This window comes from Sparus aurata, unplaced genomic scaffold (assembly GCF_900880675.1).
Source record: "Sparus aurata unplaced genomic scaffold, fSpaAur1.1, whole genome shotgun sequence".
NCBI lineage: Eukaryota > Metazoa > Chordata > Actinopteri > Spariformes > Sparidae > Sparus > Sparus aurata.
The window spans coordinates 197114-247954 of NW_022045102.1; the positions used below are offsets into that span (position 1 = coordinate 197114).

At 42.1% G+C, this 50841-nt stretch overlaps 1 protein-coding gene across 1 annotated transcript; it reads right to left on the minus strand.

Annotated features, from left to right (window-relative positions):
- Positions 1–11946: 11946 nt before the first annotated feature.
- On the minus strand, positions 11947–46978 carry LOC115577573 (HLA class II histocompatibility antigen, DQ beta 1 chain-like). The gene is made up of 6 exons (XM_030410454.1): positions 46882–46978; positions 44968–45240; positions 38849–39062; positions 17303–17370; positions 12527–12640; positions 11947–12084 (listed from the first exon to the last, which is right to left on the minus strand). Exons 1-6 carry the CDS (start codon positions 46934–46936, stop codon positions 12059–12061), a joined length of 750 nt encoding a protein of 249 aa, XP_030266314.1. The 5' UTR covers positions 46937–46978; the 3' UTR covers positions 11947–12058.
- Between the last annotated feature and the right edge of the window lie 3863 nt (positions 46979–50841).

Here is a 50841-nt window from a genome sequence, read left to right on the forward strand (position 1 = left end):
CCACTTCCATATTACATGCATTGTCAGTAACAATAGCGATGCCGTGGTTGGGGTTTTTAAGCTCCCAGTCAGTAACAGCTGTTTGTAAAACGTCAGCTATGTTTGCCCCTGTGTGGGACTCGAAAAGTGGGCGAGTCTGTAGCACAACACATTCCATTTTCCAGTCAATGTTGATTGTGTGGGCTGAAATTGTGATGTAGCTTTGCGTACCTCTCGATGTCCAACCGTCTGTTGTTATGGCGATGCTTTCTGCTTCCTTCAGGGTCTGTACAACCTTAATCTTGGACTCTCCATAGAGGTTCAGGATCACTTTGCGGGTTAAATGTGTGCGTGATGGGATGGTGTACTTCGGTTCCAGTGTGTGGAGGACTCGCCAAAATCCTTGATTTTCTACCACAGAAAATGGCCTCATATCTGCTGCGATGAAAACACCTATGTCTCTTGTTATTGTTGTGGCTCTGGCGCTTGACTGTGGAAGTTGAGGTCCGAATGCGTTTTTCAGCGTTGTCTGGTTTGTTAGTGTTTTCTTCACTGGTGCAGTTGTTGATTTGAGTACCGAGCTGTGGTGGTGCTGTATATGTCTCTGCATTGTGTTCGTATTAGCCACGGTGCACAGCATTATTTTCATACAATGCTTGCATATTGTCCTTGTCTTATCAGTCACTCTACTGCCATTTATCATTTCCGCCAGGTACCCAAAGTGCTGCCAAACAAATGATTTGAAAGTGGCGGGGGCATCTTCAATGGTAATACCAGTGTTTTCCGACGTCATTCTGGCTGCTTGCTGCTTCCCCTCCTTCTCCTCTTGAAGCTTATATGGCAAAGTTTCAGGAGCAGGACCACACCTCAACAGCGCCAACTTCCGATATTCCTACAAATAATCACCTGACCCTCTCCTCGTCTTCGCTCTCGTATTCTGCGCTCTCATACCCAGAAACGAGATCACGCGATATTGCCTCGCCCGAGCACATCCAAACTTTGTACGAGCAACATCAGGCTCTACTCACTCACCTCATCATGGACTTCGAGAAAACGAGAAAATTCCGGAACAGAAAGTCGCCGTCGCTGCAGTTCGCTGCAGTTCGCTGCAGTTCGCCACAGTTTGCCGACTCCTTCACCTCCGAGAAGCGAAGCCTCCTGCCATCGTTCTGCCAACACCGGCCGAACAACTCGCTGGTCGCAACGTCACCACGCTCCGGTGAGTTCCCCCAACTGGCTTTCATCTTCTAAAATCACAGATTGGACAGTAGCCACTCCCCAGAAAACTTTAAGCGACAAATAAACCTTGTTTCACTGAATGGACTATGAAGCCAAACTTTCTCCACATGCATGTTAGCCTCTTACGTCAACACCAGCTGTCTTCCGGGTGACGTCATCACGCGCACCCCAACACGCTGTGACGTTGACGCTCCTGTTAAAGGGACAGTACAATTAAATACTACAGCCCAAAGACAACAGAAAGCTCATAGACAACAGAAAGTGCAGCACCAGCCATCACCGCAGCTAACCTTTGTGGGGGGCTCCTGGCACAGGGATGCCAGTGCCCACTACTGCCTACTTCCAGCAACCACAGCAGCCTGTTTCAGCGGGGGCTCCTGGCACCGGGATGCCAGCACCCCCGCTGCTTTTTTCCAACAACCACAGCAGCTCATTCCAGCCGGGGCTCCTGGAACCGGGATGCCAGCGCCCCCTGCTGCTTTTTTCCAACAACAACAGCAGCTCGCTGCAGCCCGGGTTCCTGGCACCGGGATGCCAGTGACCCCTACTGCCGACTGCCAGCTACCACATCAGCCTGTTTCAGCGGGGACTCCTGGCACCGGGATGCCAGCGCCCTCTGCTTTCTGTTTCCAGCAACCACAGCAGCTCGCTTCAACCGGGGCTCTTGGCACCGAGATGCCAGAGCCCCCTGCTTCCTGTTCCAGCAACCACAGCAGCTCGCTTCAACCGGGGCTCCTGGCACCGAGATGCCAGCATCCTCTGCTTCCTGTTTCCAGCAACCACAGGAGCTCGCTCCAACTGTGACTCCTGGCATGGAGATGCCAGAGCCCTCTGCTTAATGTTTCCAGCAACCACAGTAGCTTGCTTCAACCGGGGCTCCTGGCTCCGGGATGCCAGCGCCCTCCGCTGCCTGCTTCCAGCAACCACAGCACCTCGCTTCAACCGGGGCTCCTGGCTCCGGGATGCCAGCGCCCTCCGCCGCCTGCTTCCAGCAACCACAGCACCTCGCTTCAACCGGGGCTCCTGGCTCCGGGATGCCAGCGCCCTCAGCTTGCCGTAGCTGGGGCGCCCTCCGCCACCTACTTCCAGCAACCACAGCAGCTTGAATCAACCGCAGCACCTGGAACCGGGTGCCAGCGCCCTAGGCCGGCACCCGGCAGGGAGCTTCCATCTCCCAGCTCCATCAGTCCCAGCAGCTAATGTCGGCTGGGGTCGTCGGCAACAGGATGCCAGCACCCGTTCTTCCCCCTCAGCAGGCAACCATTAATTTCACTGTATACACAGCTACCCAGACTGAGTTGCACCAAAACCAAACGAGAGCTTCAGCCTTTTCTCGCCTGTCGTCGGCAGCTCCACAAGCACCCATACCTCCAAAACAGGTGTCATCTACCCCTTCTGTCATCTTTCCTGTAATTAACAGGGTCGATAAGAAAGGCAGGCCCGTCATGCACCAAGGAGGTCGTTCGATTTGCAACGGCTTCAACAGTACCGACCAGATGCACCGTGTCCCAGTGCCGCTTCCTCCACGTTTACTCATTCTGCGGCGGGGGCCACGCCTGCCCCGCATGCCCGTACAACCTACCTTGCCGAAGCTTGTTTCTCATAAAGGACTTGAAGAAGGTTTTCACCCCGGACTTCCACACAATCATCCATCTCTTTCGAAACCAAAAATCTTCAGTCGACCGCACGCTCGCTAAGGAAGTTAAGGAAAGTTTTAATGAACGGACCGTTCGCCCGTCCTCCGTTTCCTAACTTCCGCATCAGTCCCTCGGTATCGCAACCAGGAAATATTCCGGAAAGAAGCGCATCATCATCGATCTTTCAGCACCCCACGGCAGTATCACCCCCAGCATCAATAGCTTGATCCTGAGTGAGGACTTCTCCCTTCACGCCACCATCAACCAGGCCATCGCCCTTATCAAACTCGCCGGGAAAAGGTCGCGGCTCTCAAAAACAGACATCACCAAAGTCCTCCCTATCCACCCCGACTTCTGCCGTTTCTTCAGCATCCACTGGTGTGGTACATATTGCTTTGCCGTTAGGCTTACCTTTGGTTGCAAAGCAGCCTAAACTCTTTGACACCCCACCTGAAGCCCTCGGCTGGATCCAGTCTAAAAACCATGGGATTCCATTCCTTGTCCATTCTTGGAAGAATTCTCATAATTTCCCCCCACCTCATCACCAGCCGTTTCCGGCCTGGTTACCCTGACTTCAGTCTCCTCCGACCTTGGGGTCCCATCGTCGCAGAGAAAACGGAGGGCCCCTCCACATCCCTCGAATTTCTCAGAATCATTCTTGACACAAACAAGTTTTAGGCTTCATTTCCGGTTGGAAAGCTCAACCGAATCTTCTTCTGCGCCCCGTGCCGCACCAACATCAACTTCTGTCTCTTCTGGGCCACCTCAACTTCGCCTTATGCATCATCCCCCAAGGGCGAGTCTTTATCTCCAACCTACCATCCATCGCCTCTTCCGTCCCATCACTCTCGACCTCCATCTCCCTGGATAGCTCGAGCTTTGTCGAAATCTGTCCGTGACTTCACCTTCTCACCAATTGGAACAGAATCACTTTCTTTTACGACGACCAACCGACTCACCCGCACGACATCCATCTGTACATCGATGCTGCTCCTTAGGCCGGTTTTGGGAGTTCTTACAATGGAAGATGGTTTGCAGCAGAATCGCCCCCGGAGCTCGCTAATGAATGCCAGAAGTTCAAAAGCAAAAGTCGACATTCAACTCGTAAATCCGGCGCTAATACCCCTGATAAGTGACTCCCAGAGCTCCATCATCAACAGCCTATCACCCTCGACCCTCTCTTCGTACTGGACAGCTTAGAAAAATTTCCATTACTTTCACGACCAATACAACACAACCTGTCCGTCGTTTGATCTCATCACCGCGACTTCTTTCAGTACTCACGCCCATTCCACCATGACAATTAATCACATCATCAAGCTTACCTTAGGAGTATCAGCTTCTTTTCCAAGACAATAACCGGCAGTTCGTTTACAGTTCGTCAAGCCCTCACCGTCTTCCTCTCACTGCCGACTTGCTGTTAATGTGCCTCCACACTATCCGATCCGGGTATGGCACTCCTCGAGTCGTCCGAACCCTGGAAGCCATGTTCTTGCTTGCTTTTCGCTTTCCTCAGGTGCTCCGAATTCACCACCTCAACCATTCATGTCGACTCAAGCTGCCATGCATGCATTTCAGACTCATCTCGTTTTTCAGACCTATTTTCTATTTAAAGCTAACTAAAACCACTTGATTTGTCCGCCTACACCCATCTTCTACTCCAAGGTCCAATCACCACCGAATCCTTTCAAACCATTGCTAACTTCTTGCAATTCTGCAAATGTCAGAGCATAACCATGACAGATTGTCTCTTCATCTCCGAATCCAGACAAATGGCTACTCGTTTCTCGTTCCACCATCACTTTCGCCACGTGCTCTCATTGTCTGGTAATTTATGCGTTAACTACTCCTTCAGGATCAGAGTGGCCACTTCAGCCTCCTGTAAAGGCATCCCAGAACACTTCATGCGACCCATTGGCCGCTGGTCCTCCCAAACGTTTCACCGCTACATCCGTTCAGATCTCAAAGATCTCAGATCCGCACAATATCATCTTTTAGGTTCTGGCAGGCTAGACGTAGCAAAGGCACATTACTGCCCCCATAGGTCACACACAGAAGTTTGGATAGCTCACAAATCTCGTGGCACGAGATCTCGTCACACCCCTAATAACCTCTGTTGAGGATGAGAATGGGAGTTTAGTGACAGATACTGTGGAGATTAATGACCTATTTAGGGGATTTTACCAAAAATTGTATACCTCATAATGCACCACAGACCAGGATGACATAGATAATTTTTTGTCCCGGCTGCATCTGCCCACCCTGTCAGAGGAAAAACAAAAGGAGATTGGGGGTGATATCACGTTAGAGGAGGTCCAACAAGCTTTGAAAAGTTTGAGCTCGGGGAAGTCACCGGGAGATGATGGCTTCCCTACAGATTTTTATAAAGCGTTCTCCGATATAATAGCACCAAGGCTACTTATAGTATTTCGGGATGCGTTGGAGAGGGGTAGGATGCCAGAAAGCATGCAAACGGCTGTAATAACACTTATTCATAAGAAAGGCAAGAACCCACAGCAGTGTGGAAGTTACCGCCCGGTCTCTTTAATAAACGTGGATGCCAAAATTTTAGCCAAGGTCTTGGCTACAAGGCTGGAGGCACATTTACCTAGACTTATTCATTCAGATCAAGTGGGTTTTATTAAAGGAAGGCCCTCTGCAGACAGTGTACGTAGATAATTACATCTGATCTGGCAGTCTAGAAATGGCATTGAACCCAAGATCACTTTCTCTCTCAATGCGGAGAAAGCGTTTGACAGAGTAGAGTGGGGATATTTGTTCAGGACGCTACACAGGTTTGGATTAGGCTCCCCATTTATTAATTGGGTTAAACTGTTGTGCTGTAACCCCAGGGCTTCAGTGTTAACAAATGGCAGGCTGTCCTCGTGTTTTTCTCTTCATAGGTACAAAACAGGGATGCCCCCTGAGCCCACTAATTTTTTCATTGGCCCTGGAACCTTTAGCAGCTGCTATTAGAAACAATACAAACATCAAGGGCATTCAAGCAGGAAAAAACAGAACATAAAGTATTGTCATATGCGGATGATGTATTATTACTGACTTCAAATCTGGAAATGGCGGTGCCTTATATTTTGGCATCGATTGACTCATTCTCTGCTATCTCAGGGTACAAGGTCAATCAGGGAAAATCCGAGGCAATGCCCTTATCTAGGTTGTGTCAACCAGACATTAGGAAAAACGGGCAGTTTTATTGGCTTCCTTCAGGTTTGGTGTATCTGGGCGTCAAGCTCACCCCAGGCCTTAAAAACATGATGACAGAAAACCTCCCCCTTATACAGAAACTCGAGAGCACTTTACAAAACTGGTCCAAATTAGGGTTATCTACGTTGGGTAAAATGAACATCCTCAAAATGATAACCATCCCACAGACCAACTACATTACATACATGTTGCCTCTAAGTTTCCCTCCCCTATTACTAAAAAGGTTCAATAAGGCTGTAGATACCTTTCTATGGGCAGGCAAAAGGGCTCTTTTTAACAGAACAAAGGTATTCGCTGCTAAGGAGGATGGATGTCTGAGTCTGCCGAAAGTGGACTGGTACCACTATGCTTTTTCCCTTAGTCAGCTGTCTAAAATTAATCTTTTAGGAGATAAAATTCCAGGTTGGGTCCCTATTTAGGAGGAACTTACTGAACCTTTCCCAATACAGGCTTTCATATCACAAACAGGGGGAGAAATGCCATTTAAGAACCCATTGCTAAAGTTTGCGAGGGAAACTTGGAGAGTATCACACCAGGTTGCAGGGCAGAAGCCCTCTTTTACTAAGAGGACATGTCTTTGGCATAATAAGCTATTGAAGGTGGGCAAAAAAAAACTATCTTTTGGAGGTCATGGGTGGAGGAATTGTTATTGTTGAGGATGTTTTTGAGGGCGATGTCTTTATGTCCTTTGAACAAATATTAGCCAAGTACAAAGTTCCAAAAAAGGACTTCTGGAAATATCTTCAATTAAGAAACTGTATAATGTCTACAAAGAGGAAACTTCCTCTTATATCTCGAACAGCGATAGAAGAACTATTTCAAGGCAGCCAGTTGGTTAAGGGTGGTGCATCAAGATTTTATAGTCTTATGAGACGATCTAACCCACCAAAACTGGATGGTCTCAAAAGAGCTTGGGAGGAGGATATTGGAGGGGGAATAGCTAGGGCAACATGGGAGGAAATTATTGGGTTTTGGTATAAGACATCAAGGGAAATCCAGATACGGTTGATTACTTATAAGGTTATTAATAGGAGTTATTGGACTCCCTGTAAGATGGCCTGACCTGAAAATACGGGACTTGGATATATGTTGGAGATGTGATAGGAGCAGAGGCACACTTATACATATGCTATATGAATGCCAGATGACAAGGAACTTATGGGAAAATGTAATCATATTTCTAAATAATGTATTCAGGACAGAGTCAATACAGAGCCCTGCACTCTGCATATTAGGTATATTAACAGAGGGGGTGGATCTATCAGCTCAACAGACTCTATGGTGCAGACTGGCCCTTTCTACAGGCTGCAGGATTGTGCTAAGACACTGGAAAACAAAGTACATTATCCCATTTAGTGAATGGTTAACAGAGATGACCAAGATAGCTAATTATGAACAGTTGATCTTTAAAGTGAACAACAAACAGGATGTGTTTTGGAAAATTTGGGGGCACTACATGAATACAGTGCTGAGTAACTAACAAGGATGAAGGGGACACTGTCATGATACTGTATGGGTGATGGAGATGGATGGATGTGGAGGATGTTTACCTGTATGTACTTTTATTTTCTTTACTGTCTATTGTCTTTTTTTATTTTTTGTGATTTTCTTTTTTAAATTTTTCTTCATGGACGTCTGTGTTGTTGTAAGTGTTAAATGCAAAAAGGCAATAAAAAGTGAATTACAAAAAAAAGCAGTATGATACTTTATATAAACTCTAATTTAATGATAAATACATCTAACCTAGAAAAACAAATTATTATTTAAATACACCGTGAACTAAAGCCTAATTACAAGGAGATGGGGGAGGGGGGCTGGCCATCCATCCATGAGGTGGAGAGTGCACCACCGGTTGCCACTTAGTGGTTGCCAGATCCTTTTCTGGTACCTAACCCCCCTCCCCTTTGATGTCTTAAAACAGGTTTTTGTTGTGTTGTCTGAAGTCACATATCTCTCTGAGGATCAGGGTCAGGTACACAGTTCTTCACCTCCTCCTGTATTGTCGCGTCATAGCTAGCCGAGGAAGAGCTAACAAGCTTTGCATCATTGTGTTGCTGCCCCTTACTATTTTTGTCAGCGTCCAGAGCTTTTTGCCCTTTAGTTTAAACGTCTTCCTCGCCCCTTTATAGTTACTGCCATCTAATACCAAATACCAATATTTGTTATATTTCAACTCCGGGGCAAATTTCTACTTCTAATGTTACCAATGACTGATCTAATATTACAGTGTTTATAAAATTAAGACATTATGTTTGACTTTGTAATGAAAATATAACTTTTTCTTCATATATCAACTTTTTCTCAACATTATTTGCTGTATTTGATGCAAGTGTCTCTGTTCATGTGAATGTAAACAATCAATGACACGACAGTCTGTCAGAGTTTACTTTAATTAAAATATTTACTCCAGCAGAAAATGCCAAATTTAAAGTCACCGTTCTGGCTCCATAGATGTGGCTGTGACAATAAAAAGTCATGCAACAAGAACAAGCATGTGACACCACAAGTGTCAATGGATGAAATAACACTATAGAAGCAGAACTCTGCGCACTGAGTGCAGCTGCCTGTACTGCCTGAAAACAAGGTGGCATAGCTTTTGTGATGTTATCTAGTTTAGATGAATAATATGCAATAGGTCTGTTTTCCACCAAATGGTTGTGTTAGAACGCTAGTCATAAAACCATCTCTTGCATCGCATGTCTGAACAAACGGCTTTGTGTAATCAGGGAATACTAATACTGAAGAGCTCACTAGAACTATTTTGAGTCAAGTCACAAAGGCATCATTTTCTTTTTGAGTCCATGTTATTTTATCTTGAGTCTGCTATAGGTTGATCATATATAGCAGTTTGAAGTGGTTGTGCTATTTCAGCATATTTAGCAATCCACTCTCTGCAAAAATTAGTCATGCCTAAAAAAGACATCATTTATCTTTTGGTGGTAGGTTTTGGTGCTTACTTAAATATACTTTAGTGCTTTCTAGCAAACATACTTCTTCTTCCTCATCTTCTGTGTCTTGGTGTATGTCTGTGTGTCAGTGCATGGCCTGATTTATTGGCTAGTCATGCCGATGAATCATCAACTCGTCTGGGTCTCCCTCCTCCTCTTTCCTGCCAGCCTCCTTGACCTCTGCCCTTTGGAGCTCTACATTTTCAAGCCAAATGTCCAAATTTGCCACAATTGTAGCAGCTCACATCTTCTCCAAATCTCCGTCCTCCTCCTCTGCCTCTCCCTCTCCAGCCTCCACGGTTGACATTGCCTCGGAAATACACATCAGTAAATGCATGAGCATACTTTTCATCATCATCATCATCCATGACAAATATTTCACTTGCCTTTTTGTTCCACCTTTCTTGGCCTTCTTTTCTTTCAGTACATTCTCTCCAGGGGACCTGGCCTCCCTGACCAAACGAATTTTTAAGAGCCCCGCGGTGGAGGTCTTTTTTAAGGAGTTTTTACCTCCGCTTTGCAAGGTCTTCAGGTCTGCTGATGTGGAGAGAGCGACAGATATTGGGGTCCCTTTTCGTGCGCCAAAAGTTTTGTTAAAATAATTCTGCGATAATTTAGAACTGGAGGAAGGAGATCGGAGTCAGCTCAAGGTTCAAACAAGGTTTTAATCTTGTACAAGAGGAGCATTCACAGAGCGACACGCAGGTCTGTTACAAAGTGAAGACTCAATATCTGAAGAGAAAAGCATGGTATATATCCCTCTTTGTGGGATGTGTTTTCACTCAATTAGTTCCTAATTTATGACCTGCACTTACAGGAATACTCCACAGAGAAGGAAGTAATAAGGAAGAGAGGAAGAGTTAAGCTTCAGTGGTCACTCAATACCAGACATAGGTAATAAAATGGCCTAAAACAAGATCACAGGTTACAGGTCATGTTAAACAGTTACATTGAACATTCCTGTGTAAGACTTCAGTTCACATCTCTCTTTGAAGTACAAAATTTCGATCACAATACGTGCTTCCTAGGACCTGCGGTGCTAGGAACCCTATTGTAATTGTAAAGATTTATATTTTTCTCCGGCTAAAAGTGGTGCTGCAGGCTAAACCGTGCAAGGGAGGGCGGTGCAATTTGGAGGGTTGGTCCAGACTCCTGCGAATATCTCAGACACTAAAAACTACATATATGCGCCTGCAGGGGGTGCTATAACCTAGGCCAACACGTTTTTGCCTATAACTCCCAAACCGTATGTCGTACATTCAAAGACCTTGTATCCCCAGATTCCCTGAATGGAGCTGAATCACTTTGCAGTTGGTCACGCCCACTTCCGGTAGAACATTTTTTCGCAAAAACTGGAAAACCTAGTTTATCAAACTCCTCCTTGGGATTTTGTCCGCTCTGCGTGAAACTTGGCACGTACACTCTTCAGTTGGATCTGATATGAAGTTATCAAAAGAATTTTGCTCGGTCAAAAAATGCGTAAATTATTAACAAACATATTTCTGTAGCTAGCTATAAAAATGTTGGTATCTCAGTCAAACTAAATACAATTAAAACCAAATTTGGGATCCTTGGTTGGCATGAGACTGGAAAGGGATGAACTGAATTTGGCGAATTTTGGCAACTAGGGGGCGCTAAAAATATGAGAAGTTTATATCTCTTCAACGGCTACACTGATTTTTACGAAATTTAGTCGGTATGAGGTAGGGCCAATCCTAAAGCCATATCTTGAAGGTGGTCATGACTGGTCAATGTGGGCGTGGCTTATTACAAGATAAACAACAAACATTAATTTCAGCCAAACTATTATGCTGACAGCTTTGAAATTTATATGGTACATATAGAATATGACACAGTTCTTCCATACCAAAAATTGCACATGTACTCCACTAGGTGGCGTTATAATGGATGCAATCGCGTTTTTGCCTGTAACGTCCACATCATAAATAACACATTTGCAAACCTCATATCCATATCTTCCCTGGCTAGAGCTGGGTTTTCTTACATTGGACACGCCCACTTCTGCTGCACATTTCGTTCGCTGAAGTGCCACATATGCAAAACCTACTTTTTCAAACTTTCAAACTTCCCTTGGGAATTTTTCCGATCTGCGTGAAACTTGGCAGGTACACTCTTCAGCTGAACCCGATGTAAAGTTCTCAAAAGAATTTTGCTCGGTCAAAAAATGCGCAGATTATTAACAAACAAAGTTCTGTAGCTAGCTGTAAAAATGGAAAGTGTTTGATATCTCGGTCAAACTAAATTCTTTTAACACCAAATTTCAGTTTGGTGAAATGACAGTAGGAAGATATGAGCCGAATTTGGCGAATTTTGGCCACTAGGGGGTGCTAAAAATATGGGAAGTTCATATCTCCTGAATGGCTATACCGATTTTTACGAAATTTGGTTGGTATGATGTAGGGCCAATCCTGAGGCCATATCTTGAAGGTGGTCATTACTGGTCAATGTGGGCGTGATTTAGTACAACAAATCCAAATCGGCACACATTCAGCCTTTTGCACTTCGGGTGCACTTCCCATTACCGCGAATACCACGGCTCAGACGTTGGCATGTGTCCTCACTTTTGCCCGTCATCCTTTGGGGCCAACTTCCGTGGGCTCTGCGTGGGGTCCGAGTCGTGTGGGGGGGCTTGGCCCCGTTCATAACTGCTTGCAGTTCTAGTATTAATAGTAATCACCCACTACTGCTGTAACAAAATAATTTCCCTGTCTGGGATCATTAAAGTAAATCTATCTATCTATCTATATAAAATATCATAGAATTGTGGGAAATGTAAATTTCAGGGAAAGGGCTCTCATTTTGACCCCCCCAAAATCTATACCATCGTTACGCCCTTGTCACAGACCAACAGTGAGAGGACAGAGACAGGACAGTCCTGGATCAGGTGTAGACTGGATCAGGATCAGAGAAGCAGGTGTTCAGCCGCTCCAACAGGGGGCAGCACTGACAGCACATGAAGCTGCTTCAGGACCAGGACCAGGATCAGGATCAAGACCTGGACCAGGACCAGGATCAGTTACTTTGGACCAGAATCCTTCCTGGATTCAAGGAAAGAAGAGACGATATGATCAACCTCAGTTACACCACGACATTAAAACTGGTGTGAACTGATCTGAGGTGTGAACTGGTTTGAGGGTATGGGTACTGGTCTGAGGTGTGGATATTGGTCTGAGGTGTGGGTACTGGTCTGAGGTGTGATCTGGTCTGAGGTGTGAACCGGTCTGAGGTGTGGGTACTTGTTTGAGGTGTGGGTACTGGTTTGAGGTGTGGGTGCTGGTTTGAGGTGTGGGTACTGGTCTGAGGTGTGATCTGGTCTGAGGTGTGAACCGGTCTGAGGTGTGGGTACTTGTTTGAGGTGTGGGTGCTGGTTTGAGGGGTGCTGGTTTGAGGTGTGGGTACTGGTCTGAGGTGTGAACTGGTCTGAGGTGTGAACTGGTCTGAGATGTTGGTGCTGTTTTGAGGTGTGGGTTCTGGTTTGACCTCGGGCCTTGGTATTGTAGTAGATGAATCCAGCCAGAGATAAGATCAGACCCAGGATCAGTCCAGACGCTCCGATGGCGATCTTGTTTCTCTCAGACTCAGGCATGGACGGGTCTGAGAGACAGACAGGTGAGAGAGACAGGTGAGAGAGACAGGTGAGAGACAGTCAGGTGAGAGACAGACAGGTGAGAGACAAGCAGGTGAGACACACAGGTGAGAGACAGACAGGTGTAGGAACACAAGCCGTTGTCTCTGCATCGTAAAGTGGTCTCATTTGGCCATGATTACCTTTAACTCAAATCGACTCCTTTTTCCAGCATATGGGACTGAAAGCCCCCATATCCTGGCCTGGCAAATCCTCTCCTCTCCACAGAGTGGGAAGATGTTGTTTTTCTTGCAATAAACAGATCACCAGAGATCTTCTTTGTAATTTACAACGACTAAAGCACATCTGGTCTGTTCCTCTTCCTCCAAAGAAGATGAACCCCTGTTCCTCAGGTCAAACAGGGTCAAGCCCGATAGAGTTTTCTTTGGTCACACCAAAAGGAAGAAGGACTGGTTTCTAACATAGATGTGGTGATTTAAGATGTTTTACTCTACGTTTCTCTCCCTCTGGAACATTCTCCAGTGGGGGAAGGCTTAATGGGAAACCTAATCTGTGTGTTCTTCTCCTCACATGTCCAACTGTTATTTACAATCGTTGTTGTTCCTGGGTCTGACATACCATTCGCCTTTTGCAGTCTTCTGTTCTCACCCTAATTCAAATAAGTCTTAAATAACAAATAAACTACATCTCAATTTCTTAAATTTAACGGATCCCGAAATAGAGTTAAGAAGGTCATTCAACAGATCTTTCTTATGTTATTGTGAAGCCCAAATGAAGTTTATTACTCAATAAGTTTGAGGTCAACAGAAACCACCTCCCCTTTGTCGATGGAGGAGAGATTTGAAGATCACCATTCCTTGTGTAATACTTGTATTATTTACCAGTTAAATGTCTGATATGTTTTGTAAAGATAGAACTACAAGGAATATGTATAAGTCCTTGGTTCTACTGTGTATTGTATACTTTATTGTCATATGTTGTATACTTAAGTGCTTCATGTTTTAATCAGGTTATAATTCTTTTGAATGACAAATGATCATTATCATGTTGCATCTTTTCACGAAGGCAAACATTCGACTTTTAAGATGGTGAAGTTTTGGGAAGGTTAAAACACGATTTCGAAATGTTAAATACAAATAGTATAGTTAGATTAACTTTTGGGAGCCTCAACTCAGATCACAGGAGGTGTGACACTGTCAGCCAGCCCCTGCTGCAGGCCATAAAAACAGACACTCTCCCCTGCTCTCATTCTCTCTCATTCTTCTTCTCTTCCACTCTCTTCTTCTCAGGACACGCTTTCTCCCTGTCCTCTTCTCCCCCTGCTTCTTCTCCTCCTCTTCTCTTCTCTTCTTTGTTTTTCATTTTTATTTTATTTTTATTTTTAAAGTAATCTTTACTTTTCTTTTTGCAACAAGCTCTAAGACAAGCGAATTGAATCCCTACTTTAAGTATTTTACTTTTCTTCAAGTTTTTATAGAGCAAATTCTTTTCTTTTTGATTTTATACTGTTAAAGTATCACCGCCTGATTCAGAAGAAGTTGAATTAGTTTCAGAATCAGAACTTGACTACCACTATTTGAAACCACCAACAAAAGTCTTTTTCAAGACTGTGATCGTCTGATGAAGAACGTTGCAAGCCTTGCAAAGAGTCCTACGAAAGAGATTTTGTGTGCTCCCCGCCGAGACCGACTCTGCCCCCAGCGCTCCCAAGGCGGAAAACCCCGCTGGGCCTTCGGACCAAGAGTCCCTCAACAGAGTACCGGCCTTCCCTCTGGCTACTGGACCAACGCGCCGTGCCGTGGTCCAACCCAGAACTCTCAAAGAGACCAAGCTTCAGTGCCTCCTGACGCCCAGACAAAACAGGCTGATCGTCTTCATACAGCTGGATCCCCACACGTGAGAATGAGTGGTGTCTAAAGTTCTGACTTCTGACTAAAGTTCTGACTTCTGTCAAAGTTCTAACTTCTATCTTATGAACTTAAGAGAATTAAGATTAGGGTCTCATAGTATTAAGAATTACTCCCGTGATATTTAATATATATAACCCGACCCTTTAACTTTACCATCTACCGACGGTCACACGACTTTATTACTTTCCTAATTGCAGTCTTTACATTTTCTGTTATCTGTTGTTCGTCTAAAATTGTCATGTCTTTTATTTTACCCAAATTATTTAGTCAATAAACATATAATCGTTTGTCTTTGTCTGGAACTTAATTTTAATATGGAGAACCGATGGATACGTGCAAAGAATTCACTACTTCAGAATATTGAGACTGAATATTGATTGATATTGAATAAATTGATTTTGAATGGACTCTAACTGTCCAAGCCAACTTGTACAGTTAAGTGTTTGGAATAATGTCCTCCGGATTATTCCAATAACTAAACACGGAGGTGGTGCCCCCTTTAACGAGTGTAATATTAATTGCTAGTGATAATAATCATACATATATCAAAGTAGTGTGTGAGCAGTGTCTTCTACATCATATATTTATGGTGCTGCCCATGTCAGGACCATACACCATAGTATCCTACACAGGTAAGGCAAGGCAAGGCAAGGCAAGGCAAGTTTATTTGTATAGCACAATTCAGACACAAGGCAACTCAAAGTGCTTTACAGGCACACACAAATTACATTAAAAGACATAAACATTTCATTTAAAAGACATTAAAAATTGCATAAAAAAATAAAAATAATAATAATAATAATAATAATAATAAAAATAAATAAAAATAGCATTTTAAGAACACAACAACATTAAGAGACAAACATCAAAACAAGTAGGCTAATATAGAGAAGCTTTAAAAGAAACAAGACTGTAGAGTCAGAGTAATAATGCAGTTCAAAGACTTGAATTGCTTCAGTTAAAAGCAGTGGCAAAAAGAAATGTTTTAAGTCTTGATTTAAAAGAGGTGAGTGTTGGAGCAGACCTGCAATTTTCAGGGAGTTTGTTCCAAATATGTGGCGCATAATAACTGAAAGCTGCTTCTCCATGTTTACTTCTGACTCTGGGGACTGAAAGCAGACCGGTACCTGACGATCTCAGAGGTCTGGATGGATCATAACGCGGCAGCAGATCAGAAATGTATTTTGGCCCGAAACCATTCAATGCTTTATAAACCAACAACAGGACTTTGAAATCTATTCTTTGATAGACAGGAAGCCAGTGTAAAGATCCAAGAACTGGAGTGATGTGATCTACTTTTTTGGTTCTTGTTAGGACTCGAGCAGCAGCGTTCTGAATCAGCTGCAACTGTCTGATGGACTTTTTAGGGAGTCCTGTAAGGACACCATTACAGTAGTCGAGTCTGCTGAAGATAAATGCGTGAACCAGTTTCTCCTGGTGAGAGACAGACATGTGAGAGACAGACAGGTGAGAGACAGACAAGCAGAGATATAGACAGGTGAGAGACAGACATGTGTGGCCAGGTCAACGAAGGAGGGGACGGGACACAAAAATATATTTTTTTTTTGTAGGATGTTTAATACCACGACTGCCCTCAAATGAGCACAGCATTAATTCTCTAATTTTGAGAGATTTGCTTGTAACAGTCAAATAAAAAAAGTAAAACAAATTCCTTCCAGTCTTTCCTGTCTCAGTACAAAACCAGCTAAACAAACCAAAACACAGGCAAAACAAACAACAGCAGTGGCCTATTCCTATGTAAACAGGAAATAAAATACATTAATTAACATTAATACATTTTAAGCCACTCTCATTTTATCAAACACATTTGACAGTACACATCAGTTAACTCTGTTAACTTCATGAATTAAATTAATAAACACCATGAATTAACTTTAATGTACACATTTATACATCTCATTGCAAAATATGTTTTTACTGTGACCTTTATTCAACTTACAGTACATTCAGAAAACAAAATCATGTGCTCACTTACTCTAGCTTATAGCTTGAGAGCCTCACCCCGCGCCTGGATGCAGCTCACATGCACACACGGCTCTCTGTCTCCCCTCTACATAGGTAACAACACACAGCTTCATAAATAACACTTTAACACTGAAAATGTAACTGTAACTAAGATTTCAGTACACTATATACCACTTACGCTGACCCGTGGTCGTCTAGGTGGCTCCCGACACACTGGAGACAACAAACAAACCCTCGACCGACGAGAAATAAACATGAAGTCTTCAGTCACATATGTCCGACAGACGGCTCAGTTACCAGTCCGCTCTAACCCTTTTACTCGGTCACGTACTTCCGCTGTAATACACGGTTCCAACGGTTCAACTCTTCACACTCTCTGACAGACAGAGATACCCATCTCCGCCATTGTTTACGTTAGGAAGACGACGGTTCGCGGGTGTTATCACGTCTCATGTGATTTCCTGATTCTCGCAAGATTCTTTACCTGGCTGGCCTTAAAGTGACAGAACACATTTTATTAGGGCACAGCTAACACAAAAGAAACACAGTAACCCCGGTTCACTTGGCTACACATGTGAGAGAGACAGACAGGCAAGAGACAGACAGGCAAGAGACAAACAGGTTAGACAGACAGGTGAGAGACAGACAGGTGAGACGGACAGGTAAGAGACGGACAGGTGAGAGACAGACAGGTAGAGAGACAGACAGGTGAGAGACAGACAGGTGAGAGACACACAGGTGAGATAGACAGGTGAGAGACAGACAGGTATTTACCCCAGTCAGTCACCAGAGGTTCCTTCAGGCTGGCGTGCTCCACCACACAGGAGATCTTCTCTCCAGACCTTCAACACAAACCAACACATCAGTACATCAGTGCACACTGACTGGACCTGATTTGACTGTTTGTCATCTGCAAATCACACAAGCTTTAATAATGTTTATTTGTCATTATTGTGAAGTATGAAGAGAACTGTGTAGGACATACACTACTGCTTGATAAAAAGGGGGTAATTAATCACTGGCGATTAATAATACACTCGTAAATGGGGCACCACCTCCGTTGTTTAATTCTTGGAATAATCCGGAGGACATTATTCCAAACGCCTAACTACACAAGTTGGCTTGGACACTTAGAGTCCATTCTAAATCAATTTATTCAGTCTCAATATTCTGAAGCAGTGACTTCTTTGCACGTATCCATCGGTTCTCCATATTAAAATTAAGTTCCAGACAAAGACAAACGATTATATATGTTTATTGACTAAATAATTCAGGGTAAAATAAATGAAATAACAATTTTAGACAAACAACAATGGATAACAAAAAATTTAAAGACTGTAATAAGCAAATTAATAAAGTTATGTGACCGTCGACAGATGGTAAAGTTAAAGGGTCGAGTTTTTATATATATTAAATATTACGGGAGTAATTTTTTATACTAACGAGACCCTAATCTCAATTCTCTTAAATTCACAAGATAGAAGTCAGAACTTAGAAGTCAGAACCTAGACAGAAGTCAGAACTTTAGGCCCCAACTCATTCTCACGTGTGTGGATTCAGCTGTATGAAGATGTTCAGCCTGTTTTTGTCTGGGAGTCAGGAGGTCCTGAAGCTTGGTTTCCTTGAGAGTTCTGAGTTGGACTACGGCACAGCACGTCGTTCCAATAGCCAGAGGGAAGGCCGGTACTCTGTTGAGGAACTCTCAGTCTGAAGGCCCAGTGGGGTTTCCGCATTGGGAGCGCTGGGGGCAGAGTTGGTCTCGTATGGGAGCATACAAAGTCTCTTTCATTGGCGACTCCTTGCAAGGCTTGTGAAGCAGACAATGACTGCAACGTTCTTCATCAAATGATCAAAGTCTTGAAAAAGACTTTTTCCTTGTTGTTTCAAGTGGTGGTTCTTAAGTTCTGATTCTGAAACTAATTCAACTTCTTCTGGATCAGGCGGTGATACTTAAACGGTATATTGAAAATTAAGAAGAAAATAATTTCATTCTGTTAAAAACTTGGATAAAAGTAAAGCACTTAAAGTAGTGGTTCAATTCGCTTTTCTTAGAGCTTGTTGCAAAAATAAAAGTAAAGACTACTTCAAAAAGAAAAAGAAAAGAAAAAAAGAGAGAAGAGAAGACAGAAGAGAAGGCAGACAGAAGACAGAAAGCAGAAGTAGAAGTCAGAAGTAACAGAAAAGAAGACAGAGCATGTCTCTCTGTTTTTATGACCTGCAGCAGGCAGACTGAAAAGGTTGGGCCGGCTGACAGTCACTACTTCTGTGTCCTGAGTTTAGGCTCACAAAAGTTTAATGTAAATAAACTATTGTTTAACCTTCCCAAAACTTCTCCATCATAAAAGTTGAATTTTTGCCTTCATGAAGAGATGCAACATGATTATGATCACTTATCATTCAAAAGAATTATAACCTGATTAAGACATAAAACAATAAAGTATACAACATAAAACAATAAAGTATACAATACACAGTAGGACCAAGGACTTATACATATTCCTTCTAGTTCTATCTTGACAAAACATATCAGACATTTAACTGGTAAATAACAAAAGTATTACACAAAGCAAAATGATCTTAAAAGTCTGTCCCCATCACCAAAGGGAGGGGCTGGTTTCTCCCAGACCTCAAACTCATTAAGTAATAAACTTCATATTAAACTTCATTTCTTCCCCCACTTCCTGTCATCTGATGTGGAGAGAGAGGACTCTATTGTGCTTAGTCGTTGTAACTTAATAAAAGTAGTTCTCTGGTGATCTGTTTATAGCACGAAAAACAACATCCTTTCGTTATGTTCATCCCAGAGGTGAAGTTCGGTGTGTCCAACGGAGAGACAGCAGTGTTTCGCAACGTCGTCGCTCAGAGCTAGACATGCAATTGCTCTGTTGTTGGTTGTATAAATCAACATAAGTGACTATATTCTGTCCCAGCTACAGAACAACAGAAGAGGCCGTTGTTGTGTTTCATTTTTAATGACAACATGCCGGTTGCGGTTCGTGTTAGCTTGTATGTGTGTGCTAACCACTTTACATCGGACTGCTTCAGTAACGAGGGTCAGAACAAAGCTGGCTTTGCCTCGACAGTGACCCTCGTAAAAGGATCAGTCTCAACCATACCGGACCCAGCAACTGCACCCGAGCCACCGATAAGTGTCGCCGCGGTTTGATAGTAATGTTAGTTGCCGACGAGTATGGTGAAGTCAGCTGGAAATTGGCTAACTAGTTAGCTCCACTTCGGTCTGCTATGCAATGGCGTTTGAAGCAAGTTTGATGTTAATAATATTATGATGGAGCTTGGTTGTCACAGTAGAAAGTCTGGAAACATGTGCAGACTGGAGACAGAGACGATGCGAACAGTGTATAATAGTTTGGAGACTGTGTTGGAGAAAAACACAGCTTTCGCTAGCTGTTAGCCATTAGTTACATGGTAACGTTAGTAACTGTAACAACACATACAAACAAACTAACATTATTTAGACACACTAACCATTCTGAAACGTCCTGCTGCAGCCGCAGAGTCTGTACTACTTCAGGAGCCTCTCCTTCTGGGTCAAACTGGTTCGGTTGAACGAAAAAATCTCTGCGAGCCATAGTGTTACATCCACCGTAAACATTAGCGCATGCTACCGTTAGCATAAGGGGCTTCCTCTCCCTGAAAGTGACGTAGCAGGCAAGGCTCCCCAAGTAGGCGTTGACAGACGGAGCTCATTAGCATTTAAAGGTGCAGGCACAGAAACAGAGTGCTGTGAACAGACCTCAGCAGACAGCTTTTAGACAGCCGGAATGCAGGACCACAGGATGTGTTTGGGGCAATGCATATCGAATAAAGAGTTGTTGGACCTCTGACAGCTGTGTGAAATTGATGAAAAACAGTATAATATGGGACCTTTAAAATCGAAATCAACCGAAATTAAGTCACAATCTCGAACCTCGAATTAAAAAATGGAATTGTGGGGGGAGGGCCACGTGATGCGAAGAGAGTGGGAGCGTGAAGACGGAGCTCCCGGACTGAGCATGCTTTTTTAACATCTCAGAAACACTGCCAAAATACGATTTTTGGACAAAAACACCCGAGAACAGACGAGTTTTGCGATCCAAACCTCAAACAAACAAGTCAAAACCGGAGACTGGCAGACGTGATAAGATGGCGAAAGGCGAAGAAATAGACAGCTTGGTGGCGAAGATAAGCGAAGGAGTGTTCACTAAACTCAGCTCCAGTCTGGATATTAAACTCGACCATATAGCCAAATCAGTGAGCTCTGTGTGCGAGAATGTAAAAGTTGTCGAGAGGAGGGTGGAAGAAGCAGAGCAGAGGATCTCCGATACCGAGGACACAGTGACGCAGCTGCTAGCTAAACTTGAGCACACCGAGGCGCGCCTGAATGAGGCTATCAACAGGCTGGAGGATCAGGAGAACCGGTCCAGACGCAACAACATAAAGATCATCAACCTACCAGAACGCACGGAAGGAGACAACGCCAAGGACTTCTTCGAGACGTGGCTGCCAAAAATCCTGAACCTCACGGTGAAAAACGACCGGATCAAGATGGACAGATGCCACTGCAGACCTGCACAACTCCGGACGGAGTCGACGAGACCAAGGATTGTCTACATTCGGCTTCACAACTACGCGGATAAGCAACTGGTCACGCAGCGGGAATGAAGCATGGGTGAAGTCGCCGTCTCCGGGAGCCGCATACATTTCTTCGAGGATTTCTCACCCGTGGTGGAAAAGAAGCGGTGTGAGTTTCTGGAGGTAAAGAAGTCTTTCCAAGCACTGGAGATCCCCTACAGGATGCACATCACTCATGATAACAAGGCTCAACTATTCAAAACTGCAGCAGACGCGGTGAGGTATGTTGAAGAGTTACATAAGGACAAGATTTGATGGACAAATTCAGTGGGATCCACATTTAAGTTAAATGAGTTCAGTTACGGACTGTGCCTATATAGAGTTTAAGTTGATAGCATGGATGTTTCAATTCAGTGGAATGGTCTATTTAGAGGTTAAGTCTGCTGGCATTAATAAGTAACACCATTATGATGTGTTTAAGGAAATAATGACTCCATTGCTCTTTTGGTTGATAGATTTATAATCTTATGTGTAATAAGGACAAGCTTATTAGCAATGAGGATTCATCCTAAGTTTTATGGCACATTCTCATTTGTCAGGAGTTAACCGTCAGAGAGCAAAGGGGTGATGCTGAACATACACCAATACCACAGGTAATAAGCAAAAATAGAAACACCAGTGATGATGTGTATACTGATTAACCGCTATCTCTGTAATATGTATATATTTCACATAGAGCCCGGGAGCTCTGTTCTATCCTACAAGTGTTTGGGTAGTTTTGATGTCCAGGAAGGAGGGGAAGAGGCTAGAGACCAAAAGGTTTCACATGTGCCCCACAGACAGGTTAATGATGCCACCAGACTAGACCCAGGCCTCCTTCAGTGACAATATGCCACCTAAGCAGAAGCCAGAAGTGAAGTCTGAGGAGGAGTGTATTACGCTCGCACAGGTGAATGATCTAATGCATCAACAGAGAGAGATGTTTTTAGCACTCTTGCAACAACAGCAAGAGAATTTTAAAGGTTTTGTCAAAAAAAATCTTGGACTCAACAAACACACGACTGGATGATATTTCAAAGGAAGTTCAAGAAATTAAAGCCAGTATTTATTTCACACAGAAAGAGGTCGATGACATCAAAATGGGTAACATTAAACAGACTGATCATTGTAAAGACATGCAATCTGAAATTTTCAAGATATGTGAGAGTCTGTTGGCCGTCACTGACAAGATGAATTATCTAGAAGGTCAGTCCAGAAGACACAACTTGGTCATAGATGGAATCGAGGAGACACCAGGAGAAACATGGGTTGATTCGGAGGAAAAGGTCAAGAAAGTCTTCATGGAGAAACTACAACTGCAGGGGATGATTGAGGTGGAGCGGGCTCACCGTGCAGGGAAACCTGTGTCAGGGAGTGACAGACCTAGGCCGATTGTCAAGTTTGTTAAGTACAAGGACAGATTAATGATTCTCCAGAGGGCCAAATACCTTAAAGGCTCCAAAATGTACATAAATGAGGACTATACAAGACCTAATGCCTAAGTTGAAAGCTGCTCGAGACAGAGGGGACATCGCTTTTCTCTGTCACGACAAGCTGATTATACATCCCCGCAACAGCACCCCAAGACAGCAGGGAGATGTTTAACCCCAGCAGGTATGCGCTGGAGCTGATTTCAACACCATCTTAACTGATCGAATAATTATAATTATATGGACTGCATTGATTCACATGACCCTGATGTCAATTCTTTAGCAGATTTCACAGAGAGTCTAATTCATGTAACTACTATAATGAAGATGAATTTCATATGTTAACTGGCAACTTAACCAGAAATTCCAATGTCTTCTCTACAATTCACTTAAATATACGCAGCCTTCCTAAGAATAATGATCAATTTATGCATTTCTTGTCAATGTTAAAACATGAATTTTCAATCATTGCCTTGACGGAAACATGGCTTTCTGATGAAAGTGTTGAGCTTTACAACATACCTCAGTACACTTTAGTATTTTCAAATAGGAAGGATAGAGCTGGGGGAAGAGTTGTTGTTTTTGTTCATAACAAATATCAGATTAAAGTAAGAAAGGATTTGAATTTAATCTCAAATGAAACTGAGGTTGAATCTGTCTTTCTGGAATTAATGTCTTGCCCTGTTTTTGGTGGCAGAAATGTCATAATTGGTTGTATTTATCGTCCACCTCATGCTGAAATTAATTATTTTAATGACACACTCACAGCTTCACTTGATGTTATTGATAAGGAAGGTAAACTTTGTTATTTGCTTGGAGATTTTAACATCAATCTTATCAATACTGAGAACCATTCTTCTACTGTTAATTTTCTAAATGTGTTATATTCATCTTATTTTTTTCCTCTTATTGACAAGCTAACCAGAGTGACCTGTAAAACAGCCACTCTCCATATCACTACAAGTAATAGTTTCAAACACAAGGCCCCCAACGTCAGAACAGGTTTCCGCATCTTTATGAAGATAACATCAAACGCTTTAGAGAAATGCTTGAAATAGTAAATTGGACTGATGTTTATGATCAGCACGATGCCAACAAAGCCTATCAATCTTTTATTAATCTGTTCAAGACCGTATTTAATGAGTGCTTTCCACTTGTAAGCTTCAAAATCAATAAAAGACATGGTTTTAATAAACCCTGGTTCGCTACTGGATTCTTAAAATCCTCAAGGAAGAAAAACAGATTATATAAAAGGTTTATTTCTAATCCAACTCCACAGAATTCTAACACATATAAAAAATATAGAAACAAGTTCACTTATTTACTTCGTATGGCAAAGATGAAATACTATTCTGACAAATTCAAAGAATCTACTAACAACATAAAAAATACATGGAATATTATTAGTGAACTATTAAACAAGAAAAAGGCACCTGCAAAATTGCCATCCCAATTTACTGATGGCAAGTCCACATTCTCCAATCTCTCTGACATAGCAAATGAATTTAATCATTTCTTTGTAAATGTTGGTAGCACCTTTGCCAAGAACATTTCTCCATCTAATAACTGCCCTACAGATAATATTACTGGTGTCTTCCCTGTCTTGCAAAACTTCGAACCGCCCACAGTTAATGAAGTGAACAACATCATTGTAAATCTTAATAATTCAGCAGGGGGTCACGATGAAATCAAGGCAAAGCTCCCAAAGGAAGTAGCTCCCTTTATTAGCAAACCTTTAGCACATGTCTTTGCTGTGTCACTGAAGACTGGGGGAGTCCCTAGTGATCTTAAAGTGGCAAAGGTCTTACCTCTTTTTTAAAGAAGACGAACCCGGTGTTTTTAACAATTATAGACCGATTTCTACTTTACCATGCTTTTCCAAGTTCCTGGAAAAGTTAGTTTACACAAGAGTTACTACACACCTCAATGATAATGACATATTGTACAAACACCAATATGGTTTTCGCAAAAAGCACTCAACATATATGGCTCTTTTGCAACTTATTGATACAATTTCTACAGCTCTGTACAAAAATATGTTTGCTATTGGTATTTTCTTGGATCTCTCAAAAGCGTTGACACAGTTGACCATGATATTCTTCTGTTAAAACTCCACCGATATGGTCTTCAAGAGGTTGTGATCAAATAGTTTAGTGATTACCTTTGTAACAGAGAACAATATGTGTGTATTAATGGTCATGAATCTAAGAAAGCAAAATTATACTATGGTGTGCCTCAAGCAAGGGCGTAGGAACCGGGGGGGGGACTGGGGGGGACGTATCCCCTCCAATATTGGAGTCAGACGCATTTATCCCACCCAAAATTATACCGCGGAGGAGAAAAATATTTTATTTTGAAATCTTTAACTAGCATGCTTTTATTTTGAAAGCGCAACACAGCGTCTTGTCCCGCCCCGCCCCCTCACTGCTCAGACAGTTTGGGAGGGGGAGTCTGCAGGCCACAGGCCAGAGGTTCAGATGGAAAGAGAGCAGCAGCTCATTTTAAGTGATTTCTTTCTCATGGGGAAGAAAAGAAAGAAAGGAAATGTGAGTTGGTAATAATTTTGTCCAGGAGGATAATTATATTTCCTGTCTAATGTTAGACTTGATGATGTTGTGATTCAACATCTAATAAGTACACTCTTGCTAGGTAAACGTTGTTACTATTAACGTTACTAGCCAACATTGGCTGGCGACTTTCCAGTAACATAACGGACAAAAATGATTTGACACTAAAAACGGAAATTTTTTTGAAAAATGACCCTTTAAATCTCACCTACTCGTGAGATTTTTGAAAAGAAAATCATTTTCAGAATTTCAGAATCAGAATCTAAGACATGAGACAAAATAGTGTAGAAGCTGACATTGCTGCTTGAAAATATGTTAACATCCTGAGCATTTCAGAAGTCAGTGAGCCACATGCCATGGAAGCTATTGAGAAATAATTCATAATATTTATCATAATAATTCATCATAATTTCTGCATATTAATATTCATATTAAATAGAGGAAGCACTAAAATACAATAACAATAGGTGTCTTACACTCCACTTTACTGATACAATCTGCAGCTGGTTTGGAGTCACTGGGTCACATGACATGAAAGATATTGTAAAAAACAGCAGTTATTTTGTATTAATATATTCATGGTAAGTAATTTAATGACGGTCCCTAAATCAGTCTCCAGTGATTCAGCGCGGGGCTCTGAGAGGTGAGCTGACCGTCCTCCTGCTGCTGACACTGGGAGAACCTCAGTAAAGTCTCAGCTGGACCCGAGTGAATATCCACAGAATATCCAACCTGAAACTAACTTCACCCCGGTTCGATGAGTCGCCTGTTGCAGCCTTTGAATAGGATGACGAGGATTTCAGTCACTCAACTTCAACGGTACAAATAGCAGTAATGACAATAATAATCGATTTCAAGATAACTTGGGGTGTGGTGCTTTCACTGTGTGCAACTTAAATTCCCCATTCGCTCGTGATATTAAACCGACAAAAATCACGTCATTATCAAAATCAAATGTCATTATGTTTATCAATACCCGACCGACCGTGCCTTGCGCAAGCCCCCCCCCCCCCCCCCCCAAAAAAAAAAAGAAAAACAGATTTGCATGATTCACGAGAGCCTCATTTTCAGGTCGGAAAAGCCGGATTGCGGGATTTATCAGGAACAATCACACACCTGCTCATCCACACAGGCAGGCCAGGGTTGCCAGATACTGCAACAAATATAGGGACACAATCTTACTTGTTTCCTTTACTGTAAAATCGGGAGATTAACGGGAGAAATTACTGACCGGGAGCATCGAGGGAGATAGGGTTAAAAATCGGGAGTCTCCCGCGTGAATCGGGAGAGTTGGCAACTATGTAGTAGCGTTATACATCTCCCACATCTAGAAAGGAGTTAGTCTGTCTGTGTGTTTTTTCGCTTGTTCTTTACATTCCCGTCAGTATTTTTCTATACCTTATTCATCTCCACTGCTGTCATATTAGAGATCAGATGAAGTTCAGCTTGAAACTAACACTGGTGAGGGTGATGCAGGGAGAGCCAGCACTGTAGAGATGCAGGTAGGTGCTGTTATGAAGGGTGAGGTGATTTTAGTTTGTTGATCATGAGAGGAAGGTTTGAACATGATAACAAGTGAACATGGTTGAATTTAAACAATAATATAACTAACATGATTTTAATATTGCACTAGCTTTCCCATCAGTATTTTTCTATACCTTATTCACCTAACCTTAAAGAGTGTTCAGAGCAGGGACAGACAGCTGAGAGACACTGAAGTCAGGGGGCGGGTTGCAGGTATTGATAAACATAACGACCACTCAACGCTGTCAATGTTGTTTGCCTCTGATTCATGTTTTCAGGTCACTCCTAACTTCACGTTAGTTTTAGGTTAGATATTCACTCGGGTCCAGCTGTGACTTTACTGAGTTTCGCCCAGTGTGAGCAGCAGGAGGACGGTCAGCTCACCTCCAGAGCCGCGCGCTGAATCGCTGGAAACTGATTTAGGGACTGTCGTTAAATTACTTACCATAAATATATTAATACAAAATAATTGCAGTTTTTTCAATATCTATCATGCCATGTGAACCAGTGACTCCAAACCAGCAGCAGATTGTATTAGTAAACTGGATGAATGAGACACACCTTTTGTTATTGTATTTTAGTGCTTCCTCTATTTTATATGTCATGTGACCCACTGGCCTCTGAAACAGATTCTGTTTCCATAAAAATATATAATAATAAAGAAAATAATGGTAAAAAAAGTTCTCTAATGCTCAAGAGGTTAACATGTTTTCAAGCAGTAATGTCAGCTTCTACACTATTTTGTCTCATGGCTTAGATTCTGATTCTTAAATTCTGAAAAGGATTTTTTTTTCCCAAAAATCTCATCAGTAGTCACCATTTAAAGGGTTATTTTTCAACATTTTTTTCCGGGGGGGCACGCCCCCGGACCCCCCTACTATTGCTACGTTACCGACTCAGAGCACCACTGCTACAAAACAATCTAGGAGAAACACTGTCTTCTTTTGGACGTGTGGGGTGAACTATTTCTTTCTTAGCTGAAGCTGACAACTTTACAAAATAAAGTAAAGAGAGACATAGTGGAGTTGTACATATTTTCCTACTTTTTTGTCCTTTGCCAATCACACCTATGATAAAAGATCTGTCAGGTTTCCGATATGTGTCCCCCCCAATGTTAAACTCATTCCTATGCCCCTGGCCTCAAGGGTCAATTCTTGGGCCCCTTCTGTTTTTGATTTTTATTAATGATTTCGCTGTAATGTCTGAGTCTTCTCTGCCCATTTTATTTGCGGATGATCCTAACTTTTCCATGTCTCACCCTGACTTTGGATGTCTAATCAGAAATGCCAATACCACGCTGGAATACGCCTCAAGATGGTTTCAAATGAACAAGCTTTCCTTGAATGTAAACAAATCAAATTATATACTTTTTAGAAACAAAAATAAAACTCTTCCTAAGCAGGACTCAAAGCTGCAAATTAATAACATTGAAATCAAACAAGTCTCCTGTGCAAAATTTCTTGGTGTATTAGTTGATGAAAGATTATCTTGGGGAAACTGTATTGAGCATGTATGCAAAAAAATTATGAAGTCCTATGGCATTATCAGAAGAGTCTCTTCCTTAGTTAATCAGTCCTGTCTTATGACATTATATCACAGTTTAATTTATCCATATTTGACATACTGTAACATTGTTTGGGGTGCTTCATATTCCTCATACCTTAATCAGCTACTCTCAATTCTTGAGAATGATTTCAAATTCCACTAATCAAGCGCCATCTGCACCCTTATTTAGCAAATTTAAACTTTTATCAATTTTTTTCTATTAATATATTTCAAACATGTCTGTTTATGTATGAATTCATTCATCACAAACACGACATTCCAGGCACTTTTCATAAGTTTTTTTTGTTATCATCAGATATTCACTTTTATTCAATGAGAGGTCTGAAGAATTTTCATTTACCTCTTTGTCGTACCTCCAGGCATAAATTCTTTATCAAATTCCATGGACCCCGACTCTGGAACTCTTTAGATAGGTCTCTTAAGCTTATATCATCCTACAAAATGTTTAGGACTAGTCTAGTGAGGTATTTTCTATCCAGGCAAAATAATACTCATGTCTAGTATAACTGAGCTAAGCTTTTTTTCTTCTTTTCTTTTTTATTAGTTAATCTGTTTTAGTGATTTTGTATTGAGGGGGAGGATTTTATATAAGCCCTGTGGGCTTCTTTTCCTCTCCTGCACAAATATTTGCCTTTGTATTATGAAGTATGATTCAGTTTTTTTATCATTGTGCATATGAATAAATAGAAAAAAAAAATGTTACAGCAGGTATGTATGTGGTTAAGTTTTTTTTTTCTTTTTTTCTTTTTCTTTTTTCTTGTTATCAGTTTTGTATAATCATTGGTTCTCATCTAGCACCACCAGAAAGGGATATTCATTTGTACTGGGTGGGCTGAGGTTGGGTTTGGCCAGATTGATGTTAGGACAGGGACTTTCTATAACAACAAAGAAGAGTGGTAAATGTCAGGTATAAATAGTATCAAGTTCTGTACTTACAATGTGAAAGGGATTCATCGTCCAATTAAGCGGAAGAAAATTTTAACCTTTCTCAAAAAAGATAAGGTACAGATAGTCTTTCTACAAGAAACACACTTAGTGGATAAAGAGCATATGAAACTAAAGAGGGATTGGGTATGCCAGGCTTATTATTCATCATTTTCCTCTAACAGTAGAGGAGTCGCTATCTTGATACATAGGAACACCCCGTTTGTACTTCCAGGGCTTGACGCTAAGCTTTTTTCCAACTAGCACTGTGCTACCATGCTGAAAAATTAAGTAGCACACAACATTTTTTAGTAGCACAATGAAAATTCAGCAATTTTGGTAAAAAACGTCATTTTCAAACAAATAAAGTACTTATTTAGCCTAATCCTAACCCTGTAGACTCATTTTTAATGTTATAACTGGCTTGTTGCCTTAACAAAAACCAGGAAAGACAAACAATGCAAATGTGTGTGTGAAAATATAACATTTATTACAACCGACCAGGAAAGTTCAATAATTCATTAAGTCCAGGTCCAGCTAAAACCATTTAAACTGGAAGAATGTCCCAGAAAATTTTTTAAAAAGACTTTATTTATTGAAATTGTTCCCATTTAATTGTTTAGAGAGTCTGTCCCTGCAAAATCAGTATGATCTAGCAATGATGGCAAAAAGTAATAAGGGTTTGTGTAATAAAGTATTACATTTCAAAATTGAAATTACAACATATTCAATATTTTTAGATGTATCATTTCCCTCAATCCTATAATTCTGTTATCATTTTTCAGGTGATTGATGTTCTGAAAGCACTGTACAAACAATACCATTATTTCTCCCGAAGTGGAGGGATCAGTCTACCTGGCTGAACCACCGCGACGGCGTAATGTATTGTTAAGTATGTTGGCAGTTTCCGGTGAAGGCTGACCGCGGTGGATCATTTTTTAAAGGCACCTATAATAACCACACCCTGACATGTACATGTGACATCTGTCTTGATTCATTTAATTTAACTTAAAATATGGACAACTGACTGCATAATATATGAATCAGAAACAGAAATGCTTTACAGCAGCTCCCATTCAAAGTCAAGAATATGCAGAAAAATAGTAATAATAATAATCTATATATATATATATATATATATATATATATATATATATATATATATATATATATATATATATATGCTGCATATTTATAATAGAAGCCTACTGCAACTTTTTTTTTTTTTACCATTAAATGTTATTTCATACATTATCATAATCTATAATGTTCTGTCATGGAGTACATCACTTCACTGCTAACAGAAAAGAAAGCAGCTCACTGCCAGTTGCAGCTTCTTATCTTGATCTGCAGTCTTTGTTAATTTTTTGTCATGATTGTTATTATTAGTACCCATCAAAAATCACAGTTACATGTCAGGATGTGGTTATTATAGATAGATTAAATATTTAACTGTCATGTATCACAGTGACAGCGTTACATACATTAGCAGCTGTAAACACATAAAAACATTATAAAACACATCATGTGGTCCCCTTTAAACGCTGGGTGCAGGTGTATATTTTCGATAAATAACCGCCGGTTCCAAATAAAAGTCTAATTTATTTTGAAAAAACATCAAGGAAGAAGACGCGACTGACCACTGACACTGCACGTTTTCCTTCTTCGCCTTTGTCACATGTTGTGCCCAGAAGGATGCCAGAGAATTCACAGAGAAGCTGGAGAAGTTTGTGACATTTTCATCCTGGATTTTTGTGAGGAGGGAATTAAACGCCTGTCCCAAATAAACGCCTGGTCTGTTAAGTGATTGAAACAAATAAAAGCCCGGCTATTAATTGGTATTTTACGGTAGATCCCGCCTCACCAGCACGAGCTGAACAATAAATCTAACATAGCAAGAGAGGCGGGACTTAAGGCAGAACAGCCAATCATCAGCCGGTCAGTCCCAAAGCCGGTGTCATGTTTCAAGCAGCAACAGGAGAGGGAGGGGGAGAGGAGGCAGCTGCAGCGAGAGCAGACACAGAGCGACCGGAGAAACTGAGCGACTGTAGTGAGGCGTTTGTGCAAAACTGCGGACAAACGGCAGAAAAAGTGTGTGTTTTACTGCTCAGTGCTCGCGTAAACAGCAAAACGGTGCATGCACTACAGTTTCTGTCGGAGTCGCACTGATGCGACTGAATTTTCTATTCGCACTGGAAATAATCAACTCGCAAATGCGAGCAAAACAGTCGCACTGTCGAGCCCTGACTTAATACATGTAAAAAAGACCCTGAGGGTAGATATGTCCTGGTCCATGGCACTATCCATGATACACATGTCACTATGATGAGCATATATGCCCCCAATTCACCACCCTCCTCATTTTGGACAAGGGTAGCAGCGGAACTGGAGGAATACAAATGTTCTTTTACAGTGCTGGGCGGGGCTTTCAATTGTTGTTTGGACAATAAATTAGACCGGTCTCCAGTAGATGCACCTAGAAAATTGAGTACGGGTGTCTCACTTGTTAAAATGCTAGAGGATATCGATTTGATAGATGTATGGAGAACCGTTAACCCATCAGTCAAAGATTTTACATTTTATTCTCCTCCATTCAACTCCTATTCTCGAATTGATTATTTTACTGTACCGCCACAGATTATGGGACAAGTGCTTACATGCTGTATAGGGTCTAGCCATATGAGCAACCATGCTCCAGTGTTTCTTGAAATTATCATAAATGAAGCCACACCTGGAACACGGAGGTGGCGATTCGCGTCATATCTACTTAGTGATAAGGACAAAGACGGAAACAGAGATAAATTCATTTTTTGAGAGGAATGATAATAGTGATACGAACCCTGAATATCTTTGGGAATCTGCAAAAGCTTATCTCCGAGGATTCACAATGTCATATATGTCGCATCGGAAAAAACACTGCTGGAAATGAACTGGAACGAGACTTAAAAGACAGCAGAGTCAGATCACAAATCTAGGCCTACTAAAGCAAACCTTATTAAAATACAAACAATTAGAGCGGCGTTGAATTCAATTCTGGATGAGAAAGCGTCAAGGTCATTATTTTACCAGAGACAACGACTGTATGAGTATGGAAACAAACCTAGCAAATACCTGGCACGCCTACTAAACCAAAAGCAGAGTAACAACACTATAGCAGGGATTAGAGATTCAGAGGGAAAAAGGCATTTTGATAAGAAAACCATTAGCTCTGTCTTTGTATCCTTTTATAAGTCATTGTATAAATCGGACAACAATAGCACCAAAGAGGAACTCGACAATTTTTTCTCCAAAATTAAATTGCCAACATTAACGGAAGAACATCAGAAATTTCTGGGGAAATCCATCCAGGAGAAGGAAATATTAGAGACAATGGCTGTAATGCGCAGTGGGAAATCGTCGGGCCCAGATGGGTTCCCGGTGAAATGGTTTAAATCCTTTAAAAATAAGATCACTCCTTACTTAGCCAGGACCTACGACCACAGTTTCACCATCACGCGCCGTCTACCAGAAACAATGTCACTGGCCAACATCTGTCTGATGATGAAAAAGAACAAGGATCCTGAAGACCCAGCCTCTTATAGGCCCGTATCACTCATTAATGTAGATGCGAAAGCGGCTGTTATCACTAATTCTTATTGCTCAGATCCTTTTCCATTGCAGCGCCCACCGAGCCCTCTCCTGTTCGCATTAGCTATCGAGCCCTTTGCAAAACTCATAAGAACTACCTCGTTGATTAAGGGCTTTAATGTTAAAGGCACAGTACATACAATTTTGCTGTATGCAGACGATGTCCTTCTCTACTTAGAGGACATAGACAGCACAATTCTATGTCCAATCGATTATCTACAAAAAATTGGACACATATTAGGTTTAAGGTTAACTTATCTAAAACTGAAGCCATGCCCATTGGTGCATTGACAGGCTCAGCTCCACCCAGTGGCTTTCCTTTTCACTGGTCAACCAAGGAAATAACATATCTTGGAATGAGGATTGGCCCCTCTCTTAGGAAACTGGTTAAGCTCAATCTACAACCTATCATAACACGCATTAAGGAGGATTTACATAGATGGGGAACCTTGACTGTTTCCTGGTTAGGTAGGATAAGCGTGCTCAAAATGAATATATTACCCAGACTGCTGTATCCTCTACAGATGATGCCAAATTCAATCCCTAATAGCTTTTTCATAGATTTGGATCAGGTCAGAATGAAGATAACCAAGTTGCAGAGAAGCAAAGACCAAGGGGGCCTTGGAGTTCCAAACATTCGACTATACTATTGGGCAGAACAAATGTGGTACATATATGAATGGGTGAATCCAGACGTTACAAATACATGGATTGATATGGAGTCTAGAAACTGTGGCATGTTGTCACTGAAAGATTGCCCCTTTGTAAACCACGAGAAAGTGAAACTGGAGGTTCAAAATAACTTCATTGTTCTGAACACAATGAATACTTGGAATAAGATCAAGGTTGGTTTTAAACTTAAAAAGCATTTTTCACTCCTGGCCCCAATATGGAGAAATCCAGATTTTTCCCCCTCATGCCAAGATATAGTGTTCAGACTCTGGCAGGAGAGCGGTCTAGACCGGCTTGCAAAACTTTATGAGGGGGGAATATTGGATTCATTTGAGGGCTTGAAGAGCAAATATTCTTTGCAACAGTCTCACTTTTTTCGGTATTTGCAAATAAGGCATTATCTATCAAAAAACGTACGTGCTGTAAACACATCTTTCTTGGAAGACCTCCTCAACCAAACCATGCCAAAGAGATTTATTTCTTGCATTTATGAAACCTTTGGTTTACATCTGAACTACTCTACTGACCATATTCGAAGGCAGTGGCAGACTGACTTAAAATGTGAAATAACAGACAATGCATGGCGATTGGTCATAGAAAACACACACATGATTCTGTGTTGTAATATTGATAGAGAGAGACAATTTAAAATATTACACAGGCTTCATTGTACACCATGGTTGAGGAGCCGACTGGGTTCAAATTCTTCTACATGTATTAAATGCAACTCTGAAACAGGTACATATGTTCATATGCTCTGGACATGTATAAACATACACGTTTTTTGGAAAGAAGTGAGGGACGAAGTGGCATCCCTGATTGGGTATGACTGGCAGCTGTCACCTCTTCAGTGTGTTCTGGCAGCTAGGGTGGACAGTGCACGAAACAACTCTAATGCTAAACTGATTGGAATACTCTTGTATGCATCGAGAAAGACCATTCTCAAGCTCTGGATTTCTAAGGACACCCCTTCACTGGACGATTGGTATAAGGAGGTACTGAGAATACTCCCTCTGGAAAGACTGACCTACACCATTCATGACAATGTGGACGGTTTTATTAAGATCTGGCAACCAGTACTGGACACGGTGGACCCTTCTAATTTGAACTTTGTCCTATCTGTTTAATGACAATGAAGCTGGCTACAGCTTATTATAGTATTAAGAATGTAAAGGTATTATCCCGGTGGTGTGTGTGTGTGTGTGTGTATGTGTGTGTGTGTAATATATATATATATATATATATATATATATATATATATATATATATATATATATATATATATATATATATATATATATATATATATATATATATATATATATTTTCATTTTTATTTATTTATTCTATTTTATTTTATTTTGTCTTTTTGTCTTGTCTGTATGTTTGTCAGTCCTGATGTAGTTGTGTGTTCTTGTTGTTAACGTAGTTCAGTTGAAATGATAAAATGATTTAAAAAAAGGAAAAGGGGGTTCTGTGTATGTAGAACTGAAATGTGAATATGTGTTGACAGAACTCAATAAAAAGATTTTAAAAATATTTTTTTTTTAAATGGAATCGTCGATGCTGCCACACTTCCATGTCACGTCCGGTCTGCTTGCCAAGCAAAAAACACACCCGTGTTGAAGTGCTACGAGTCAACCTCCTCTAACTTAGCTACTAGCTAAGCCAGTAGCTATTAGCTACAGCCAGCCAAATGACAGCATGGTGTTACATCGTTCCTGTTGTCGGGAAGCACAGGGGAGATGGTTTCCTCCAGGGCCGAAGTTTATGTTTACCTTTGGGGTGAACCCCTTTCATGTGTTAAGCTGGTCGGGAAATAATACCAGGGAGCTTTGCTGTATCTAGCTGTCGCCTTTATTCACAGCCAGACTGAAGCCTGTACTGTACACTTAATTGCTGTCGCTACTCCTGCTACTCCTTTCACTTCTCCTTCCTCTCCCATTCATTCACTGACCGCACGTACGCATGCTCCCTCACTCTCGCTCGCCCACACACACCTCAAGCACCACAATGGCAACTGCAGATGCGGAACAGAACTTGAACCCCCTCCTCTTTCACTGAAGTCCCCAGTGTGAAAGTATTTTGGATTTCCAGTGAGTTATGTTCAAATCAAATCAAATCAACCTTTATTTATATGGCGCTTTTCATACAGAAAAGTATCGCAAAGTGCCTTACAGAGATGTACAGACAGCAGAAAAAGAGAAACATCAAATAAAATCAGGAGAAGAAAGTTAAAAGAACCCAACCCTCCCACCCCCACAGTCATGCACAGAGACATACACAAATATATACACACTCATACATACACTCACACATACGCACACAGACACGCAGACACACACACTCACACCTACACAAACACTAGCTGTCACTACAGAGACATGGCTGGGCAGCGAGACCTGAGGCGCAGAGGAAGCTACCTTTAGGGGGGGCCAACCACACTGAGAGAGATCCCCGTCCAAGGTCGCAGGGAGCGCCGCCACAGAGACCACCCCAACCCGGGCAGACAGGAGGCCCCGCACCAAGGTGCAGAGCCCTCGAGTCGCCCGGGCCGGAACTGTCCACGGGACAGCACCCCCCGCGGCCAGACCAGGGACAACTCCCAGTCTGGCAGGCCCCCATGAGGAAACACTGGAGATTAAAAACTGATTGCCTAAACAGTAAAGGGTTAAAATATGGGTTAAAATATAGAGGCTAAAAACATGAGGGACTAAAACATAAAAGCATAGAGGCTAAAAACACGAGGGATTAAAACATAAAAGCATAGAGGCTAAAAACACGAGGGATTAAAACATAAAAGCATAAGAGCATAAGACATGAGAGACTATAAAAAATAAAAGCATAAAGGCTAAAACACGGGAGAGATTAAAACAGTAAAAAAGGATAAAAAGTGCTCTGATTAGCACAGCCTAAAAGGAATTAAAAAGAGTTAAGATTTCAATTAAAAGCCTGGTTAAAAAGATGATTCTTAAGCCTGTTGACAACGTTTGCATTGTTGACAAAAAAGCCACAGTTTGAAAGCTCTGCAGAAACTGGATGGCAGGTTATTATATAAAGTTATTATAAGTTATTGTTACATTATGTTGTTAATAAATGTTTTAAATTTGACAATGTAGTGTGGTACATTGCGGACAAAGGTCAGATATTATATTTGATAATAGTCTAGTCTAAAAATGGCATAGCTTTAAAAAAATAAATGTAAAAATTGAGAATCGAATCGAACCATGACCTTAGAATCGAAAATGTAATTGAATCGAGGATTTGGAGAATCGCGACACCCCTACTACTGACCCATCTTCCCAAACTGGTGTCCGTTATCTAGACAGCTTCTCAGCCAGTTCAGAACCACCCCTGTGATACCAGAGTGGTCCAGTTTATGAATGAATCTGTCATGATTGAATGTATCGGATGCTTTCTTCAGATCGATAAATACTCAGCTGCTGTTGGGTCTGAGGAGTCTGTGATGTGTTCATTAGTTCAGTGAAGCAGAACATGTTGTTCTGTTGGATCTGAAGTCACAGATGGTGTTGGTGGATTAATAATTCCCTCCATGATGTTTATAACTCTTCTCAGTCATGTGACGTTTGTTTACATTTATTAATCTCTTCATGCTGTAACAAACATTCAGTTTGATAAAATCAACACAATCACAGATTTAACTCACAGAGAACGACATCATCCAGACTATTATTGATCATTATCAATAAAGGACTGATGATCATCCAACAACTATCTCCACTGATGAACACAACATTTTCATTTCACACTGCGAACATAACATTTTGTCCACGTACACCTGCTCCAGTCTGGTTCTCCCTTTTCATGTCATTCAGTCCAGAACTATCTAATTCAAAACCCAGAACCTTCTAGATCAAAGTTCAGAACAATCTAATTCACATTAGAAACCTTCACAGGGTTGATCCAACTTTCTATATATATATATATATATATATATATATATATATATATATATATATATATATATATATATATATATATATATATATATATATATATATATATATATATATATATATATATATATATATATATATATATATATACACACACACACACACACACAAATAGATGGATAGATAGATGGATACATAGATGTAATGGGCTTCTACTGGTAAAATCAACAGTTGCCATTGTCATTGATGTTAATAAGAGATACAGGGATGTGGGAGGGTTTAAAAATGTTTTATATATCATGAAATATAAATTTGTGGTAATGACTATTATAACAAGATGAAGACATTTTGTCAAAATGTATGTATTTTATATTATAAGATATGTATGTATATTTGTATGTGTGTGAGTGTAGTTATGTACATAGGTGTGTGTACATGTAGATATGTATATGAACATGTGGTCAGCACATATGTATATAAGCATATATGGATGTGTATGTGATTATACGTATATATAATATGTGATTATTAATTGTAAACATAGTATATTGAACTGTATATAGATAGATGGGACTGATGAAGCTGAACAGTAATGATGTGTCGGTTCAGTTTGAAGGAACGACTCTTTAACGTGAACAAACTGACCTGAATCCACGTTTCACTTCTCTCTCGTTTGTTCGTTTGTTCTCACAGACTAGTCGCTGTGTTGTTCACTGTTCAGTTATTAGAGTGGTGAGGAGGATTGACAGCCAGCCAATCATATGCTGAGTCTAGGACACTGTTGTCGAATTTTAGCCAATGAGAAACAGGAAAGCATAGCAACCGTTTTCATGAAAAAAAACCCATTTCATTTGGTTCGTAGCTCATCGTTCTCGTTCGTTCACCAATTCCTCTCCTGATGTTCTCGTTCAGTCAGTCACTCGTTCTTGGCTTGCAGGCTTTAGCTGTTAACTGTTGTGTTGTCTAAAAGTACACATAATCATGAAGTTGCAGCTATGTATTTGCCTTGAACTACAGTGTTATGTTGACCGTTAGCACGATCATTTGAGAACGAGGAGCTGAGAACTGTGTGTTACATGATTCACCGCTGAACGACGTTGTAGTGGAAGCGCGACTGAACGAACAAACAAAAAAACAAACAAACAAACTAAATGAACTTCCTGCCGGACTGACCGACGGAAACTGAATCTTGACATTGAATGATGAAATCCACCTCTACTGCACAGGTTCAGGACTGAAGTTAAATAGTTATGATTAATTAGTGAGTTGTTGAGAAGAGGCAGATTAAATATGTGTAACTTCTTCATACAGTGATGTGAGTTAGTTGATGGAATATACTTTGTTACATGCTTTCATCTTATTATGATTATTTATCAAACTAATCAAACTTTGTGTTTGTTTTGGTTTCAATTGTCTGAAATAAATTTGCATTCATTCATTCAATCAGACCTGACTTGAACCTGAACCTGGAGGTGGACTCACCTGGGCGTGTACTCCAGGTGAGAGTGGATCTGGTAGTACCAATCACCGTCTGCCAGCTCATCAGTGGAAGTGACATCAGAGGTGACTTCCTGTCCGTCTCTGGTCCAGCTCACTTTGATCAGTTTGGGGTAGAAGTCGAAGACGCTGCAGACCAACATGGACCGATGTTTACCAGCAGAGGGCGTCGATGAGGTCAACACCACGTAGGGCTTAACTGTAACACAGTGACATCATCATCATCATGATCATCATTAGGGCCCGAGCAGGGAACCTGCAAGGACCCTATTGTTTTTCGAATGGTTCTTTATTTATTTATTTATTTATTTATTAGGGCCCGAGCAGGGAACCTGCAAGGACCCTATTGTTTTTCAAATTATTCTTTTTTTAGGGCCTGAGCAGGGAACCTGCAAGGACCCTATTGTTTTTCAAATAATTATTTATTTATTTATTTATTTATTTATTTATTTATTTATTTATTTATTTGGGCCATGAACTTTGGGTCATGACCGAAAGAATAAGATCCCGGATACAAGCGGCCGAAATGAGTTTCCTCCGCAGGGTGGCAGGGCGCTCCCTTAGAGATAGGGTGAAGAGCTCTGTCACCCGGGAGGAGCTCAGAGTAGAGCCGCTGCTCCTCCACATCGAGAGGAGCCAGCTGAGGTGGCTCGGGCATCTGTTTCGGATGCCCCTGGGACGCCTCCCTCGGGAGGTGTTCCTGGCATGTCCCTCCGGGAGGAGACCCCGAGGAAGACCCAGGACACGCTGGTGTGACTATGTCACTCAGCTGGCCTGGGAACGCCTTGGGGTCCTCCCGGAAGAGCTGGAGGCAGTGTCCGGGGAGAGGGAAGTCTGGGTGTCCCTGCTCAGGCAGCTGCCCCCGCGACCCGGCCCCGGATAATCGGATGAAAATGGATGGATGGATGGATGGCCCGAGCAGGGAACCTGCAAGGACCCTATTGTTTTTCAAATGATTCTTTATTTATGTATTTATTAGGGCCTGAGCAGGGAACCTACAAGGACCCTATTGTTTTTCAAATGATTCATTCTCTGGTCTAGCTCACTTTGATCAGTTTGGGGTAGAAGTCGAAGACGCTGCAGACCAACATGGACCGATGTTTACCAGCAGAGGGCGTTGATGAGGTCAACACCACGTAGGGCTTAACTGTAACACAGTGACATCATCATCATCATGATCATCATTAGGTTCCGAGCAGGGAACCTGCAAGGACCCTATTGTTTTTCAAATGATCCTTTTTTTAGGGCCCGAGCAGGGAACCTGCAAGGACCCTATTGTTTTTCGAATGGTTCTTTATTTATTTATTTATTAGGGCCCGAGCAGGGAACCTGCAAGGACCCTATTGTTTTTCAAATTATTCTTTTTTTTCGGGCCTGAGCAGGGAACCTGCAAGGACCCTATTGTTTTTCAAATGATTCTTTATTTATTTATTTATTTATTTATTTATTAGGGCCCGAGCAGGGAACCTGCAAGGACCCCATTGTTTTTCAAATGATTATTATTATTATAAGGGCCCGAGCAGGGAACCTGGAAGGACCCTATTGTTTTTCAAATGATTCTTTATGTATTTATTAGGGCCTGAGCAAGGAACCTACAAGGACCCTATTGTTTTTCAAATGATTCATTCTTAATTTTTAAAAAAAAAATGTCTTTGTCCCTAATGATCGCATTTTTCACTGCCTGAACATACCCCAATACTCACCAAACTTGGAATATAAGTCACACCTGGCTAAAAATTTTATAATCTATTGTCGTTCTGAGTTTCCACCACTAGGTGGCACTCTTATTAAGAAATGTGCGTTTTGGCTCTTGAGTCTCGTGGTATGGGCCATGCCTATTTCTGCATACCGTTTTTTTGCTAGTTCGCAAAATATCGAAAAACCTACTTTTTTGAACTCCTCCTAGCCGATTTCACCAATTTGCATGAAACTTGGCACACAGCATCTGTGGACCCTCCTGACAAAAAGTTATCAAAAGACTTGTAAATGAAAATTACATTTTTAAGTTATTAAATACTAACTTTCTGCAGATTTGGTTCCAAACAGGAAGTGCTGCATACCTCGACAATGGTGTGTTTGGAAGACACGAAACTTAGCATACTCCTTTGACATGAGCCCCTGAGGGTCTCTACAAAATTTACGTGATGACCACAAGGTGGCGCTCTTTAAATTCAACTATTTTATATCTCCACATGGGCCGGGCAGATTGACACAAAACTTGGTATAATCATTGCCACTGCTCTCTTGAGGATATCTGACAAAAGACTTACCAATCCGCCACTAGGTGGCGCTCTGGTGCCAGTTTTATTTTATATTTGGCCCTGTGCCCACACCATAACACTTATGGAAATGAAATTCATAGGGGTGGTCTAGGATGGCCCCTTTAACTCACACACCAAAAATGACCACCAGGTGGCGCTATTTTCAATGCAAAAGTATTTTTGGTCCATTACTCCCACAGAATACATGGCACATTGTTGTACCTTATATCTACATGTTCCCTGAATGTATCTGAATTGTTTGGTGTAGGCCACGCCCACTTCTGCAATAACTTTCCATTTGCAAAATCGCAACAAATGAAAAACTTTCTTTTACGAACTCCTCCTAGGCAATTTCAGAAATTTGCACCAAACTTTGCAGGAAGCATCTGTAGACCCTCCTGCCCAAAAGTTATCAAAAGAATTTTGATAGACCAAAAGACGGCGCCAAAATATAAAACAACAAATTCCTGCACATTGTGTTTAAAACACAGTCTTTCGTATTTTCACCAAATACATTCCGATTACCACAACACTTTTCCCAATTGTGTTCCATGTGCTGATGACGGTTTGTGCAAAATTTGGTGCAAATCGGCCAATAGGTGGCACTCTTGTCACAGTGTAATTATTGTGAATGGAAGGTAAATGGGAAAATCTTCAAATCCTCTTCAAAACTCATCGGCTTTCAACCTCTTCTTGTACCTTTATAGTTTGAGCTAGAGACACCATTCTACCTTCAAAAGAGTCAGAATACCTTGAACTATTAGGCACGTATTCAGTTTTTAAAAATCTTTTACGCTTTTCAAATCATCACAGTTTTAGTTTTAAGGATTTTCAGCTCGTCTTCTCATTATATAAAGGGTGTGTGGTGCGTGAGCTAGAGTGCATGACATCATCGCTAGAGTGTAGAGCAGCTGGAAGAACTGGAGAAAAAATTCTCTTCAGCTTGATTTGGATCCCACATCTTTTACTTCACATAGACAATATATGCATAGATATGTAGGAAATCTTGTTGGCTTTCCGCTGATGGTTATTTCAGACCCAAGACTTACAGTTTTGGATGTGGAAGCCCCAGAGCAACAAGCACTCCAACAACTCCCCCATAAGCTGCAATGTTAATTTTAAGCCTAAATTTCTGGAAGAGAGTTGAGAGAGAAGAGAGTTCAGCAATGTGTCCTGTGACTCAGTATGAAAATATTTTGGCGATAGCCATTACATTTTCCTCAAAACTTGCTGGCTCTGCTACTGCTCCAGCATGTGTGCAGACATAGGTCCTTTTTAGATAGAAAAGGTGGCACATTTGCTCCAATTTAAGGATGGCAATGTGTGTAATATTCCTCCTTTTCCAAAAGCCGCCTCTGAGGTAGGCGTAAACATGTGACGTGACGTGAAGCTCGAAGTTGGGCTGTGAACGGTGACAACGAATTTGTCTTCAAAATAAGAGCTTTACATTGCACCCCATGGAGTTTAGAACTGGGTTCTTAGCGAGGGGCTTTTAATTTGAAAGTAGCGACCGTCCTTAGCTTGCCGACACAACAACAAGCTAACACAGCGAAGACAGCGACAGAGACCGAGGAGACGCTAGCATCTCCTGGATCTCAGCGGCTGTCCAGTTGCTCATCTTAATGTCCGTGGGTGAAGTGATGGACTGACTGCTGTGATCAGCTGTTTTGGCTTTAAAACTCCCCGGCTGTGGGTCGCACAACAGTGCAGGTCATTGACACCTCCGCCTACCTCACACAGAGGCCGGCACATTGCCGCCTCGTTTTTAGATAGCAGTCGAGGCGGAAATAAGTGTACCCTCCGAGGCGGAAAATCGGCGGACCAAAACAGACACCCAATTTGCCGCCCTCTGTCTAAAACCGCGGACCAAGCCGCCAAAAGGACGGGCAAATTGGCGGCTTGGTGCCCTGTCTAAAAACGGCTACAGAAACTGTAAGAAAGTTGTACAGGTCAAGGCCCAACAGCAACCTCTACTGGTGCAAAGACAACTGGCAGTAAACAAGTCAGACATGCTCAGTCACACTGAAATGCAGCAGTCAGTGAGCAGACCGTGTGAAGCTGCATGGAATTTCTGTGTGTTTCGCTAATGACATGTGTATTCTTGAGGAAATGTAAGTGGTTTCTGCTTGTGGTTATGGATAATTTGATCACTATTGCAGTTTGTGTTAATTTACATGGAAATATGTTGTGTGAGTTTGAGTTAGCTCAGTAGCCTGTGTCTCAGTAGTACTTAGCTGCCATTTGCTAGCACTGCAGCTACATTTGGATTGTGAGGACTTATTTAGTTTGTAATGCCAATATTACAACTCAGTCTATTTGTTGTGATTGTGACCATGCTTATTGTTAATAGAGTTTAAAGGTCGAATTATTTACTGTGGTTAACAGTCAGTATGTAAAGCCATCATGCTGTTTAGCATGCTTTGCCTCTGCTAATGTTTTGTTGGACATTGTACTGCTTATTCCAACACTAATAATATTTTGCATTCAGCTTTCCAGCCTTTTCAGACATTCTTTAATACTGACAGGAAGGACAGCTCACCAAATCATAGGAAAAACTTAAACGGAGGGTGTTGTGTGGGTAAGCCCGACGGCAGCATGCATCGACAGCAGCATGCCCTGACATGCGTGGACTGCAAGGGCCTGTTCATTGCTGCTTGCAGCTTTAATTATCATTAGTGTTGTTGATCAGCAGTAGTGGTGGACTCAGTGGGTTAGGACTGAAGCTTCAGTGAAAATTTGTATTTCTGTGAATTTACAGAAAATTTGATAAAAATAATTGAAGAATTAATTATTATAATTGTCATTAGTGTTGTTGTTATTATTATTGTTATCATTAGTAGTGTTAATGTGACAGATGGAATAACGTTTACCAGTTTAACAGTAATTCAGCTGAAGTAGCAGAGTAAATTAGTAACATCTAATTTCTCATATTTTAATACTTGAGCATTTTCATGTTATATACTTTATGTTTATAATGTTACTGTCAGTTGCAGCAGTTGGAGAACAGTATGTTTATGTTTTCTTATGTTATATTCAATACCAGCAGTAATAAAAACAGTAGTAGTTACCAGTGGGATCCAGTAGAGGGAGTGTAATGCTGTAACGTAATTTGTTTCTTACATGTTATGTTCACTTTATCACTGGTATTTAAAGTTAGTTAATTAATGCAGGCGCTCAGAATCAGAATACTTTATTGATCCCCAGGGGGAAATTGTTTTTGTTACAGGCGCTCTGTGCAAAGGAGAAATAGAAATAAAATAAAATATTAAAGTAGACAATAACATAAAACATTAAATACTAAAGTTAAAGCTAGGTGACATAATAGGCGTGATGTACATTTACTATAGTAATATTTCAGTGTAGTCCTATTTCAATTCTGTAGATATTCAGCAGGATAATTGTACACATTGTTATACTGGTGTTTGTATTAATAGTATGTGGTTACCTTGATAATTCAGTTATTAAACACATTATCTGAGGAAAGTTGTGTCCGTTCATCTTTCACTCAAATACTCCCTTTTCAGGGCTTTTATATTAAGACTCAGTGTATTGTCATATTTTCATATTTTCAGTCTTAGCTGTTTAAATCTGACAGAAAACAGCTCATGTTTCGACACTGACGATCAAGTCTGTCACGTTAAACTTAAATCAATAAGTTTAATCAGTATTCAGTGTTCAGTCAGTGTGTTCATGGATCAATAAGCTTGATCAGTATTCAGTGTTCAGTCAGTGTGTTCATGGATCAATAAGCTTGATCAGTATTCAGTGTTCAGTCAGTGTGTTCATAAGTTAATCAATAAGATGATGATGTCATGTGTTGGATGTTACAAAACACAAACTCACCTGACTGACTCAGAGCAGTCCCGTAGGCACTGTCAACGTGGCTTTTGCAGTATGTGTCCTTCTGAGCTCTCGCATTAGCCATGTATGACTTAACACTGTTCCAGTACTTTGCCTGCTTCAGTCCGTACTCAGTGAATCCAACAAACTCTCCAACGCTGCTGCTGAACCTGGCGAACTCCAATTTGTTGAAGTAGTACGAGTTGATGTACTCGATGTCATTCAGCTCAGTGGAGTTAAACATACAACGGTATGCCATAAAATACAAAAATCCATCTGAAGAATTAAAGAGAAACAAACAGAATTAGTCTGAACCTCAGAGAGAACATATGATCAGAGTATTGATGACTGATCAGAGTGTATAGATCAGAGTGTATTGATCAGAGTGTACTGATCAGAGTGTATTGATGAGAGTGTATTGATGAGTGTTACGGCCAGGGCCTAGGGGAAACCCTGGCGCAACAAGAAATTGAGACTCCCCTCTTCCTGTTCCCCAAACACCACCAGCAGCGAACGTTTTAACAAAGTTTTTATTCAAACATAGTTTTTCCACAATCACACAAATGCTGGTAGTCTGGAACAGCAGAGGAGAGCCCACAGGAACTGGAGAGGAGCCGGCCTTTAAACCCATGGTTCCAAGGCAGTGGCCAATCAGCTACCTGGGCAACCTGCAACCACTCAAACACACCTGCACCCAATCACACATACTCTCACTCAGGTAAAAGAGGGATATTAAAAGACAGACAAACATTTATGACCTCTAGGGTCGTAACACCTCCCCCCTTAAAACTGAACATTTCTTTAAGGAGAAATGTTCAAGTTCATGCAGTGCAATAGGGTGTTGATCACTCACATGTCTGTTCCCCCCTTAAAACAAATCTACATAACAGGACCCAAAACCTTATTAGTGGGTGCCACTCCCACAAACAAAATGGCCACCACCATGAGGAGAGAACACAAAAAGCAAATACACCAACTGTGGTAACAGACACACACACCAAAATAGCAACAGGTGCCCAACACAACAGTGGAGTGCAACAGCCACCACACAAAAGGCATCACTGTGTAGTCAACACTACACCCAAATGTTGCCAGCTTACACCTAAGCTGCAACCACAAGTGACCCAACAAAAGTGAACTGCCACTACCACGCCCAAAATGGACACCTTGTGATCTCAAACCACACGTTACTATATCATGGAGTGTAACAAAGAGACAAAAGTGACCAGGCAAACTGGGAAGCCACATCCACCACTCAAGATCCACTGATCTGGGGAGTGACACCATGCCATTCATACTAATTAATACACTAAATCAGTAACACCTATTTGACCAAACCAAAAGTGGACTGCAACAACCACACACACGAGGCATCACTCTGTAGTCACCACTACACAAAATGTTGCCAGCTTACACTTAAGCTGCAACCACAAGTGACCCAACAAAAGTGGAGTCCAGTTCCACAACCAAAAGGTCACAAAAAGTTACTGCACACAAGTATTAATTAGGGCCACACATCACAACGTGACCAACACAAAAGCAGCCATCTCACACAAAACCACGTTGCTGTGCAAAGTATAAACGAAGGGAAACAAACTGCAGAGACACCCCAACTTTACCTGCCTATAAAAGGTGGCTAACTCACCTAGCTAGTTTTCAGTGGCTTGCCGAGCTCGAGGCGTCTTTAAACGCTGAACTCAGTGAATCACCGAAGACCAGGAATCTAGTCAACTGCGAATCACTGAAGCATACCCCCACCCAGGATTACCACCAAAAATAAGAAAGGCAAAATAACAAAAGGTGGCAAATTCTTGAAAATGCCCAGCAGCTTACTGGTCAGGGTGCTCAGACAGACACACAATATGCAGCAACAACTTAACAAAAGAGATGACCACTACACTGTGTGTGGTACTGTACCTGCTGTGCAGAGGCTGATGAAGAGGAGGGAGAAGCTGAGAAAGGATGAAGCCATGTTCCTGTGTTCACTTCACAAACACTGACACAGTCTGACTGAGAGCCGCTCTAAAAACACAGCACAGGGTCACATGACCTCATCATCAGCTGTTACCAGGCAGACTGCTCTCACTCGCTCACTGACATCAACTGAGTCACAGCTATTATGAGCATTGAGAACATTGTGTGTGTACACAGAGTTAACTAAAGAGAATGTTTTTCAACTACTCTCCTTAGGAGCTGGATCTCCAGCGTGTCGCCATCATGGCAGACAAAGTGTATACTTTGAGAGCACTGAGAACATGTCGATCCTCAAGTGCGACCTAACAGGCAGGAGAGTAATGGTGGACCGCTTGTCAAGCCTGCCTGTTAGGTCGCACTCGAGGATCGACATGTTCTCAGTGCTTGTGTTCATGTGAGACCCTGGTGATACTATGAGCAATGTTTCATGTTGTGTCGAGCCTTCTTAGTGTTTTAAAAATAGTGATTTTGATGCTAGCGTAAGAGTGCCCCTGCACTCCATTGAAAATTAGCTTGCCCGAAAACGAAATACGGTAAATCTTAAAAGTGCCTCTTTCATCCTAATTATGCTTTACATGAAGGTTTGACTAATATAAATGAACAAATTAAGCCTAGGTTGTTGTTTGGCGAGAGTCTCACTTTCAAGGGGACGAAGCAAAAAAAAAGGGAGGAGAAAGGGGTCAAATAACATGGACGCTTTTCTGCTTGCTCTGGCTTCTTTTTGCTTTCTTTTCCACTGTTATTCTTTTTCTTTACTGAGAGATTACAGGCAGCGACTCCTGGATATTTACAAACCACTGGGACAACAATTAACTGACTGCTGCTGCCTTATTTCACTTTTTTTTTCTTTTCACATTTTTTTTCCGAACTCAGTACTTTCAGAACGAGGCCTATGAAGTAGCACAAGCCAATTAGCAGCTAATGCTAACTAGTATCAAAATGCCTCCCTTTACCGTGGATGACTTTCAGAAGATCCTTCAGAAAATTGCTGTGCTGGAAACCAAGATCCACCAGATAGAAGTAAATGTGGAAGTGAATGGACTATGTAGGAACGAAACTACTCTCCCATGGAATCAAAACAGCAGACAAGAGCCTGCTAACACACGGCAATGACTCGACAAAACAGAAGTTCTGGGGACTGGATAAAAAGCCCACGAACATTCTTCCCTGCTGGAATACTCTTGGCGCAAAGCCTAAAGATAAATCCTTTTTGGGAGAACGAGTAACAGGCAGAGCCCAGCGCCCTGAGATCTGTGATGCAACTGGTTGGCCTGCACTTTCCTCCGAAAAGAGTGCCTCCTCAACGCCCGTACCAAAGAGGAAACAACCGTGGACAACAGTGAAAACAAAAAGTATGTCATGGCTCGGGCTGCGTCTGATTTATTCTTGGGTTATATTTTGGTGTGCACTTTGTTCTTTTTTCCTTGTTTCACCTGCAGTGCTGGAAGGCGGCGGGAGGCGGAGCTGACCCACTAAGCAAGCGCAGCGAGGCACACCTGGTTTCCATCTCCACCTAATCATCCTCTCTATAGAAGCCGTCTCCGACTCAACTCCTGCGCCAGATAATTCCGTCTCATCGGTAGAGCTAGTCGCCAGCACTTTCAGAAGAGCTTCCCGGTGCGTTTTCCTCAGTGTGTGAAGAGCCTTTTTGTCCTGACCACTTCTCTGTGTTTCTGTTGCCAGCTCGGTGCCTCGCTGCCCTTTTTTCCCTGTGTACCTGCCTCCTGCCCCCAGCCGCCGGCCGCTGCGGACCCCCTTTGTTGAACCAGTCACCTGCCTCCTGCCGTTTGCAGCCGCGGATCCCCTTTGTTGAACCAGCCTCCTGCCGGTTGCAGCCGCGGACACCAATTGTTGAACTCTTGGACTTTCGTTAATAAACTTTTTGTGCCCAACTCTCTCAGACAGTCTGTCGCTTTCGGGTCCACCTCCCTCTCTCAGCCGTAACAGAATTATCTGGCCAAGAAATGGACCCAGCGGAGACCGAACGCACGAGACAAGCACTCGCCAACCAAGGCACCCTGGTTGGACAGCATGAGACCGCTCTGACGCAGGTGCTGGAACATATTCGGGACCTCGCCACCAGCGTAACTCAGCTCAGCGGGCGGGTGGATTCCCTCGCGAACCGGCTCCGCCAGCGGAGGATTCCCCCGGCGTTTCTACACCCCAGCCACGAGAGCCATACATCCCCATCCCGGCCAGGTACTCAGGTGACTTAGGGACATGTGCTCAGTTTTTACATCAGTGCTCGTTAGTTTTCAATCAGCAACCTAGTACGTACTCCACTCACCAATTTAAGGTAGCCTTTGTGATGAGTCTGCTTTCTGGGCAAGCTGCTGCCTGGGCTTTGGCAGTCTCTAGTCAGCGGCCTGATTTGAGCACAGATTACAGGCGTTTTTCTGATGAGATGAAGAGGGTTTTTGATCATCCCGTTAAAGGTCGGGAGGCTGAAGGCCAGCTACTAAATTTAAGACAAGGAGGTCAACCAGTCGCCCAGTACGCCATAACTTTTCAGATCTTGGCAGTGGAGAGCGGTTGGGACGAGTCCGCGCTCCAAGCTGTCTTTCTAAAAGGGTTGTCAGGAGATACTGAAGACGAGTTAGCAGTGAGAGATGAAACCTACTCGTTGAGTGAGCTGATGGAGTTAGCCATTCGATTAGATAACAGAATGAGAGAGAGGCGTCGGGAGAGAACAGACAGGCAGAGGTTCCGCCCATTTTCCTGCTCACCTGCCAACACCACTACAGCGGCCGCACCGCCGCCCCCTTCTCGCCTCACCTTATTGGAGGCTCCCCCCGGTAGACCTGCCCCAGTGCCTCAGGAGGAGCCGATGCAGCTGGGACGAGCTCGACTTTCTCCTGCAGAGAGACAGCGGCGGAGGTGCCAAAAGACCAGGCTCGTCAGTGAAAAGGGGGGCACTGGTGAGCCGAACCTCCTCCTCCCCCGCCCGGGTCCTAGTCAAAGGTATGTTGCATCAGTCACAACAGACAATTCCGGTCCAGGCCTTAGTTGACAGTGGGGTGGATGACAATTTCATTGACTCTAACCTTGTTGAGCAACACGGCCTCCATGTGATTAAACTAGAGGTCCCTAAAGAAGTACTGGCCATAGACAGCCGACAATTGGACATCGTCACTCACAAAACTGAACCCTTAAAGCTAACTCTGTCAGGCAACCACCGGGAATTCATTGAACTGTACGTTATTAAATCCCCTTTGACCCCCATAGTTCTTGGTTTACCTTGGCTGAGAACACACAACCAACACATAGACTGGACTACTTCCACCATTCGTAGTTGGAGTAACTTCTGCCACGCACAATGCTTGCACTCAGCCATTCCAGAGAGAAGCCCCAGTGCTCCAGAACCACCTGAGGAAATAGACTAACGTTCCCAGTGAGTATCATGATTTACAAGAAGTGTTCAGCAAAGACCGGGCCCTTTCACTTCCACCGCACCGACCTTATGACTGCGCCATAGACTTGCTCCCAGGCTCCCCTCTCCCGACCAAAAGACTCTATAACCTCTGCAAGCCAGAAAAAGAAGCCATGGAAAAATACATCAATGACTCTTTAGCTGCAGGACTCATCCGCCCATCTTCATCCCCAGTAGGAGCTGGATTTTTCTTCGTTGAGAAAAAGGATAACACCCTACACCCCTGCATTGACTTTACAGGTTTGAATGACATAACCATTAAGAACAAATACCTGCTCCCTCTCATTGACTCAGCCTTTGGTCCCCTTCACGGAGCCAAAATCTTTTCTAAACTAGACTTAAGGAATGCCTATCACCTCATCCGAATTAGAGAGGGGGATGAGTGGAAAATGGCGTTCAACACACACATTTCGAGTATTTTGGGATGCCTTTTGGCTTGACAAACGCGCCTGCTGTCTTTCAGGCACTTGTTA

What these genes read in the sequence shown, in the direction of transcription:
- LOC115577573 (XM_030410454.1), bottom strand. Translation starts at nt 46,936, where the DNA reads ATGGCTTCATCCTTTCTCAGCTTCTCCCTCCTCTTCATCAGCCTCTGC. An exon ending in GACTGCTCTGAGTCAGTCAG is followed by an intron (nt 39,063 to 44,967) that starts GTGAGTTTGTGT and finishes ACTGTGTTACAG; the next exon opens with TTAAGCCCTACGTGGTGTTG. An exon ending in ACCTCTGGTGACTGACTGGG is followed by an intron (nt 12,641 to 17,302) that starts GTAAATACCTGT and finishes TCTGTCTCTCAG; the next exon opens with ACCCGTCCATGCCTGAGTCT.